This window comes from Watersipora subatra, chromosome 4 (assembly GCF_963576615.1).
Source record: "Watersipora subatra chromosome 4, tzWatSuba1.1, whole genome shotgun sequence".
NCBI lineage: Eukaryota > Metazoa > Bryozoa > Gymnolaemata > Cheilostomatida > Watersiporidae > Watersipora > Watersipora subatra.
The window spans coordinates 20,566,442-20,627,389 of NC_088711.1; the positions used below are offsets into that span (position 1 = coordinate 20,566,442).

At 35.3% G+C, this 60,948-nt stretch overlaps 3 protein-coding genes across 8 annotated transcripts in view; 2 read left to right on the plus strand and 1 right to left on the minus strand.

Annotated features, from left to right (window-relative positions):
- The window catches only part of LOC137393537 (probable methylcrotonoyl-CoA carboxylase beta chain, mitochondrial), a 15,607-nt gene extending 2,860 nt beyond the window's left edge, over nucleotides 1-12,747 (plus strand). Inside the window, exons 3-11 of the mRNA XM_068080129.1 lie at nucleotides 308-486; nucleotides 1,887-1,958; nucleotides 3,153-3,331; nucleotides 5,095-5,275; nucleotides 6,118-6,209; nucleotides 7,100-7,260; nucleotides 7,533-7,642; nucleotides 9,488-9,676; nucleotides 12,136-12,747. Coding sequence (XP_067936230.1) covers nucleotides 308-486; nucleotides 1,887-1,958; nucleotides 3,153-3,331; nucleotides 5,095-5,275; nucleotides 6,118-6,209; nucleotides 7,100-7,260; nucleotides 7,533-7,642; nucleotides 9,488-9,676; nucleotides 12,136-12,234 — 1,262 coding nt within the window. The 3' untranslated portion in view covers nucleotides 12,235-12,747. The remainder of the gene's footprint in view (nucleotides 1-307; nucleotides 487-1,886; nucleotides 1,959-3,152; nucleotides 3,332-5,094; nucleotides 5,276-6,117; nucleotides 6,210-7,099; nucleotides 7,261-7,532; nucleotides 7,643-9,487; nucleotides 9,677-12,135) is intronic.
- Nucleotides 12,748-14,715: 1,968 nt separating this feature from the next.
- LOC137395282 (uncharacterized) lies at nucleotides 14,716-44,946 on the plus strand. 6 transcript variants are annotated; one of them, XM_068082156.1, is made up of 14 exons: nucleotides 14,716-14,955; nucleotides 31,729-31,938; nucleotides 33,353-33,517; nucleotides 35,187-35,344; nucleotides 35,672-35,747; nucleotides 37,136-37,306; nucleotides 38,468-38,545; nucleotides 40,970-41,125; nucleotides 41,769-41,886; nucleotides 42,422-42,457; nucleotides 42,655-42,916; nucleotides 43,742-43,853; nucleotides 44,068-44,276; nucleotides 44,693-44,946. In XM_068082156.1, the coding sequence occupies exons 1-14, from the start codon at nucleotides 14,850-14,852 to the stop codon at nucleotides 44,882-44,884; spliced, it is 2,049 nt and encodes a 682-aa protein (XP_067938257.1). In that variant the 5' UTR covers nucleotides 14,716-14,849; the 3' UTR covers nucleotides 44,885-44,946. The 6 variants fall into 6 exon arrangements, with proteins under 6 accessions (XP_067938257.1, XP_067938258.1, XP_067938262.1 ...); XM_068082157.1 differs by having other exon boundaries at nucleotides 38,471-38,545; XM_068082161.1 differs by lacking the exon at nucleotides 44,068-44,276.
- Nucleotides 44,947-45,091: 145 nt separating this feature from the next.
- LOC137395284 (peptidyl-prolyl cis-trans isomerase FKBP4-like) lies at nucleotides 45,092-59,843 on the minus strand. Its single transcript, XM_068082162.1, has 10 exons — nucleotides 59,769-59,843; nucleotides 54,682-54,800; nucleotides 53,626-53,770; nucleotides 53,306-53,470; nucleotides 52,271-52,363; nucleotides 49,860-50,086; nucleotides 49,638-49,745; nucleotides 49,313-49,549; nucleotides 47,225-47,410; nucleotides 45,092-45,356 (listed from the first exon to the last, which is right to left on the minus strand). The coding sequence occupies exons 2-10, from the start codon at nucleotides 54,778-54,780 to the stop codon at nucleotides 45,315-45,317; spliced, it is 1,302 nt and encodes a 433-aa protein (XP_067938263.1). The 5' UTR covers nucleotides 54,781-54,800; nucleotides 59,769-59,843; the 3' UTR covers nucleotides 45,092-45,314.
- Nucleotides 59,844-60,948: the final 1,105 nt, after the last annotated feature.

Sequence of the window (60,948 nt, forward strand, 5' to 3'; positions counted from 1 at the left end):
ATGACACACTGATGCTGTCTTCCACTATCACAAGCACCACATAGCATATATTCATCTTCTGCACGGTGGATACTTGTTCACAGTTGTTTACATCCGTTTTGTTGTATGTTAAATATTATTTTGATATTTCTATGGGGTGTATTTGCAACCTTGAAACAGCGTAAGTCGAGATTGTTGTACCTTAGAACTACCTGTCATTTTTGAGGGGCCAGCATGCTAAACATGTTGATTATCTGGAACTTGATTGGAATCAATTACTTATTTGGCATTTGTTGAATGTGAGTTTTATGCCATGCGGATTTTGTAGGGTTTGGGCAAGTGCATGGCAAGGATGTCCTCGTCATAGCTAATGATGGATCATTCAAGGGTGGTACTGTTTTTCCTATTACACTCAAAAAACAGCTGAGAGCGCAGCAAATAGCACAGGAGTTGTCAATCCCTTGTGTGTATATCGTGGACTCTGGTGGTGCTTTCCTTCCTCTACAGGTCAGTAATTTAGTAGCACAATCCAGTTCATATGATGTTTGACAAGAGACTATACTTGTACCGTAATCAAATTGAATCTCCTTGTTTGTATATCATATTGGGAGTTGTCCTATATTGATGAGATAGATTTGAAACAGTAGACAATTTCAATAAAATCATGAGTTCTTAAGACTGTACCAGCCACGTAAATGTAGAGATAGGGATAAAACATTTTGGCATAAACTCACATATATATATGGTGGCATGTTGCTCAGCTATAGATTTCCAAAGCTACTAAAAGACTTCAATAATTGGTGGCAGGGAAAGCAATGATAGGAACTAGTATTAAGCCTGGCAGTGCCCAGGATTTCTTTCATTTGCAATCAAATAGGCAGCAAGGTGAGTGTCTAAGTGGCTGGTTCTCAGAAGCCTCATGGAGTTTTGAAATCAATTATTTTAGTGACCTAGCAAAAGGTGTGGAGCATGTGCGTGTCAGGTTTGGAGGAAATCGGACAAAAATGTGAATCTGAAAAAAGAATGTGAAACACACAATGACAAAGTGGGCTCTGTTAATATTAATAGAAGACAACCCTATACTATCTTTTTTTAATTTTTTTTAATATTTTAGCATTTTGATTGATTGTCTTCAACTTCATTTATTACTGTTATATAAGTAAACTAAAGTTTAGCTGCCAACATATAGTAAAGAGCTCTTGCATTTAAAGCCCGTGATTCAGTGAACATCTACTTGATGGAAGGCGTGTATAGTCTTGTCATAAATAGATTTTCTAGACTTTCAACTTGGTAATCTTCAAGTATAGAGTGCATTGAAGAGCTCTTTGGTATATATCCATTGTTATTTGTGTATCTCCTTGACTGTTATGCAGACAGCGATGATTTTTTTTTAAATTGGATGATCCATCAGAATATAAATCTAACAAACAATGTCCTGGAAAACTTTTATGTTTTTAGTAGCTTTTACTAATCGAAGGCAAAGTTTTTTTTTTATAATAAACACACTGCTATAGTAAAAGCTAATGTTAAAATAATTGGGGTGTTGTATACATAGGATAGTCTAACACACTGTAATTATCAGCTTCTTGCCGTTAGATTATCCCATTAATTCCAACTTGTGCGTTTTCACAAAAAGTTATAGTTTTACCTACACAATTGGTAGGAGTTAAGAATCGTATTCCTAGCTGAGTTTATCATTCATAACTTGGTTAGAAAGATTATTGGCAACCTAATGTCCAGGATTGTTCTCTATCGACATGGAACATATCAGAAAATGATGCTGTTTTCACATCTGAACGCATAGAATCTCATCAAAATAAACCATCGAGCATGCTGGTTTTCATGAGTAGTTTTGTTCCCTTTTTACCCTAAATCACTGTTTATATACCGTACATGTCATGTTACAGTCTGAAATCTTCATCAATGGTGGAATCACTTTTTACAATGAGGCTGTGATGTCTTCAATGGGAATTCCACAGGTTAGTGTTCCTTCTTAGTTTGAATGTTTCGGTTCATTGTGTTCTCCAGAGTTTACAGACAAAGACAGACATCATTAATGCCAGTCTAATGTCAGGCTGCAAGGTTGCTCTACTCTGGTAGCCATGAAGGAAACCGTCCACAAATACATGCTTTGTGTTGAGATAAATTTGGTAAAATATCTTGATTTGGAAATACGATTTGATCTTAAATTCATTTTTTGGCCAATGTAATCAAAACCAAAAAGCTAAATAAATACAGTAAAGTAATTACATGGGAATTCAATAATATTTAAAAAAGATATTACCATGATATAAGGATGGTTTAGATAAATGTATAGGACAGGCCAGATGTCTGGTGTGCTCGGTGATTTGTGTTTGTGGGTGTAGATATGAAGATAGTCTGTTGACGTACTTTAGACAACAGAGATTCTGAAATACCTAAAGTTCACCGAGCCCAAGGGTCTTAAATTTGTTGGTCATAATTCTCCTTATAAGGCATAATCAATCTTACACAAAAGTCTTTGGAACCTTTCTGTATTTCTATCTGATGAATATGTAAACCAGCAAGGTGCTGCGCATAACATGATGGATAACATGCTGCGTTGGTAAAACAATGATTTTATGCCAACTTTGTAGAGATTGATTAAGACATAAGCAGTGGGTCCACTCTTGGATATATCATAGTCAACATCATCAGAAAATGTAAATGTTTATCAAATTGAACACTGATTAGTTTTACTGAATAGCTTCCCACTATATTTGCATTGCTTATCAAAGTTCCATGTTTATTCCAAGTTTTCTGCGCAATGTTAAATGCGTCTTATTTGATCACCAGTGTCTCACTTGCTCATGGCCAGTAGGTTTATGAATACGATCAAAAGTTCATATTTAATAATCAAGATGTGTTCTTTCATCTTCAGTTGTCATGGCAGCCTGTAAACTGTCACATTGCTATGAAGTTTGTAGGTGGTTTCCTCAACAATATTTTTTAAACAGCCGTAGAATTTTAAATTTTTATAGCTGTTTAAAAAAAATTTTAGAATTTTAAATTTAGTTTTTAAATTCCAGCATCCGCATACTAGCAGCAGACATATAACTGACTATATGCTCATGTATCCTTCAGTTTGAGTCATCATTAGAATGCTTTAATATCTTGCTTACTGCATGTCAATAAAAAACAAATGTTTTTTCCAGATAGCTGTAGTGTGTGGAATGTGTACTGCGGGTGGTGCCTACATACCCACAATGGCAGATGAAGCTATTATGGTACATAAAACTGGGTCTATATTTCTGGCTGGTCCACCGTTGGTCAAGGCAGCTCTAGGAGAGATAATCTCTGCTGAGGAACTGGGAGGAGCAACTATGCATTCTACGTAAACGTTTTATGCCATGTGATAGTCTTCACTAGTTTTACATTATAGAACAGAAAAAATATATTAATACACTATATAACAGCAAAAATATTAATATATTATATAACTACAAAATATATTAATACACTATATAACAGCGAAAATATTAATATATTATATAGCTACAAAATACATTAATACATTATATAACAGCAAAAGTATATTAATGCATTATGTAACAGCAAAAAGATAATAATATTTTTGTTTGCTATTTTATAAATAATGCGGGTAATTATTGTAACATTTAAGAGCTCATGTACTCGAGCAGTGCCTGTATGGCCAAAACTGTTGGTCGGTTTTACCCGCTAGTCTTCCCCTTTGTTTGAAAATACAATTGTTAATTTCTTTGTATTTTAATATCATACACCATCTCACAAGTCATATTAACTGTTTCAGGAAAGCATTTAGCCAAAACTTTGTTATTAAACTAAGCAAACTTTTAGAGAAAGTAGAAAATTTATTTTGGAGCTTTTTATTTGAACTGGTAAGGGACTGAGTCACTTGCTTGCGTGAGTCGCTTGTCCGCATAGGTGAGCTTGTTTACTTCTCCTGTTAGTAAAGATTTTAGCTCTCACTGCTCAGCCACGAATATTTGTATTTTACTTTTTGTCAAATAAAACAATGTTTTCATCTGTCTAAAGCCACTCTAAGAGCGTTAGGAAAAATATCTCCTCACACGAAAATCAAACCCGGGGCGTCAATTTCATAGACACTTTCACTTCAGTTTTTTAGCACTTCTTGCATTAACTGTCTATCTTGATGTACCACATCGTATGTCTCGGCAAAGAATTTCTGTATGTATGGCCAAGAGTCGCGTTATGCGGCTTTAGCAGGCTTCGTACAAATCATTTCTGAGTAGTTAATAAATTACCCTTGAATATAGCGATACTGTAAAATGAAACTATTATCTGCATTTCTTAAGCCAACAAAAAGCATTTTAACAACTCATTATGAGCATAGGCTCACTTTGCAAAAACTTATTTTTTATCGCAATTTACTGTTAGCAATGACTTGTCGTGCTAGGCGCATTACAGATCCGAATTTTTACTAATTTTAGAGCTATGAACTTTGAGTGATTGTTAATGAAGAATAGTACTGAAAGTTATTATTCATATTTATCAGTAATAATAATAATAATAATGCCGTAAACTGTAATAATATTAATAAATCGTCCGACTCAGATCTGCTCAGTTTTTTTGAAATTGGCTGAAAAAGTGTTCATTCTCATTCTGCACCGCATTTGGGGTAATTTTTATAGCATCAGCCGATGTAACATTGTATGATGAATAATTTGAAGTCAAATTATTTTTATAGACCATATGATTCAAAAGTTGTGACAATTTATACGTGCCCCTGTCAAATGTTAGGGTTTTCCGAATACGCAACTACATCCCGATAAAGAAATTAATTTGGTAGCGAAAGAGTTAGTTATGCACTTACTGATTACTCATGACGATCTCTCACGGTGCACAAGACTGCCGAGTATGCTAGTAGAGGTAATCTGTACAAATTCATTTTAAATCTTGTGGTGTATTACTGTCTCGTTATAATTTTAGATTTTTTTGTTTCTGTTGGTGCTAGGAACAATAGAACTGTGAATATATTTTGCTGGTGTACACTTATTGGTACATACATTGTTAAGAATACACAATGTGTTAGCTTTTTACTGTGATTAGTTGGCGAGACCAACGGGTGGCATACAACAGCTGTACCCCTATTTACAGAGTAAGCGGGTGTGTTGATCACTTTGCGCGTGATGAAGAAGAGTCATACAGAATCTGCAGAGATGTGATTCTCTCTCTCAACTTGCCAGATGTTGTTTATCCTCAAACCTTTTGTCCGCCATTATATGATGCTGAGGATCTTCATGGTCTTGTGTCTGCATGCGACCCGAACGCTCATCAGGTTGGCTACTTGGTCTCTAAGGCTTTTTTATGTGACCAATAGTATTAATGATATTCATCATATTGTCATATCAATTAAGTTCTTCTCATTTATCTTCACTGTATGCCGATATGCAAGCAATAAATATAATATAAGATACTTTCTCGGAAAATTTTGTTATCTTTTAAATGCAGACGTCTAAAATGAGCTATTCCAATGATCGCTTGATGTATACATATATTGTATATACTAGCTGTGCTACCCGGCGTTGCCCGGGTATTAAAAATCAACTCATATACAATGAGAAGTAATGAGAGTGGCCTGTCACTTGCTATTAGCCTGGCACATTGACAACAGAAAATTTCTCTAAGCTAATAATATCTAGGGCTTCTAATAACGGTACGCTGTGACGCAAGTACCATGACTGCGTCATGGTATTTGCTCCCATATAGGACATGTATGGCGTAGCTAGTCTATCAATCTCTGTGGCCTAATCGGTACAACGTTGGACTGGTGAATAGGAGGGTCCGAGATCAATTCTTCTTCAGTATGAATTTTTTATTCCAAGTTTCTAATAATAGCTATAGCCGGAATGACTCACAGATTTTAAGAAATATATATATATATATTCCATGATGGCTTGTTTGTTTGGATATTCTTTCGAGCATTCATCGGCAAGAACTTTTTTTGTGCAATAAGCAAAAATAATAAAAAAATTGAGTTATTGACTTCCTACAAGCTCACATTTAGCAATGTGAGTCGCTTGTCATTCACACGTGTTTTAATGACATACATATGTACTTAGATATGATTTGCTGGTTTTAAGTAAATTTATCTTGTAATCTACACGAGTGTTGTTTTAGGTTATATCAAGAATTGTAGATGGAAGCGGGTTTCAGGAGTTTAAAGCCCTCTATGGAAAGGCATTAGTTACTGGCTTTGCTTCTATATCTGGGTGAGTGTATTCCTACATCACATCCTATTAATATTGTCTGCCCATAGGCCTGGCTACACACACTGACGCAATGCATCGCTGGGGCATTGTGCAGTTGTTTGCTGTGGTTGCACACATCAACATTACCAAGCGATGCATTCTGTTGGCAAATACATCGTTCATTGAGAATAGCCTTCAGTTGTGTAAAGCCCATGGACACCTAGCCTGATTTTCCAGTAAAATCATTTTTTCATTCAGTTTTCATTCAATGCATTGGGATACTTATTATATACTAGATGAATGCCCAGCGGTTTCCAGTTATTAAAAAGGTTTTTTGCGTAAAAAATTTGTTTTCATTTAACATACACGACATTTACCATTCTAACTTTTAAACTTCATATCATGAGAAAAATGTTTTGTACAGTTGAGATAAATTTAGAGGAAAATAAAATTTTGTAGACTTGCGGTTTGAATGACGCGAGTTCAATTCCAGTTTCACGCGGATTTTTAATTGCTAAATATTAGTTGCTATAACTGGACACAGGGATAACAGACCAACAAAAGACAAACAATGAGATATATATATATAGACTATGGATATTCAAAGATTGGTAATAGCATTAACATTTGTGCATCTATTTGTATTGCTATATTTTGCTCAAAAACAGCGATGCATGCCGATGATGAAAACAAACAAGCACAAAAATCCTCAGCGTTCATGGCATGTGTAGATTAAAATATAGAAAAAAAAAGAATTTAACATATTAAATATTAAATTTTAGCATATGAAATGATTATCTGAAATGTTTTATGAACAGTTTTAATTTGTAATAGCAACTGTCATATAGCTGTTACACAAAGAAATATCTTTCTCTACGTATAAGCTATTTAATTGTTGAATTACTGTCTAGGTATCCAGTAGGAATAGTGGCTAATGCTGCTGCCGAGTGGAATGCTGACGCTAGCACAAAAGCTTCACACTTTGTGCAACTTTGCACCCAGAGACGGCTGCCTTTGATATTCCTAGTCAACCAACATGAGCGGGACAGGCACCCCGATCCTCTAGTCAATGGTGGGTTATAAAAACTTTGACGAATTATTTGTCAAGCTGGAATAAGAGAAATATATTCAGACGATTCTGTTCTTAGCTTTGGTGGCCTGTAAATCAGAAATTCAGGCTAGATAATTTCCCCCCTTTAAGAGTTTCTTGACAGTTTCATATTTGTATCCAGCTTTTTGTGGCTGCAGCTAGTAGAATAGTATTTAATAACAAAGATGGTCGCTCTTGTATTTCACTGACTTGTTTATGTAAGTATGAGTAGTAGGTTCATGTTTGTCCTGCAGGTGAGGAGATGAAATGTCATGCAAGGTTTATGGCTTCCGTGGCCTGCTCTGATGTTCTTAAGGTCTCTATTGTGACAGGTGCCTTTCATGGACTGGACAGCTATGCCATGGTGGGTTTTATATTTATTACCATCTTACCATCAATTGGTGTTTACGGTGCTTTTAGATGCTCTATGAATAAGGGGGGTATTTAGGATCCACCTGGGAGGTCAGATTCCTTGGATAGTAGGCTGTGTGATTAGGGTACACATGGGAGGGCAGATATCCTATGGATAGGGGGTATGCAATTGGTGGTCAGATATCATTGTATTCAATTGTGAGGGTTGTCCCCACAATCATAAAAAGTTTTGGTAGTTTTTATATAAATTTATTTACACAAGAGTACGTTATAACCGAGCCAGACATGGTCTATATCGCGGCCGAGGGCCTGTCGGTGCATCATTGAAAGTCGTAACTGGAGATCTTCATAAATATTTCTGCTTGTTGGCTACAGTAACCAGATATTTGACATAACAATTGTGTGGGTGTGGGCTAATGATTTTTATGGGATATATTGATACCTCTTTAGGGTGCATATAGGGAATGCAAAAGCACTTCTAGGCAAATGTTTATAGGCTTAGAGAGCTGTATATTCTAACCAGATATCATACTAGGGAGGCCTCATGTATAAATATGAGACTTCCCTAGTATGAATCATCTATAACTAAGTCTATTTATATATGAGGCATCAATATTTGTATTGATGCCTCATATATAAATAGGAGGCATCTGTGTGTAGGTTTATGCAATAGTTGACTGTACATGTAATTCACATGGTTAGTAGTATCTCTCTGATTGTTACTTCAAGCAGCTCACCTCCTAAACCTCTGCTTTGTGTTTAGACTTTTGAACACTGCTTTAATAATTGTGTTCTAATTGCTGTTTTATTAAAGGATCTACATATATGTAAGAAAGTAAATCTTTTACTTGTCTACCAATTCACTGAATGGAGTTGTCTCATCTTATAAAGTATATATCTTATAAATCTGTCTTCAAGTTTAGGTCATGCATCGATGTACTAAACAATAGTTCATAAAGTTTGCATATCGTTGATTGATATAACGGTAGACTGGTCTGACCATATCAAACGATCAATGGTCTGACCATATACACTGTTTGTTAATTTTATCAATATATATATACGATTATACACTGTAGATAATCATTTGTGAATTGATGTTCGATGTTAAAATTAGCATTGTGTTTAGTCAGCAAAGTGCTCTAAGGCAGACACTTTCGGTTACGTGTTTGCTTCCTCCAATCACTGTTGGCCTAACTGTACCTTTAGTAGAAATATTTATTGCAATATTTATTAGCAATAAAAAAAATTTCCAAAATTAACTTGTTCTTCACTTCACTCATGGGAAACCTTAACTTATTTACTTGTCAACTCTATGATTATTCTATTAGTCCGGGAGAATACTTTGTAGCATCCTAGCTGATTCCCCTAGTAGTCCTTGTCAAGGTATGAACATTGAAGAAGTGAAATATTATCTATAATAGATGTCTATAATAGATGTTTATAATAGAATGTTCTATAATAGAATCTATAATAGATGTCTGTCTTACTTGCCACTCTATTTCATATTAAACTCATGCATAAATATTTTTGGTGAAAACAGACTATTTGACGGAGCCCTTAAAAAGGAATTACAATTATATGCATGGTGAAAATCAACAATTTTTTTCTACTTTTACCGGGCACTATATCTTCAATTCCAATCTAGTATGTGTTTAACAATTTGTACAGAGGTAAAATTTGTTGCAAGTATTGCTCTATAAATGCCACTCATTAAACATCTCTGGCATGAAATCATTGAGATTTGCTATCACAGGTCACACGGTTGTCATGTTACTGAAAGTTTGGGCTGTACCGTGTGATATGCCTGTTTAAAAGCGTCCATCTTGCTTTGCAGGGTAGTAAGGCTCTAGGCTCCAACTTGGTCTTCCATTGGCCAAGCGCGAGTTTCTCCATGCATTCTCCTGACCATCTTCAGTCTGTGTCTTCTATGACCGAAGAAGAAGTGGGAAAAAAGTCAAGTTCTCTCTATGCAGCAGCCAATGTATGGACAGATGGGATGATTCTACCTCAGCAGACACGGCAGGTACATGCTCATACTTGTCACATATACAGACACGGCAGGTACATGCTCATGCTTGTCACATATACAGACACGGCAGGTACATGCTCATGTTTGTCAAATATATAGGCACGGCAGGTACATGCTCATGTTTGTCAGATTTACAGACACGGCAGGTACATGCTCACGCTTGTCACATATACAGACACGGCAGGTACATGCTCATGTTTGTCAGATATACAGACATGGCCGGTATATGCTCATGCTTGTCACATATACAGACACGTCAGGTACATGGTCATGCTTGTCAAATATACAGACATGGCAGGTACATGCTCATGTTTGTCAGATATAATGCCTGTCAATTGAGATTTAAAAAGTAAATATTTAATCTGTAAATCATGATTTTAAATGAGAAAATTATAAACTTTCTATTTGATATTTAGGTGAAATGTTTTTTCAGTGTTGAAGAAAATCAAAATTTTCAAAGTTTTTCAAGTGTTTCAAGTTTTTCAAACTATTACACAAGTGAGTTAAAATGGCCTTCAATTTGCTCCAATTAGAAAGGAAATGGGCCTCAACAATGATTGGACTAATATTTATTAAAGATACTTCCATATAAAATTCAGTAATGTAGTAATCTGAAGTGTACATGAGTTTGGGACATTACAGCAAAGCCACCCTTGTTTGGTTGAATTAAATTTGATTGCTTGTTTCCGTATACTTCAGACATTATTCTTCCCTAGGACACTTATATTTCGCTAGCATTCAGTTTCGTGAGTAGCTCACTGAGTGAAATTTCGAAGCAACTTAATTTCGCAGCTCTGATGAGTGCGAAAATATAGTGATGTGAAAATAAGTGCAGTGGAACAAACATAATTAGATTCTTCAGGTTCAGTTCACCGATAAAAAAAAATTTCAATTTGCGACTAGTTTGTAATTGTGAACCGCAGGTAGAATGGTGTGGGCGAGATCGATAATGCAATTTGATCGCTTGCTGCCATTTGTTTCTTGGACTATCAACAGGCCGTTTTCGCTGGGGCAGCTGGCCGACTGAGCCGCCCCAACTTTTTGGGAATTTTTTACGGTAAGTACAGTCCAACTCGGATAACTCGCCCTCAGATAAAATGTAACATTTCATCTCAAACACAAGGTCAACGCAAACGGATTTGTTTGGTCAGTTCCAACGCAATGATAAATTCCTTCAGATAACTCGACCTCAACATCATTTATTCGAAAAGTTATTTGCCCAACGGCCATGGACGCGGTTTTTATCGCTGTAGAATATCACTTCATTCCAAGCCATAGAGACAAACATAAACTTCTAGTATTTCTTAGGCATCATTGTTATCATCATCAGAGGCAGAATATTTTTGTTAACGACTTTTATAAAGGTTTGCAGAAGATTAAGTTTTATCAAACACCCGCTTGGCCATGTCCCATCGAAAGCGTAAAAGCCTCCGAATGAACTTAAAATAAAATCCGCAAAATTGATCTTTGTTAAGACGCTCAAAAGAAAAAGATGTCTTTTTTCTGAGCGTTTTAATTGCGGTCATGTTTTGCCTATTGTAATTTAAAAACGTCTCGTCAGTCACATCACTTAAAACAAAACAAATCTCAAAAAATTACAAGTTATTGAAGAGGTGTCAGTGGTGAATCCAAACCTTTCCAGAGCCATGCTGCTTGTGTAGTACTGCGAGTGTCAGTGCATGTGTCTTATTTTCTTTCAACACACGGCGCTCACTGCATTAACTGATGTCCTCAGCAAACGATAAACGCTACTAATGCGTGTGCATTGACATCAAATTCCTATCATTATAAATCATTCTTAATGGGAAAATAATCATAATTAATTGCAAAATAATAACGTAATAAATTTTGACAGTCAAATTATTTTGTAGGTTTATATTTTAATGATGCTATAGTGGTCGTTAAAAACGTTAAAATAAATGTCGTTATAAAATGCTATTCTACAGTATCAATGAACAAAGCTATTTAGTTTCGCTTTTTCGCTCGTTTGTTATGATAGTTTAGTTTCGCACATGATACTTTCGCGAGAGGATGACACCGCGAAAACGCGAAAGTTAGATGCCGCGAATACATAAGTGTCCTAGGGTATGTAATGTGGCCTGTTGAATAAGCTACCCAGTGCAATCAACTTAATATAACACAACCTGCTGGAAATGCTACATACACAACTGAGTACGCTACATAGGACAACCCGCTGGAAATGCTATATAACACAATTGACTAAATATGGTACATAGCACAACTAATTAAATATACTATATAACACAACTTGGTGAAAACTACACATGTACCACATCCAGCAGAATATGGTATGTACATGTACAAATTTCTCTGAGATCACAATATGGCACAACTGAATATGCTATCATGCATACCACGTTGGGCACAGTGTATCTCACAGCCAACTAAACTTTATATATAGCACATAGTGATCAGGTTTACTGGATGTTCAGGTGCTGAGCAAAGTGCTCCAGCTGTTCAAGTACTCCAAGGAAATGAAGCTACTGGCTCACGAGTCAACAACTGCAAAACAGACCAACTTTAGAATGTAGATAGAATAACTTCACAGACTCAATCTGACCTTGACATTGTCGTAAATATTCAAAGTTTAGCCACCAAGTCTTAATCATCATGGTGCTTTTTACAAATGTAGTTATAATATAATTTATTTGTGTATTCTTGCCTTTATTTTAAACTCGCGCTACCTTTTTTATCTATGCTGTATATAAAATGGGCCAGACGTACTGTTGAAGCTATCCATTCCAGCTTTTCGTTACAGATTTTGCCTACATCATATTTTGTCATTAAGAATATAGTTTTACAACATTATTGGTTAATTCCTTTGCTCACATTTGTAATGTTTTTTGATACAATCTGCAATAAATAATCTGTATAAGGGGATAGCTGTTCATCCATCTTCAATAACAGTATTTCAATATAGTATTATTATTATTATATCACTGTTCAGCAGTGGGTTGACTTCTGTAAAGTTTAGTATTATTTATAAACCTGACTCGGTGAGTTTAGGATTAATATATTGTATAGATAATATATCAGATGATATACGTTTGTAGAAGTTAATTTATTTTCTAGCTGGTCAAACACACACACATGTGACATTGTTTATTAGAGAGACACCGGTGTGTCTTGTATTCCACATATTGCAGCTCACCTTGACATCAACCAACTTCTATAGATCCCTCTATAGATACCTTACATTGTAATCATTTGTTTAATAGAGCCTTGACTCAGTTCAATGAGAGTTAGTATTAAATCTCTTTGGTTCAGTAACAAACGTCCTTATAGACACTTGCTAAAGGTTTTACTATTGGCTGCTGATGCCCGTTAATCACAATCTACCAAATGAACAATATACATCGGCAGCAAATTTTCCAAGAGGTAACAACAATTTTAATGACTCCACAGTTGTTAGATACAGTCATTCTGTTTAGATTGATGCCAAAGCCAGTTTGCCTCATATAGTCCACCCTTTATGCAATGGTGTGTTAGTTATATAGCGAGCAATTTAAAAATTCAACTATTTTTATATCTTTAGAACAGTTAAAAATGAAGATTTTCCATATGCTGATTTCACAACATATAGTTAAGTTTGCTAAACGATCAATTTTAGCGAATATTAACCTTTGCTGACTTTTAAGCTATTATATACTATATATATTACTATATATTATATGTATTACATAAAATGATACTACTCGTGTTGATAACTAGCATCATGCGATAAGAACAAATGTCGTAACTGCATATCCCAGTTATTAGGTACAATAACACCTAATTCGTAATTGTATTAGTGACTAGCGTTATGTCCAACCATGCCCTGATTTCTTTCATTATCAGTTAGATAGTTGTAGTAACAACAGACCCTGAACCCCCCCCCCCCTGCACACAAACGGTCTTTTGACAAGCTGGTTCTCAAAAACCAGACAAAGTTTTGAAACCAAATATTTTAGTAAACTGGCGGAAGGCAGGAGCATTTGTGAGTGAAGTTTGGTTAAAATCGACCAAAAATTTGGAAACACATCGTTTATGCTGACTAACAGGCAGACAAACAGACAGACAAACACAGGGAAAACGTGGGATTTAATAATAAACATTGTAGTTAAAATTTCCTTTCCTGACTATTATCAGGCTATCTTAAACAAAGCTTCAAAATATACAACAAAAATGGAATAAAGTATTGCCTGAAACATTAAAATTTTCTTTTTTTGAGTAGATAGTAAGCTACACAATTATAGCGACAAAAAGTCGTATTTTTCATTGAGCTTGTCGCGCACAACTGGTTCATAAGTAAGTTTCTCCTGATTAAGGTAAAGCTGGCTGCCTCATTTACCATTTGCTGATGTAACACCTGTGAACAGCTCTCACGCACTGTCTTCCTGTAAATATTACACTTAGCTTTTAAATGTTTTTTTCAACATTAACCTGTTGCTATCATTATTTGTTTAGCTCTGTTCAGTTCCATTCCCATTATAATATTATAGCCGGTAATTATTGTACAAAATTTCCTTTTCTGCTGCTCGATATCAATCGGAGCGAAGAATCTGATGGCATTGTCATGAAGTATCTCGAGTGAGTCATCAGGAGGAAGTACATTATCTTTTTGATATGCTGCCAGCCAGATGTCTGATTATAATATGTTTGTAAGGAGCATAAGCCTAGAGACCTAGTATTGCACATAATAATTAACCCTTCGCACATGTCATTAAGTAGCCTGATTACTGGGAACTCCTCTCAGGGCCAGCTCAGTGCACTATCTACCTTCTAATCACATACCTTGCTGACTTTAGTAATGAAAAACATAGAGTAACCACTAATCAGCCAAAAACAAAGCGCTTTGTATCGCTGACCGCATCGCGTTTGCCCATTCTTTTGGTTTTATCTGATTGGTCGACTGCTTGTCTAATTACCTACTTCATAGTTTTGGCAGCGCCCGCTGCTGTCATCTTTTGTAAACAGTTTCAGTCAGATTCATTATTGGCGGACTGAGTGCAAAAGACATTTGAGTGGTTTTATTGCCTTTTTGGACATAACATGTTTCAGTAGTAGGTTTGAGTATCACATTGGCGTCAGGTGCCTAGCTTTAGTCGGGAACTAAGGAATGCGCTGATCTGCTGCACACGCTGATTCTAGCCATTACTGTGGCAACATGACTACTTCTATAAACTTTCTTGCTTGCTGCTTCTCGTACCTGCTTAGTTTTGTCGTCTCTCAATATGGCACTGAGTCTGTGGATGGAGCGCTCATTGAGAATCGTGAGTATACTGCTGTCTTACGACAATTGCATGTGGATATCTCACTAGAATCAAACATGTTGTGTGATGTATCTATTGGTTTGTCATTCCTTTTTTCATTTGATAACGCTAATCGCGGAAATCACTTCAAATCGGAATTCAAAGTAGCGGTATGCTCTCTTGTTTTACATTGATATTTACTCGCAAATGGTTTACGATTGTGCTTACGTCAGCAAAAACGTGATAAATTTTAGATGCAACAAGGAAGTCGTAGTAGTAGAAACAGTTTCTTTCTTTGTCTAGTTTACTACCTATATTTGCATTTTGAATCAGTCATTGAGCTTCGCTTTCTTTTTGCATATTATGTATAACATTTTATCGGCATTGATAACCATCAACAAACTAACGTTTTTCATTACACGCCAAAAGAACAAATGAAAATACAGAAATCAGGAATAATAAAGTGAGTTGAACAGACGTGTTTTGAAAGTTGGTAATCAAATAGTATTGCAGAGGAGTCAGGGAGAGTAATTGTGAACTAATTACCTGACGAGTTGGCCAGAAGTTGACAAGATTGAAATCTTGTCAACGATTTAAAATCCTCCTAAAACGATCTTTGTCAAAGATTTAAATCCAAATCTTTCCAAAACCTCCACTGTGTAAGACTTGTACTGGCTGCTTCGCTGTCATATCATTTATCCATGACAGGTGTTGCTACTATTCATGAAAATCATTAAATTTAATTTTGACACATAGCCTCAGGCTTTTACATGGTGTTTTATACGGGCAATCTTTAACCCTTTTATTATACTGCGGTTAATTCGTCAATTACTGGCTCTTCAGTACAATGAAAGATTTCCCACGAAAGATACAGTCTCAGTGTAACACTATACGTTCAATGGGAGAACAGTTAATATAATCAAGTTAAAACTATGTACTTCTATTCTTTGTTAACAACATCTTTGTTAACCAACGGTTAACAACTTTGTTAACTATTGTTAGTTTGGCATCCTAGTAGTATATAATATTTTTGAAGGCAGCTCTGTTGTAGTATCATTATTTGCCCTGTTATAGAATACAGATGTTATGTCAAGGCCGTCTTGTCATAGTCAGAGATTTTGTTCAACTATTGTTGAAGGGTGACTATGACAAGCATATTTGTCTGTCTTTAAAACTAAAAAGGGAAATAAGTGTTTGTGGTTTACTAAGATGAAACAGTTTCACAAACACATTCTCACTAAACTACATTATATTATTTATGTTTTTTTAGATTATGAGTTTTCATAATCTATATATTTAAATTGAAGTGCTTGTCGTATGTCCGGTTAATATTGATTGGTTAAAATACGCACACTTCAGTCCAGTGCACCATGAGAGATCATGATGTGTAATGATTATATATACAATTATTCTGAAGTTTTGGCACGGTGGTTGCATGGTTTAGTGGTAGTGCTCTTGACTTCACATCCATGCATCTCCGTGCATCCACATGTACAGGTTTGATTCCTGTGATGTGTAATCTTTTTTTCTTAATGCCCTTAGCTGGTTTTTGACAGACACGACTCTTATTATAGTAAAGATTAAAATATTAGCTCAAGTTACTAGCTTAAGTTACTAGCTTAAGTTACCCAAATTCATTGGGTAAAGAAACTTAGCCAATGAATACTTGAATTATGCTTTTGCCAGACACACGCATAAATAAACAAACACCTTCCTTTAAAAGTTAGAATGGTAAGTGTTGTATATGTTAACTGAAAATATATTTTCTATGCAAAAACTTTTACCTGTGCAATGCCAGACATTCATCTCATCATTTCATATGTTTTAATCCACTCTAAACCATTATGTATAAATATTAGATATTATCAGGTTGTTGTTTTATATTTATTCATTCTAATAAGAGAAAACCTGAGAGTTGATTAAATGAATTGATCGACTAGCCCACTTTAGCGATGCTGGTAGTGTGCCAGCGGCAATCTTTCATCTGTTATGAAAACATAAAAGAGTATATCTAATTTTTTTAATAAAAAACACTTGGCATTTATCACAGGTTCTTATTTAGCAATATCTGTTCTCATCGATATACATGTATCTCTATAATATCTCTTGAGCGGATCTCTCACACCATTCGAGAAGGACACGAGGAGTCCATTATTTATATATTGCAGAGATAGTCTGAGTATTTCTCAATAATTGCTTCAAGCTGATATGAAAGTTATTATTAATTACTGAACTGTGTTAATAAAAATAATGTGGAAACACTTTTGTTATAACATTTTATCAGTTAATGTAAGCGGTGGCTTTTTATGTCGGATGTACTTCATATGCCAAACAGAATTTTTTTTTCGAGTTGAGCTGAAAAAAAAACCAATATGGTAGCAACTCCATTAACCAGCTACATATAGTTGCTAGAGTTACTTGTGATATTAAGGGATTACCCAGGTGTTCAAGGAAGTCATCTGCCAAATTCTCCTGAAATTTCAACTCTTTCGGTGTACAAAAAAAATTTCAAGGTTAGCAAATTTCAGTGATCAACAAATTATATGAAAATTAACATATTTATTTGAATAATGTTTTAATTTTCATAAAGTTTGTTGATCACTGAAATTTATAACCTTTTAAAGTTTTTCATACCTAAAGGTTTGGAGTGGCAGAAAAATTGGGCAGACGACTCTCTTCAACACCTGGGTAACCCATCAATATCACTTGACTAACTTTACCAGCTAAAGTAGCTTGGGTACTAACTACTAACAATTTAGAATAGAGTTTGTGTAAGTTACCTAGTAGTTATTTTAGTTGAATAAAGAACAAGGCTACTACGTAACATCCACAATCTATTTTAAATTTGTAAATGCCAATTGTTGAGCAACTGTATGAGAAAAACCGCATGTCAAGTAAAGTGAATTCTGTGTAAAACTTTTTAATAAAGAATGCTACGAATAACTGTTTAAAGAGTTTTTTGTTTATTCTAAATATAGCTAAGATTTAAACAGGAGCTCAGTAACTATGATGAGAAAAGTTGAACATAAATTTAATTAAACCTACTATTTCAGGGTTGCTATAATGTAGCTACTCCAATTTCTGCCCTCAGTAGTAACAAGTACTAGTTATGCATTTAGATTGCTCTAACAATAAGGCTCTTTACTGACAGCATCTTTAGCTCTAGTGCTGTATGTGGGTTCGTACATGGCTCGTGTTGTTTAGTAATACTAAAGGCCTTGTCCTAACTTTACACTGTTCAATGCCTACATTCTACATACATGATCGACATTCTGTCTAGTGAATTGTCATTTGTAAGAATGCATTACTTGTATGTGATTGGATAATGTAGTTAGTGATGAGCCTGACATATGTGTTTTGAAAAGTTACCAAAAACTAAAAGCCAGCCAAAGTGATAAGTTTTTATGTCTGATATCTAAAATGTCATAAAAAATGATGTCGAGTGTGTGGCCTCATTGTTTAAAGGTTGATTTGCAACAAAATTCACATTACAGTTATTTGGTACCAAAAGATTCACCATTTCTTACTCTGCTGTGGTGCAAAATATGTGGAAATGTGGTTACATTTTAGGTTTTGAGCTCTTAAAAGCTCACAAACTAACAGTTCATCGCACCCCTCATGAAAACGCCGTAGATCGGAATACCTTTCCAAAACGGCTCAAATGGGATGTAGATGAACGAGGTGGCTTCTGTTTAGACTTTCATGCAACCTCATTCGTCGAAATATTTTCACAAATATACTTCATGCATTCAATAAAACCATGTCTATTGTCCCTACACGTCTATTTCATCATCATTTTATTGCTTTCCTGTTGAGCACCGTTATCTCAAAACCTACCATAAAGATTCAATTAATTTTTTAACCTTAGCTTGAACGATTGCATATCATCCTCTGATGAACATGACGAGCCTGTTGGTCACCTGTGCTAAACGAAAAATGCTGCAGAAATTATTCGCGCTGTATGGCAGAAAGTATGGGTCACATGATCCGATTATGACTAGACGATTAGACCAAACCAAAACAAAACTGTAAAGTAGCGAGCAACTATATTTGATACAGGCTTTTCTGTAAAACCCGCAGTGTTCGTCACAAACTAGTGCTACGAGACGTTTTATTTTGAGCCTTTTATTGGCCTTTCAATTCACGTGATAACATCACGTGTCAAAACAATAACCAAAATGTTTGAGAATGTCATCAAAATAATGAGATTCCACACTACGATGTTTTCCTGATGGCTGCAATGAACTGGCCGCTTTTGAGCTTTTAAGAGCTTGTAACCACATTTCCACATATTTTGCACCTACAACACAGCAGAGTAAGACATGGTGAATCTTTTGATACCAAATAACTGTAATGTGAATTTTGTTGCGAGTCAACCTTTAATATGTAAACAGAGCAGGTATATCCAAACCACATCATGCAAAGTAGCCGTTCTCAAATCTGTTGCATTCGTTAAAGCGATCATAATCATTTTAGAGAACATGCACTGTAGTTAGTTTAATTCACTTCACAGCTAACAAATCAATGATAACTCTTATATAAATTCTGTTCTTCTGCAAACTGACAGCAGGGCTGTCCTGCTGCTAGTCTCAAACTTTTGGGCGGTCCCTTTTGTTTTATGTCTATGTTTTTGTTATTTTCTGTGTTTCACCTATAATAAATTACACGCAATAAAACATCACGCGTGCACACACACATGTACATTACATGTAACCTACATAAACAAGTGTATTGTGTAGAACTATCTAAATACTAATACACTAAATTAATCAAATAAATAATCAGTAAAAAAATGTTTGTATTATTATTTTACTTTGGAGACACATGAGCAGAGGTGTTGGCTTGTCAATCATCGAGTTGAGAGGTAGAGTGATGATGGAATGGAAATCAACAGTTTAACTGGCTTTAATGTAGACTATATGAAGTTTGAATTGATTCAGCTTACATAGTTGATTATTTTTACATTTGTATATTTCATTTTTGAGTTTGACTAGCTTCTCCATATTTGCTTATAAAATAGGAGTGTTTTGAAAAACTTTTTATGTTTTATGTTAAAAATCTCCTTGGATATAGTGCAAAATAATTGCTCAAGTGTTACACTGTATGCTGGAAAATTAGTACATCGAGGTAGTTGGGGTAACTCTATAATATCTATAGCAAACATTTACAGCAGTAAACATAGGATTGCCAACACTCCCCAAAGTAGGGCACATCTCTCAGCTCTATGAACTCTCTCATCAGCAAGTATAGGAGGTAGAGTGTACAAAAAGAGGTCAATGTAAGGAGAGGAACCTTGAATCCTATGAGGGATAATCATGAAGCTTACCAAGCTGAACATAACACCTGTGTAATGCTAACATTTTATAGTTACTCATAGGAACTATAGCTAAGGTTCAAGCTCTGCACTCACTGTAAAGTTCACTGAATCCACTTTACACTTATAGCCTGGGTCAGTGCTTTCATTAAGGATGACCTTACACAACATTTTAGTAGATTTTATCAGAAATTATCGGTATTTTTTCTATCATTTATGATTTTTATGATGTTTGAAGTGATTTGACTGTCAGGATATTTCAAGATAAAAATCAGCAAATCAGGAAAATATGTACAAAACTATGTCACTAGTTGCTCTCATTGCTATAGTTCACCTTGGCCATTGCTTTCAAATTGCTGTGTTACCCGTCTCTATTATGTCAGTCCCTTTGCGAAACATTATTGAGAGACAGAAATCTTTACATTGTGTAAACCTATCAACATCTGCGCAGATTTGCTTTAAGATTGGCGTGTTGTCTACTGACCTATCAATGGAGGCTTAGAAATAAGCTTTCCAAAATTTTGACGGATGCACTCAAATAATATCATAGTTGCTGACTTTGACTGCATATGCATTTTAAGGTCTGAGAGGGAAAGAATTTTATCAGCTTTGTAATAAAATTTATTATTATTATTATTTTACTCTCCAAAATACATATTTAATTAATTTCAGTGGTTGTGTTCAGTCTTGACTGTAAATTACTCCCTTATCAATGCAAATGGTTAGAGAATGAGCAATAGCTTCTCCATGGAGCATCTCAAATTCTCCGAGAGTGTCTATGGTACTCTGTTCTTCTCTTCCTATCCGCTCTCAGCTCATCTGATATTAGCTGTCTAATGCACTATCTTGACATCAGACTGCTGGCTGCCAGATGCTGACTCAGCTTGTTGATTGTAAGATAACTGCTGCCAGTATGATAATAATAGTAGGATGGACCGTTTTTGGTAGGTGTGTATGCAATGCTTACTAAGGGGTCCTCTCTATAATTGAGTCGGGACCATGTCTGGATCATTTGAATTTAAAAAAAAAATTATATTACCTTTAATATCTTGCTTTTTTCACATTGGCAGCTGATGCAAGGTGGTTCCCATGAACTTATTAACAGAGGTTCTTATAAAGTTAATTTACAGCTTTCAAAATAATTTCCAACATATGACTTTAAGAGTTTTTCAAAACATCAAAGTACTAAAATCAAAACTGGCAAAAATTAACAATAAATCGTCAAAATAATGATGTATTCATAAATTGCGATAATTTAGTCCATATCTAGTTTAGATTAAAGTGCATTAAGTCGCCCCACTTATTTCTCTAGCTCCCTCTATCATCAAACCTAACCATTGCCGAGGCTATCCTTCTCTTTGAGTGTCTTCACTCCTGCCGAATGTGCCATATCTGGAACATATACTTTATAGAGTAACAATAAAGATCTCTTTTTTCGGATTATGAATAAAATAATTTAGTTTGTACATTTAATTTCGACTTTTACTATGGCTTTTACCATGGCTAAATATAAAGCTTTTGTTTTAAGGTATTTGTGATTACTTGAACTATTTATTGCTGATTGTTAGCTCCGCAACAAATTAAACAAAATACAATTTTAGTTTTTGAGCTTTTAAGAGCTTGTAATCACCTTTCCACATATTTGGCACCTACAACACAACAGTGTAAAACATGGTGAATCTTTTGATACCAAATAACTGTAATGTGAATTTTGTTGCAAGTCAACCTTTAAACAAAATACAATGCCAGAATAATTGATCAAATGGTTTTAACATACAAGGCAGATATTAGAGGAGATTAATTTTGGTATGTAAAGGTTGACTGCTTTATGCTGCACTATGAGAATATTAAAAATTGCAGCTCAATTTTTTTGAGTAAGCTGATAAAAAATATAACCATTTGTGTGACCACAGTGTTTAGTCTCGACAATTATCTACATCTAGTTCCCTGGCTGCACACTGCAGTCTAGTGTGCTGCAATAGATCCTCATTGATAATAGCTATATGGACTACTATTGAAGAAAAACAGGTGTCAATTGGTGTAGTTGTTAGAGTGTCGGCATATCATGCCAAAAATTGGATTATGAATTTTATATGACAAAATTGTTTTCCCATCTTCACACCATAGTTTTGGAGAAACAGACAGGGCTCTTATTAAACCCCAGACAAGTTCGAATCCCGTATGATACAATCTTTTTATCCAACCTCACACCGTAGTTTTAGACAGACAGGCAGGGCTCTTATTAAAGCAAAGACAAGTTCGAATCCCGTGTGATACAATCTTTTTCTCAACCTCACACCGTAGTTTTGGACAGACAGACAGACAGACAGAGCTCTTGTTATAGTATCAGATAAAAACCTAAAAGATCTTATTTTAACTATCTAAATACAAAATTATTCAGAACTTCAATACAGCAAAAACACAAGTTTAATTCTTATTTTTCTGACTAACAGGAGTGATTGTCTAATATATTAACTAATTATTCTGACGGCTATATGATTGTGGTAGAAGTCTCGCATGTTCAACACCACAAATTGGCCTGAAAGTTCCATAAATAAACCAAGTATACTATTGCACGCAATAGCTAGGCTTACAGCTGAATATCTATCTGTAAAAACATTCTTTCGTGAAACAATTTCTCTTCTTGGTTGAATGATGGGTGTAGATTGCGAATTTTAACACAGTTCAGATTACCAGCTGTATATTTGGTTAGTCATTTAGTAATTTACAGCAGTCTCGTATTTCCCAATGAATGATAGGGATGAAAGAGATACAAGAAATGGAGTGCTATGTAGGAAATCCGTAAGACTTTGATAAGGAAAGTGATAACGGGCCACTCCATTCGTAGTGTGGTTAGAGGAGTGATTGGGGTACGTGAGAGTCAAATCATGCACTTCTCAACATTATCGGAGCTTTTGCCTTAATTTGGGTATACGAGGGTACACAATAACCAAGTTGAGTATAGAGCTTCACGATTTTCAAACATCACCAGACGATACGAAATAGCAAGTTTGCAATATCTAATCGCTGTATACCAAGAATGGTCTATTTATAGACGAATCAAGATATATCATGGTGTTATTATGTAAAAAACTTGTAAATCGATTGAATGTACATGTATTGTAACACTATAAGCCCGTGTGTTTTAGTCCCAGTACCGCTCACTTTGAAAGTCGACAAGTGTGAGATAAATCAACATCATACAATTATATCATATTGTTTGTACGAATGGCAATATTCCTGGATTGAAAATAATTTTTATATGGTAGCGATTTTCAAATCGTCTACCTTCAAAATCACCACCTCACAATTAACTCGTCATATTGCGAAACTCTAGTTGAGTAGAGGCTGTTAACATAGATAGGCTTATGGGTAGCAGTGTATCAGTGAACCCATAGCTTAAGTTCTTGATAAATGTTTTTATTTTTTTGTTGCAATACCCAACCCGCACCTTACAACAAATGCATTTGGAGTATGCTGAAATGGTTTTTTGTGTCCATTTGTAGATAGTCAGTAGGGTAGCTACCATGTCACTCACATACAGCTGCGCGCAGTATATGGAGGACAACTCCAAGGTTATAGACACCTATTATAGGACTGAATAGTTGTTTGTCACCCAAGCCATTCCGCAGTAACTATAACTATGATAGATGATAGTTTGTCACTTATAACTCTTAGGTACATGTAGGTAATCCAACAGCACCCTTAGTTTACATTGATCATACAATAATATGCTTCCAACTCGAACCACTAAGATCCAAGTTTTGCAGAAAAGCGTATGCATGGTGGCGCAGCATTTAATACCATGGCCTGAGATCCTTATGAACATTCAGGATTGTAACATTTTTGAGCAATGATAATCAAACGCTTGCCTTGTTTTTAACCATAGGGGTTTTCAGTGAGTCATTTTCGGGGTTCGGTGGAGGACTCTTAAAGGCAACAGCAGAAGTGACACTGATTCACAAGGACATGTCATTATGAAAAGACATGCAATTTGTTGCAAGTTCATGCATTGTATTTGTTCTTTGAACATAGTGATGTTAATGCAGTACATATTGCACACCAGTAAAAGATATAGAGCTACCGTACTTACGTCTTGAATGTGAAAATAAATTTTCTTTATTTTATTTTCAATCAAAAAGAGTTTGATGAGAACGCATATGAAGCTGAAGGGGCTCAGTACATTGAATAAGGTTAAAAACTACTGCCTTAGGACCAGCAAGGCTAAAAAATATTTCATTTCATTGGATTCATTCACAGTTCATCAATAGAGTGATTGCCGTAATCGGTGATATGTTACTGAAGGCGTAGTAGCATATAGAAGACAACTCTAAGTTTATGGGTATACTGATTACCTCATTCAATGGTGTATACTTTTTTTATATTTGGTCATGGGTCTAAAGTTTAAACAGAGAGTCTGAAAGTGCCCTAAATTCACTCTCACACATGTGCAGACCTTCAAGGATATGGACTGCTCAGTCGTTGAGACAATAATTACACATTGTGTAAATCTTCTAAATGAATTGAAACTAACCAGCTGCTACTACTATAACTAAATTGACGCTTGACCCTAAACATCTTTAGCTACTATTCCTAGTAGCTGCCCAAACCTATGGATTGACCTCATGATTGAGTCAAGATACCAGTACCAGCAACAGAATTCAATTGCAAGAAATGTGCAATGCTAGTAACTATGGCTGTTATGTTTACGTGAAAGTTTTGTGCAAATATAGAGGAGTCATCAGATAAGTCTCTGATAACTTGTTGTATCTGTTAGTAAGGCCTGGTTATAAGTGCTTGAAGAACAAGCTAAATTTATCATCACATGTCATATAGATAAGCATGTTTAGACAAGAATGCTTTTACAGTCGAAATTGTTGGCTTGCCCTTAACTCTTACGTGAATTTCAACATTCAACACTTTTATTGTATATTAACCATTAATTTTATTTGTTGCAAGCGATTTCAAAAGTTTTTTCATATTTTATTAAAAATGAGAAAAATTTTCATCATGGCTGTTTTGAAATTTCCGGTAATATTCCATTACACTGCATACCGCCGACAACCAATGAAAAGCTATCAATAGATTATCATTTTGAACGAAGCCCAACATACGGGACACAGTACTACTGCAATTGTAAGAATGACGACGTAACAGATTTTATGTAGTGGTAGCTTTTTCATTATTGATTTATCAACACCAAATCTAGATTTTTCTCCCTTGACATGCTCTTAGTGCAATGGTGTAGCTTTTTATTGCTACTGGTGCCAATCTCATATATATAATTCAATATGAAAGCAATATGTTTTTTGTAATTTCAGTGCTTTTAAGAATGGGAGATTGTGCATGTGATGCTTTAATAATATTTCAGGGAGTTTGATAAAATTAAAAGTTAATTAGATTTAAGCTTTGTTGACTTTTGTAACATTGTAACAGGTCCACAATATTTGGTGTAGCGATAGACAGCAGCATATGCTAGAGTAGCATGCTTTAGCATTGTGTACACGAGAAGATGAGGTTCAACATCAAATTATCCAAAATATTATATAAGTACAGTCAATTTCTTCTGAAATCCCTTTGGATTCCGCTTCCTCGGACTTTCAGTTGTTCGAAAAACATCGAGGTCCCGACGATTGTCCAATGCGGCTATGTCTGCTTGACAAATGACAACTTTGACTGATAGGTTGCTCTCAGGACAGACGAGGTGAGTGACGCGTGGGCATGAGTTGTTACTCCTCCTTTAGGAGATTGTTTTAAGGATATTATAATACAGTGGAATCTCAGTTCTCGAACGCTTCAGTTTTCGACCAATTTGGTTTTCGACCAGAGATTTTGAGATTTGTTCGTTTCAGATCTCGAACATAAATTAGGCTCTCGACCAAACCGGAACATGCGCATTGGAATAGGAACAGCTCCGGAAACCGCATGAAAATCTTTGTAAACAAACGGAGAAGCAATTTACGCTTCATAAATTCTTTACAAAAAGAGAGAAACCATCTGGGATGACGTCTCCTCTCTCGAAGAGATTTTTTAGGGAAATAACTCATCCAGTTGAGTTACCCTAAATTGTTTTGGAGAAGGATTCTCCTTCAAAGATGTGAAGTAACCGCGCCATTGCTGTTAATACTTTCTTTTTCTTACGGATTTTGATGTAACTGATCTGTTGCATTTTTTTCTGTTTCATTATCAATTTCTGCAATTTTTAGTATTGTATCTTACCCTTTGATGTTTTAAGAGCAAAACATACAAAATGTTTACTTTTGTTTTCTTTTTCATCGTCATAAATGGAAAACCTTTTATTAAATTTAAACACGATCAATATCTACCCATCTTTATTTATAGTATGCAGTATACAGTAAAATGGTGTAAAATGTTGAAAAAATACTTTACCGAAGTTGTTGTCTCATCTTGGAATGGATTAAAATTTACATTAATTTATTCTAATGGGGAAAATTGTTTCGGATCTCGAACATCTCGGTTTTCGAACAACCTTCTGGAATGGATTATGTTCGAGAACACGGATTATGTTCGAGGTTCCGCTGTACATGCCGCTAGCCTTGCCTTTCCGCTGATTCCATTGATGCGGCTATTCCTTGCCCTTCGGTCGCCATACCAAGGAGAGTCATAAACACGTCGGCCGTCATTTTGATGGGAAAAGTTTAACGTGTAATACTTGACAAAGACATGACGCAGTCTTCTTCATGACAGATAGATGCCAAACAGCTTATGTAAGAAAGCTTTTGATTCACATGAATATAAGCAATCTCAAACACACCTGTCTCTACATGGCAAAGACATAGCGCTGCTATGAGATAACGTTTACGACCAGCATAAATATTTGTAGTCAGATGTTACATCTGTCTCTCGTAATATTTGACACTCTCGGTGCTCCTCTTATCGACCTTCACACTGACTTACTAATCATCTATGCGCGGCAGCGAAGGTCACTCTGACTGATGCCTTTTATGATGATATTGAATAATTACTTCAATAATGCATTCTCAGAGTAAAACACAAGCTAGCACTTGTTTTACTGTTGCGACAGATATATGATTGGGCATTGGAAAGCTTGGCAAATGGTTTTAATGAAGCTTCGAAGTTGGTTGCTAGCTATTCAGAGCTAAGGATAAGGAAATGACAATGTGTTGAATCAATGATGCCTTCTAAAGGACTTGTTACTGTGTTACTTATGCTGAGAATAGCATATGGCACTTATTTACAGCAAAAAGGTAACAGTCGACTTATTATATAAAATAATCATAATAATGTGATATAACTATAAAAGTATAGAAACTATTAGAAGCATAGTAAAACTACATTATTTATATATGTGCAACTTTTTAGTTGTTATAATTATAAATAATAATATTGTATATATTATATACAATATATTGTATTATATATAAATAATAAGTTGTTTATAATTATAAACAGAATGTTTTTCGTTACATGTCAAAAGGAAAAAAATGAAAAAATGGTATTCAGGAATTATTGCGTGAGTTGAACAAACGTGTTGTAAAAGTTGATAATCTAACAGTATTTACATGTATATAATTTATTTATTTTGTAGCTAAGTATTGTTTTGGGATATTTCATGTCTGTGAGAGTCATTTTGAAAAAATACATTCTGTGTGCGTTTTTGTTTATTATTTCAAAAGCAGACAATCTTGATTTTATGTTTTTAAGTATTTGCAACTGGAGCACTACTTAGTGAACAAATTGTTTGTTAATTACACAGTGGTCTTGTTTGCTCTAAAAATTCATGTGTAAACCTGTAGAAGCTGTAACGATACTCAGGTGATCTCCAAATACCTTTTACTGCTTGATTGAGTGAAGAAAACTTGGTTTTAGGAACTAAACACAGTGATTCTGTCTGTTTGTGTTTTCATGACTATCAAGGTCAATTGCGTTTCACTCTATGACCATCTTGTGACAGGCTGGAGGGTGCAGGTGCTTTTACACAGCCATTGTGAGCTCTTGAATGACTTCACTTCTCATTTCAGACTAGACAATACTTTCTTTTACGAATTCAAGACTTCGTACTATACTAAAAGTTTTAGATCGAAATGATTGAAATCCGAATGTTTTACAATAAATGGTTGGTTATAAACACATGCTTTGCTTATCATCCACTGTGATACAAGGGAATAAGGCTTATATACTGATTGCGGAGTTAGCTGGCTGTGTGAAATGATTGCAACTCTGATTCACTCCAGATACATGTCAAACTATTTAAGTTACTTTGTTATCTATCACTAAAAAGTTATGTTCACTTATAAAACACATACAGCTTTTCTCACGACTGTCTAGTAACTAATCACTACAACTGGCTTTTCAGAAACGATATTTTTGCTCACAACTAGAGGGTACATTTACATTATGTAGGTCAAGGTCGTATGTGTTTGGGCAATTTCTTGAATATCTCTGATGTCCGCTTTGCTTTCTACAAGCAAAGGCTGCCAGTGTTACATTGTTACATAAACAATAGCTCTGTGAACTTGGCTGGACATGTTTGAACTCAGCCGTAGGAGAGCCTCTACAACTGTGGACATGACTAGTTGCAGGGAGTGATTTAAGCTGGACGCCATGTTTGTCACCACCATTGACCTTTTCTGAGACTTAAACTTTAACCTGCTGTTAGTAGGTCTGGGGCTCTGAACCACTTGGCCAGGCCTAATATGGCATAGCAAAGAACTAACCGAGCAGAATAATTCAATATACTCTTAATTTATTATATCTTAATGTTATACTTGATTTTATTAAATCTTAATATTATACTTTGCATAATTTCTGTAATTATACTCTGTATAATATTCATCTATGCGAATATTATACAGATACAGAATATATTATAGATACAGCAGTTGTGTGTCGGTCTCTTTTTAACCAATCATTTGTGCACTGGTAGACCATGAGATGTGGTGGTAGAAATTGTATAGATAAAATATAGGCTACTGTTTAAACACAAATTTTAAATTGTCTTCAGCACGTATATACCACTATTAGTTAGGCAAGTATAATGTAACTTTCAGAAACATCATTTGATATCATCAATGTTGAAACCGGTTTAGTTTTCATATCCCAAGGTATGCCTACTGTTAAATCTGAGTAAATATTTGAATTGAAAGTCAAACATAATTAGTTATATTCATTGTTAGTTTATGTAGTAGCTTTTTCAAGGAGTGTATGAGTGGTCAACTCTTTTTTAAGGAGTGTATGAATGGTCAACTCGTTTCTAGGGGTATCCGAATAATTTTCAAATAGTTTTACTGTTATCTGAAAGAAATGTCGGAGGTCTTATCAGCACCTTTGTTTTCAATAAGTTGAATAAATTTAATTCTACTTCTAAAATATTGTCACCGATTTATTGCATCAACAGATATTCTCAGTGCACTCGTGTTACATTGGTAAAACAGGTTCAATATTTCCTCGATATAATATCTTCATTTTGCTCTGCTACGTTTACCTGCCATGCAAGTTGTATATTTGTAACCGTGGTAATCGTACACGGTGCCTTTTATATATTCGTATGCAAGTATTTAAGATAGCTTTATTTTGCTGTAGATATAAAATAGCTATCATCTATAAGGTTGCTTTGGTATTTATATAAATGTATAAGGTAGTCTAAAAATAATAAATGTTTGTAATAGTGACATTAGCGACTGTAGCGATAATAATACATGACTGCAACTTTATAATTGATCAGCATGTTGTTACATTTAAAATAAACAGCCCTTGAAAGCTTGAAATGTGAGAACGTGATGCGGTAGGCAGCTGCGTAAGCTTCTCTCTTCCTAAATCAATAGAATACTGAACATTTGATATTCTCCTTTGACTCATACAAACAACTTGTAAAGCAGCATCATGCTGTCACAATTGTAATCACTAAAAGTTGTTTTTTTGAGTAAAACCAAAAAATCCTTATAAGTTGGTTTATTCTTCAAAACTATCTGAAATGACTTTTTCTGCTTCTCAGCCATCATAAAATTTTGCTAAACTTTTAATAAAGCATTACAGGGTTTAAAATTAATTATCATTCAAACAGATTCAAGCTATCACTTTACGATAATGAACACTCAAAATCTGTTTCGGTGTGGCTGAAGTTACTACTCGGAATTGTGTGACCATAAAATGGAATTCCCAAAAATGAGTAGTCACCATGTGAAGAGTGTCTAAAGTGTAGATCACAGTATATGTATTGTATTATAACTGAACGGTGAAGTAAGACTATGAGTCAGTTATAGGAAAGGAAAAACAATATCATTGGTTAAAAATGAGGTGACCAGGTTTGAATCTAATAGTAACATTCAGCAGTCACCTTTGATCATCTGACCTATTACTGTATATTATTTGAACAGCGATTGTTCGTTCTTATTTAGACTATAACTATTACATGTATTTAACTGTTAAACTTTTAACAAAATATCATTTATTTAAAAACTGCAGTAAGCCTGAGATTTCTTTTGTTTTTAACCAAATAGCCCACTGGTGGCTGTTTAAAAGAATGGTTCTTAGTAATGACATAATTTTTAAAACCAAATATTTTTGGTGACCTTACGGAAGATGAGGCGCGTATGCGTGTGGAGTTTGAATGAAATTAGCCAAACAATGTGGAAACACAGCATTTACACGAACAAACAGACAGACACACAAACAGACAGACACACAAACAGACAGACAGACAGACACACAAACAGACAGACACACAAACAGACAGACACACAAACAGACAGACACACAAACAGACAGACACACAAACAGACAGACACACAAACAAACAGACACACAAACAGACAGACACACAAACAGACAGACACACAAACAGACAGACACACAAACAGACAGACACACAAACAGACAGACACACAAACAGACAGACACACAAACAGACAGACACACAAACAGACAGACACACAAACAGACAGACACACAAACAGACAGACACACAAGCAGACAGACACACAAACAGACAGACACACAAACAGACAGACACACAAACAGACAGACACACAAACAGACAGACACACAAACAGACAGACACACAATGACACGGACAAACAGACAGACACACAAACAGACAGACACACAAACAGACAGACACACAATAACAAAGTTGGATTTATTAACATAGATGTGTATTTAAAATTATTTTAGGATTGTTTTTGTGGTTCACGATTTCTGGCAGCAAAAGTCTCAGTATCCTGCTTGAGAAATTGTTGACTTGTAGCAATACCTCATCGCTTTGATCTTGAGTCTGCTTACTTGTCATCTTTTTATGAATGTGGGATGACTTGAGTAGACTAGTTGCTGATACTTTTATGATTCGCTAGTAACAGTATTTCACAAGACCTCATTGTTGTCATTGTATGAAAGGACTAGTATACTATTAATCATGCATGCAAATGTCAAGGAATTCCGAGTCGAGTACTTTATAAATTTAGATTGCAAATAGTACCACATTTCGCACTGTTTTATTTCAGGGTGTCTAGAATCTGGATACTGCTATGACATCTGGCAGTTCAGCACGCCAGTAACAAAGCAGCAGGCTCAGCAGAAGTGTATAGAGGAGAAACAGACGCTGGCCACCATTGGATCCAGGGATGACGAGATAGAGCTAGAGAGACTCCTAACAACTGATGCATGGATTGGTCTCAGCATGACCGCTAGGGACCAGTTTTATTGGCTCGGTGGTAGGTAGCAAGAGATCTTTGTGGTGAGGGTAAACAGGGTGCTTCAGGGCACAGACAGTAAATGTTTTAGCTTAGCGTAAGAGCGGGTTAATTTATCTGTCTCAGTGTGTGAGAGTGACAGTTGTATATCGTAAAAAGCGAAATTTTACTATAATAAAAGCTGTGTCTGTCCTCGCATTCATCTGTCAAAAGCTTACAGGTTAGAAAAATATATTGCTCTCAATAGGATTTGAACTCATGATCATCCGCTAGGTAGGACAATGCTTTACCACCTGCACCAATCGACTGCCTCAAATTGTTTTGGAATAGATTAGTTAATTATTCTTTGTGCTTTATTGGCATACTCGACTACCATGGTACTAGTAATAATAATGTATTTATATCTTAACTGAAACTATTTCATTTAAAATAATAATATTAAAATTCGGTCTATTCGTGGTCTACTTTCTGGGTATCAAAGATTATATATATTTGTATATACAGTCTTCGATACTCAAAAATATATATACTTGTATATATTTCAAAACTGCAAAACATATAGCCCATGAGATTTAATTTGTTATTATTTATTCTGCTAAAAATGAATAGACTGCTCCATAAAGGTTGTTGTTAAACCTTTTATTTGTGCTAGTACCCTGTGTCATGAGATATCATCAGGTGTAATACACAAAAAATAGGTAGCTGCACAACTATTCAGCAGCAGAAGGTGGTTGATTGGCTAAAGTTTTGAGGGTCTGCCTACGAAGCTGACTGTCATCAGTTCGAGTCCCGTTGAAAGCATTCTTTTTTTAAATGCTTACCCTGGCTTTGGGCAGACGAAGGGCAGGGCTCTCATTACAGTGAAGATTAACAGATATTTAAATAGGCTACAAGCAAAGTTTAATATAATGTTGAGAGTGTTAAGAATAATTTACTTTCAAATAATTATCACGATAAAATGCAATAATTGTTCCAATTTACTATTTTTATTTGATATTATGATAGAATGTTTTTTGATTAAGGAGTTTTGTTGCACAGCATGTGAAAATAATTTGATTTATAACTGATAGTTTGTAATAATTTAATAAATAAAGTATTTTAAAATTATTTTCATATCATTAGAAGATTTTCTTTTAAACTTGTTCAGTGTTTAAACTATACCGATGAGTGCAGTTATCACTTCAATATTTTGTTTCCAGTTTCACTTTTTGCTATTTTTAGCCATATTTCTGCACTAATTTAAAGAAACTATATAACATGCATGAGAGCTTATTTATAATTTTAACACAAGATAGTTTGTTACTTGATATAATATACATTCATAGGCTAGATGAGTCTTGCTCCTTGTCTTGATTTATAATATTATCTTCCAAACCTTCCAGTAGTGAAAGATATGAGTAAAACTATAGAACTAAATTGTTGCATTGTATTGTAGAGACCATGTGGTATGAAAACCCGATTCCAGGCGGTGATATTATTACAGCCGGCAACTTTGGTACGGGTTGTCTGTTGCTCAACAGAGATGAGCTACGCGATGGCTCCTGCAACTATGTTCTTCCATATATTTGTGAGTTTCATGATGAATCTACAGCAAATTTAGGTAAGAACACTCGCTGTGTGCTACAAGCTTTACCAAATATAAAATTTATTTCAGCGTTCAACCATCCCCGAGGTCAGCCTTTCATAGCCTTTCATAGTCATTTTTAAAAATGACTGTGAAAGGCTAAACAATTTTAAAGTTGAAATTAAAATAAAAATAGCAATTTTTTTAACGAAGACAGCTATTTTTGTGGATGGTTTAAACATAAATCTGCCACATGAGCTGTCTAAATTTCATTCCCTCAGCCTAGGTGAAAGTTGGGAAAGGGTCCTCAGCCGCAACAGACTTTGCACTTAATATGAAGCGCTTCCATCATTTCTAAAAGCTGGCCATCATTTGTATGACTGGGCTCTGGGAAAAGGTATAAACTCGGAAGAATAAACTGTGAAAACAGATAGTAGAAATCCTACTAATTCTAACTTTTATCCTCGTAACATAGTTGATATTCAAAGCTCTTTTAGGAGACTCTGAAGGTTGTTGAAGTTGTCTAATCATCATATATAGGTTTTAGTGTATTTGACTATCGTTTGTTGTAAATTTAACCCTTACTTGTTCCTGCAATGACTCATTGATCCTACATGCATTACTCTGCTCGGTGTCACTCACAGTGTGCACACTTGTAGCTGTTAGTCAAAAAGGTATATTCTATTCGAAACTCATTGCTGATGTTAGAAGCAGTGAGTGTTTGTTTAATTTATTTGTATTTGATGAAGATTGTATATATATATAGTTGTGTACATCTCATAAAACCTCTATTTGAACGCCGTGACACTGTATCAACCCTTCCTCTATAGTGGCATTTTATCAAAAGTGGCTTTCAAAAAGAAAGGTTCCACTGCATTTTTTGACTAACTCTTCAAAATTTTGGGAAAATAAATTTAATCCTTTTACAGGCGAAGCGAGCCTAGCTTTGCCTATATTTTGTGCTTTCTTTTGGGTAGAGCGACATTAATGCTGTTGTCCTCAGCGTTTTTGCTAAACCGTTTTTCATATGCGTCAAAGTTTCAGGCGGAGTTAAACAAAAAAATTGCTTGAAGAAAACAATCTTAGAGAGATATTGTTATTAATTATTTCGATGGTGGCACTTTTAAAGTTTTAAAAAAAAAACTGAAAAGCTTTGGAGTTAAAAAAATGACTTCTGCACACCATAACGATAGCTGGTATTATGTCATACGGTGTTCTTAAAGCGTATTCTCATTGTTCATCAAAATACTTTAAAGTCTTCAGGTCAGATTGTAAACCACCTTATGGACAAATCTAAAGATAATGGATCAGATTTAGACCTTAGTGACTTCGAATCAGATTGTAATTCTGATAATTGTGGTGATCGATCTTTTTAGGTACACCGTCACTAAAACCATGGCAACCACTACAGCAACAATGAGAAAAAGTTAATTGTTATTGATAAACATGACTGTATTATTATTGAAAATATTGTTATAATTATTATGACATTATTAGTCATTATTAGTAAGATTTTGTGGACACTTTTCTACTGAAAGCTTGCTATGATAGGTTTGTAAAGATAATAGAATGTCAAAGTGGTAGTATAATAGAAATACTGCTCAATTAAAGGTGATGTTCAAATAGAGGTTTTACAGTATATTAAAAGCGCTGTAACGTCTTGATTACTTGGTACTCTCTGTTGCAAGGGTTTTTGCTGTTTTAGGATGTGATGGCCCTGCCTCACAGTTAAATACTAGATGGGTGTGCATGAAGGGAGAGGAATTGTCTGGAGTGGAAGGCTTGAGGTGGGTGCAAGCAGCCCGAAATTGTATCAAATACAAGGGAAACTTACTGATACTCAGAGTAGGAGAGCTGGAAAAGGTCGGTATTTAGGCTAAAAGCCTAAAATTTGCTACAGAAAGTTTCTTTTCTTTGTGTTGTTTTAGTAGAGTTAACTAGTAAACGAAGTAGACTCACTTTTTGCCAGGTCATGGCTCTATGGGAGAATAGCTTCACTAGCAGTGTATAAGCTAATACTGAAGCTAAATTAGGCATTTGAAAATTTTAAACACTAACATTTTATTACTTTAAAAATTATTTTACATTTCAAATGAAATTGTTGTGAATTAAATAGACTGTGATTAGAGGGTATCTGGTTCTGTTTATAATTAGTCCCTATTTATTTTGACTTGAATATTTGTTAATCAGGTGCAGGAAATGTTAGTAGACAAAAGTGGCCACTACTGGACTGCCGGAACTCGTATTATCACTAAGTGGGATGAAGGTATGTATAATTGTTATGAAGGTAGAGTATGTGTAGCAATGATGAGGGAGAGTATGTACGGATATGATAAGAGTATGTATAAATTTTGTGAGGGTATCTATAGAAGTGTAAAAGGTAAATGTAGATATTAGGATTGTATGTTTAGATTTAATGCGGGCGTCCAGAGATATGATGAGGGTATGCATAGATTTAAACCATAACTGCCACAAACAGCTTTTATTGTTTTTCTATAGGTAAATCAGACACGCTGATTTCGATTTTGTACCCGAAATAAAAATTGGTCCACTAACTTTCAAAGCCATTTTTGTTTTTGAAGGCTTTTTACAACGATTTAATATCAGTGTCGCAAACGACACTACAAGCCCCGCCCATAAATATTAGCATTTCCGGAACAGAAATTGGGGATGTTTAGTCCAATCTAGAATTATAGAGATGGGTATCTTAAAACCCATTATTCTCTAAATTCAGCCTTCAAAATAATCTCAGCCTTTTTTGAAAGGCAGATAAGCTATTTAACATTGCTTGCAGCTTGTTACAGGGTGTTTAATAGGCTGAACATCCAGAAAAATAAGCTCAAAAAACGCGATTTTATAATTTACGATTGGGTCAATTGTAAGCTAAGTTACGCCACGAAATTGATGACATGCGCTAAATAGCCAACGCCTTCTAAATGACATCGTTTTTGAGACAAAATGCAAATTAATCTCAAAATTGTTTGCAATTTTTTTATTGAGGCAATAAATATGAAAAATAGTGTAGCCATGGTGATCAGCATAGTTTATTTGCTATTTGAAAAAACTTATACTTGGGATTGTGGCAGTTATGGTTTGATGGGGTATCTATACACGTTATGGAGACTTGTATGAATATGATGAGGTTATCTACGGATATCATAAGGGTATGTTTAGATTCGATGAAAGTGTGTATATGCATAATATGTATGATGTATAATATATCATACACATAATATATATATGACATAAGGTTTCCATAGATGTGATGGGGTTTGGGATGAGAGTTTGTATAGATATGGTAAGGATATCTATAGATATCATGAGGATATTTATAGATATCATGAGGATATTTATAGATATCATGAGGATATTTATAGATATCATGAGGATATTTATAGATAGCATGAGGATATTTATAGATATCATGAGGATATCTATAGATATCATGAGGATATTTATAGATTTGATAAAGGCTCATATAGATGTTATAATCATGAAAAGATTTATAGACTTAGTACGCAAGTATGTCTGCTGAAAACAACAATATTAGGAAAACAATTAGTAAATGTTATGTCTAAATTTTTAAAAACAAACAAACATGTTTAGTTACTAGTAATAGTAACTCCTATAGTTTGGAACTTATCTTTGCTACAGGTAATATTATGGTTAATCCATACAGCCTGATTTGGGCAGAAGAGATTAGCGCAAATCCTAATGTGGAAGAAGCCTTGATAAAGGACGTGTGTGCGTATCTGTCAGAGGAGCAGAAGGGTCTCATTCATAAGCTATGTGAAGATACTCTGAGCCTGGCCGTCTGCTCACGGCGTAAGCTTCTTCAAAATGTCAAAAGTTTACAATTTATCTACTGCTGGGCAGTTCAGCATGTTAATATGGTTGGCCAACATGTGAAGTGCTCAAGTTGGTATAGTGTATCACTTAAAATGTGATTTATTGTATACATATTTTATTACAAATAATGAAAAGTAACATTAAAATAATAAATAAAAATAATAATTCGTCATATATCATGTTTTCTAGCTCACTGCACTGACATCGTCTCTACTAGCGATATCTATAAAAATGCATTATTTAACCCTAACATAGCGTAGTCCTTTAAAGTACCAGCCCCATGCTCATGAAAATCATACAAAAGGTTTTGTGAGGTAAAAACTGCAGTAGCTTCTTGTTTCTTGCTTGATTTACTCATTGATTGATTGGTGATTTATTGATTGATGAATCATGTATTGATGACTCCTATCATTGGATTGACGACTCGAGAAATTTAAACAAAGAGCTCCTCTTCATTGGCTGACTATTAACCTCCTGATGGACTTTGAAGTCACTCTCAACATATCACTACACTAGCTGAATGCATGGCAGTGCACGGGTAATAAAATACTCTCCTAGTGAATTTGAGTAACTTAAGCTGGTAACTTAAGCTAGTCTAAGTCTTTACTATAATAAGACCCGTGTTTGAGGCCAGTTTAATAACCATTGCGTTACACGTAACGATCTCGGAAGGAACCACTAATACTTTCCCAAGTGCTTCAAGCATGCGTATTTTTTAATTGATGTAATGAGTATGACCAGCATTATTCCATTGTATAGAAATGTAGCTGCTTGGCTGAGTGGATAGAATGTCTGCCCGCAAACCCGGAAGTTCTGAGTTCAAAAATGTTTGGAGGTGGATTTTTGCACCTAAGACTTTATCACTAAAACTGGAAACACGAAACACTAGACACAGAATGCGAAACAACGAAAAAACAAATAAATGTCATAAACTGAGATTTATATAAATGGATGTAAAATGTATATAAGAGATATGAGTAGTCACTTTGGCCATTCTATAAACAAAACTTTATCATCTATTTGTAAACTCTTCGCTAACTTAGTTTACACTGATGAATGTTTGGGATGTTTTTAAATTCTATAGATACCATGTTGCTTACATTATCAGTGCCACATCAGGTCATCTTTTTGTTTTAGCAGTTGATGAGAGATTTATAACAACAACTGAAGTTACAAATATCGGCTCTCGCGGTACGCTCGGAGACCAAAACGAAGGTAATGCTGCTGTCTTATACCAATACAGCACCTTTTATGTTTGAAAAATGATATCTAGGTATATATATATATATATATATATATATATATATTTGTGTGTGCGTATATATAATCCTATATACATAAATCTCAAAGTTTGTGTGTGTGCGTGCGAGCGCGCGTGTGTGTGTACTTCGGTTTATCTAGCTATAGCTATTAAAATATTGGTAAGAAGATTCCATATCGCAGAAGATTTGATCTCGAAACCTCCCATTCACCAGGCAAATATCTTACTAATTGAGCTACACAAGATTGATGGGTTCACTGGATGATATATGTCGCTATTTATGTGAAAATACGCTACCGCTCTCCGTTACGGCTCAACGTAATTTTCTGCTCGGGGCTCACGGCTTTTATTAGCGATCTTTACATAATGTACAATGTGCTAATGGCAAGTGGCAAGCAACTACATTATTTACCTCTCACTGTTTATAGGCTGATTGTAATACCCGTGCACCGCCGGGCATTCCACTAGTGTGTATATACATGTATATATGCTAAAGTGTGTATATATATACACATATATATGTATAATTATGTGAGTGGGTGTGTATATATGTCTGAGTGTGTGCGTGTGGTATGGTTTTCTAAAAAGAGGAAAACATTTAATTGAAGCAATATGGCGAGCATTAGTGATGTCTATGTAAATTATTAGTACCTCGAACAATTATATTCTAGAAGCTATTCTCCATCCACAAAATTATCTATTATACAACTAGAGTACATGCTTAGTTTATAAATCTCAAAGATTGTTATCATCATCACCCGGTGTCTGTCCCGCAATAGCGATTAAAACCTAGGAATGAAAAATCCACTTTGTAGTGGTTTAGAACTCTTGAAAATAACATTGCAACTGCAAGCTTGTCAACAAATGCATCTAACCACAAGACTAAATCGTTCTCTTCATTTCCATCGCTGTTACCATATACTATGTATCCTTTTCATGATTGCACAAGCTAAATGTGCTCTTTTTATTATTAATTAATATTGCCTTTCGCATTTATTATTTTTTTGAAGTTGTTTAAAAGCTAATATTTTGCTACCATTACCCATTTTTTTTAATTTGTAATTTTCAAATGTTCAGTTTCAATTTCAAATGCGCTGTTACACTCCTATTTCTGATTTTTGCTGTGGTTTGATCGCTAAATCTGTAAAGGCTAAATGCTTTTCTTGTGGACAATTGTATTATCGCGAGTAGGAGTTGCTTTTACAATCTCTTTTCATGCGGTCAAACTAAATACCATACAGAGACAGTCCGGTATCTCATTTTAGCATTTGTACCAGTATCGAGAGGTACCACTATAATCGTATTCAAAGTTTTGATGGATAGCTCCTACTGTTTTGCACAGTAACCTTTTTTATACACACACTTCTCTGCATGAATTGTTATTATTAATTCAACATATGCAGGATTTTTATTTTGTTTTCTCAGTTCGTATTAGTTGTACAATTGCGGAATCATTTTTATATTGTAATCGTAGCAAAGTAAACTTAATTCATCCATTGCTTGCTAATTGTTTCAAATTTACATCTAAACACTTTTACAGTTGTTATATTTTTTAAAATTTATTTGATCTGCACAAAAACTTTTTCTCATGATATGAAGTTTGAAAGTTGTTTGACAAAGTTTAAAAACCTTTACAATTGTTTTATTTTTTCTGTAGTTGCTAAATAAAAATAATTTTTTGTGCAAAGACTATTTATTAGCTGAGAAACACCAGGCATTCACCTAGTAATATTACAAAGCTAATATATACCAAATGATTATAAACTTTTTGTCAAAGCTTTGAAGACAGCAAAGAACATTAAAACAGATCAGCTATAAAATTAATTATTTAGATATTTATTATATCTTAGTTTGCATAAAAGACCAGCTATCACCCCTTGACATCTTTTCCTGTGTCTTACCAGTGTAGATGACAAATTGTAAAATACACATTGACTAATTACAACAACGCATCTGGCTTTACAGCAATAGCCTTTTGGCAGCGATTTTTAAAATCAAATGATTATTCATTTCATAACCATCACAAAAAACAGTAGTTGAATCCACATGATCAATATTTTGTTGAGCAATCAACTTTTGATCTAGTCGAAAAAGACATTGAAGTTTGTTACAGTATAGAATAGCTCAGACAGAAATAAAACAGAAATAAAATGTTTGCAAAGGCTCAGTTCAACCAAACGGGCCAAGGACCTAAAAAGTTCATATTAACAAAATTCTAGTTGCTAGCGCATGGCTTTACAGGCTCCTCACGTTTGCTGTATGGATAATTTGCAATACTCACTCTGTTTACTTGTAGCCTATTTTCCAATGAACAATGCTTGCTCTGTTCACTTGTAGCCTGCTGTCTTATGAGCACCACTTGCTCTGTTCACTTGTAGCCTATAATCTTATAAGCACAACTAATGGCAACACGTTGCTACACTCAACTACTACTGCTAGTAGTCCAGTCTATATGGTGAAGGTCGCTAATTACACTGGAAGTGAATCAGTTGAGTCAAATATCTCAGATGTCTCTGGAACTATAGAATATTCAGGTATACTTCTATGATCTGGCTGATTTGAGCGATTGACATGTTAGATACTGCATTGGCTTGTCATGCTCTTTTAGTGCTGTCACTAGCAACAGCTTGCTCTTTAGTTCACCACTACTAGGACTATTGTGAAAGTTTCTGATGGTATGCAAGCTATACATAAAAAAAATATTTAAACATTTATCCACTTTCAACATCATGCCCTTTTATTGGCTGAATCTATTTCTGATTTCTGAGCATCATTGTCTGATTGTATCTAAAATATATTATCATTTTTAAATCTTGTCTTAAAATGCTTTTAAATTTACCAAACTATTTAGTTATTACATATAAATGCATAAATTATAGCATCTAAGTTACCTATGAAAAACCTTTGGCTCAATTGTTTTTACAATACTACAGGCTTGCTGATAATAGACATCTAGGAAATAGTTGTCTTTCCGGTGTGAGACAACTCCTGCTCATACTTTCGATTTCCCAAGCTCTAAGATACATGTATAAACTAAGACACAAAACTTATATATTAGTCACTTTTCCACCTTATGTATTGGCTAGATATTGTCTAGTCCAGTATTTTTATTCATCAAAGCAAGAAATTTTGTAGTTGCTTCTCACTGCCATAGTTTGTCCATGATTCTACTTTTAGAAGGCCAGGATATGGTGGTGAGCAAGAGAAGATATAAAACTGTACTGATATTTGCCTACATAATGGCTGCATTGCTGTTCATCGCTATAGCTCTTTTTATAGCTTTGTTCATCTGGAGGTAGGTCTAATTTTAAAGCCATATCGAAAAAAATAGTTTTTTATATTTTTATGTATTGGTATATTAAACAAGCAATAATATTATTGCTTTTTAATATTGTTTCCTTCAGTTTAAATTGTGCTTTTCAAACAGCACTAACTATTAGATCTGTACTTAATGTTGTGTTAAATTAATAATGCTATCGTTTTTCAATATTATTTCATTCAATTTAAGTTAAGCTCTTTTCAGTAGCATTAACTATTAGAGTTGTAATGTTTACTTACCATCAAATAGGATAATTTTTAGAGAAGTGATTATACATGAAATGAATGAGTTTGCACCACAGGTCAGTATCAGATGTGAAGAGTGTATTCAAGGTTCAGTCTTTTTTTACACAAATATCTAGTGCTTCTTATTCATGTAGTGCAATTTTTGCTTCTTTAGCTGTGAGTAAAAGATCATTCCTTCACACATGACACTCTTATACATTTTGGTTTGCTTACCCTAGTTAAAGATGCACATGATTATGGTATCCATTTGTTTTGATTAATTAAAGCTCTGGTGGATGGTCGGAAATGCTATATCAATATGGGTAGAGTATATTGCTTTCAGTGAATGCAAAGACTAAGGCACCTACTAATGCATCCACCTACTAGTTTCTATGCTTACTTACTGGACATCTGCCAATTGTAATATTAGCTGCCAAAATGCTACAATTTAGATAATTAAAGTATTGTTTTATTTCGTCTGTAGAATTGAAATTAGTTGTTGACTTTGTACAATTTTTAGGAGGCAACGTAAAAGAAAAACCGAAATGTATGACTTAACATACAATCGAAAGACATCATACAAGACCTTGGGTGATGGCACCTTAGGAAGGCAGCGTAGTACTGATCCAATTGAAGAATGGGATAAGGTTTTGATTGAGAATGGCGATAGTCAAATGGTTGAAAAATTGTCAAACGATGATATGGATATTGTACACAGCCATGTAGAAGAGCCTTTGACAATTCCAAGAGAACCAGAGTTTGTCACTCTGCAACGAGGAAAAGTGAGCAATCGTTGCAATTTTTTTACCAGTCTTCTCTTTTTCTTCTCCAAACATTTATTGGTAAATTTAGAGTATTTGTAATGCAAGTCTATGTGCACTCAATGGTTTCAGCAGGCTTGTATGCTGATATAAAGGTAATAACAATAATAACATCATCCTGTGTGAAACATGCTGACTCAATTGAGAATATTGGTCAATAAGCTCTGCTCTGCTAGCTCAGAGTGTTTTTCATATGGTATGAAGAGGAATAGGGCTTTCTGGCACAGATGTCCCGATGCAACTGTTTGGTGTGATGATTTATGGCGCAGGTTGTAAGTTCAAATTTATCCATCTTTCGTTGTGACTTATGGCTAAATAAATTTTAAGTAAATGTGGAAAAGAACAATTTGTATGTAGCGGCATTTACATACGACGCTTACGTATTTGACAGTTGTAGTTCACGAGACCCTTCAACCAAATTTTGGCGGTGCGAACATTAACATACACTTTTTATGTATTTAGAAAAAAGTATGTGTGATGTTTCATGGAAAATTAGTTTCTTTTATTTCCTTGTTATTATCTTCATTATGTTATTTATTTACTGTATGTAAGCATAAACAATTGGTTTGGTGTAAAAATAGCAGTAATAAAAAGGCTGGTGCCAAAAAGTCTGAGCCAAGTGCTGCCCCAGAAAGTCCTCGACCGGTATGAAGGTAGCCCATAAGTACAAAGCATTAATTAATGGATACAGAAGTTATCATCACATACTGCTTTGTAGCTAAAAGTTAAAGATTTTTTTGACAGACTAAAAGATGAGGTTCATGCAAGGGCATTTATGTGTTTTAGTCGGTAGAATCGCATAGCAGTCTGGCAAACAGCGATGTCGCCACTTTCACAATCGACAGAGCAAGCAGCAGATCTTCAATTCTCAAACCTCCACCAGTTCCTCCAAAAATCCGTACGATTATAGCCTAAGATCTACAATTCTTTTACTCTCAGCAATTCATGTTTACATAGCTTGTTTTTGTTTGTCATGTTACTTTATATAATTTCGCTAAGTAATATTTTCTTAGCAAACATGATCTTTTGTGACTAATTGTTTGGAGATTGTCCAGTTGAAAAATGTTATTTTGCTTGCCACCCCTGCACTGCTTTACTGCTAAATGTTACAGCATGCAACACCGCAGGACGTGGCATGGGTCTCCCCCCTCCTCCGCCAGACCTTGTGCCTGACATAACTCAATCGCCACATCAATATTCCCCACCAGCGCATAACCACGATGATTTAGCTGATATCGAGCCTCCATTGCTACCCAAACCCGCTAAACGACCACCCCGCAAACAAAAAAAGAAACTTCCTGATGTGCCCATATACAGCCAGGTAATGTATCACTGTTTTTAATACATTATTTTCAGGATAAAAGTGTGGACACCATTCATAATGTATCTATTAACACTCATGAGAGTTTGCAGATGTTTGCGATTGTCGTAAATTTGCAATAATTAGGATGCAACATGTTTGCTATCAATTCATTCATATAATTTGTATACCGAGTTTCATGCACATCAACAGTTTCATACATTGAAAATTGTAAAAATAATTCTCAAACCTATTAGTCAATATTGCAATAAAACTAATGCTATAATTTTTTTTAGAAAATGATAGTTAAATTGTCATTAAATCATGAGCAGATGATTTTTTAATATATGCAAACATCCCATGTAGCCTACGCTCCAATTATTTAGCAATCCAAATGAAATTGTATTGGCATTAAAAATCAAGCTTTTTAATTTTAGCTGGAGAAATTTCGGAAGTTGCCTCCTCCACCAACATCACCAAAGCCAGATATCCCAATTCATACACAAGGTCTTCTTCACACATTGCCACCCCCACCACCTCCTCTCAACATAGATACGACGGCACCAACAGACAGCTTTTCAGATAGCGGAGTAGACATGGGCGTGAACAGTCCCCATTACAGTTTTTAAAATTGTGACCACAGGCATAATATAAACACATGAACACCATTAGCATCATTCCATCTTCATGAGGAACATTAATTAAGGTTTCATACAAATATGCAAGCCATGATCAATAGTAACCTAGCTCTTATTAATAAACAGCTTTACTGCCTCCAATAGCGTAATGGTACACACACAATTTAGTAACCATGCCAGCTGACAACACACTGTAGATGAGTCATTTATATTATATATTTATGCTTTTTTATTGGTAATGTAGAGTAAGCAATTGCTTGTCTATTCGGAATGCCAATTAACATTGTAATATGAACAAATATATTGACAACAACAAAATTAATGCATTGCACAATCTCAATGCAAACATTGTTCATGTTCACTGGGGTGTCAACTGCAATTGATGGGAGGGATCTGATTGATGCATTGAAATGCCATCAGGTCACACCTCTGTGCCGGGATGAGCATTCGCAGAGCTTGAACCCTGTCAAAAAGAGAATGGTGTAATTGTGAAACATTAAAAAAAGAAAATGATCCTAAACATTTGTAGTACTTCACACGAGATAATTATCCCAACAAAGATCGGTTTTGAAGACTGTGGACTCGAAGCAGTTTTACCTCAGCTAAAGGTATAAAACAAACCAATTACCTCCATGAAGGTGAATTATTAAAAACTTAAGCATCAAACTGCTTTCTATAACTCATTGCCTTTTAACTGTAGGGATCCGTCATTATTTAACACTACTTTTTAACTGGAATGGCTTCACTGCCGCCATGAGTTGTCTAAATGAAGCTAACACTGGGTTTCAACACTGGGAACATATGATTCTAATCATGTGAAACCAGGTTCACATACATGTTCCATTCTTCAGTTTTTCTACAGCATTGCTTGACAAGCAACATAGATGTAAGTAGTGCGCCCATGCTAACACGGGCTTTTCATGAACTGAGTTCAATGAAGAAACAAGAAATGCTTGCAACCAAAAAGTGAAGAGGATTTTGTGACTTATGCAAGTCATACATGTATAGTAGAAGATTGAAGGCTAGTCTTGCTAGACTTTTGTGCAAACATCTAGTGACTTTTGAATGCTTTACCAATACAATATCCACACGAATTGCCAATGTCATCATAACTTTGCACTTCAGTTCCCTTTCTTCAAACCATTTCCAAAAAGCAATGCAGTAAAATATCAGTAAAACTAATAAGATTTTTTTATGATAATTTGTGACGCGTTCCAACCAAATCAACCATAAAAAGGCAAACAGGTATTTTGAGTTATCGTTCATCAGAGGCAGAATGTTTTCCTAATTAAATTGTATAACTTCTTTTTAGATCAAAAATTGACGTAGCTACAAGCAAATGGTACCAAAACACATAGCTTAGCTCAGATCTATGAAATATGCATTTAATGTTGGTGCTGTTGATCGCAAAATCTTTTCTTTGTATACACAAGAAACTCCTCAGCAACGGTTACTGATAATTGTCCCCATCAACAATAAGTTGATGGGGACACAGATAAGTTGTGGATGTGTCCCCATCAACAATAAGTTGATGGGGACACATCCTCTTCGGCGTTCATTCGTTGTGAATGAACGTCGAAGATGTGCGCTCCCCATCAACTTATTGTAGAATTAACGCAAAAATGGTCTATAAAAACCAGTGTGTCTGATCGTAAAAAAGAGAACAGTTGTCTGTGCAAACTAATAATGCTGCAGTTATGGTACAGCCCACAAATTAAAAATGTTAAGTCAAGTTTTTCCTTTTTGTAGGGCCAAAGGGGTGAGTTTAGAAAGATCTTAGAATGGATTAGGCAATTATCATGCATTCTACTGTTCCTATAACATAAAATCTCTATAACGTAAACATTACTGGAATGGATTATTTACATTGTAGGAGCGCATACTGTACTTCTATGTACGAGTATTCAAGTTTTGAGGTCAAACTTACTACTGTTGTTAGTAATAAAAAACTTGAGTCTTCCTGAACACAAACAGAAGCCTAATTCTTATTCCCTTTCTTTTTAATTTCATCTCGCAAACTAACAAATCTTACAAGCCAGTTAAAACCTCTATGGCTGCCACCTTGATTTTACATGTTTTCTATAGCAAAACGTCAAACGATAAAAAAACAGCAATTCTCGAAAAGCTGATTATAAACTAATTACAGATGTAAAAAGGGAACATTCTATTGGTCAAGAGTAGTAAAATCTCTTGAAATCAATGAAGAAAAAATATTTCCGCAGGCCTGTCTTCAAGATGTAGCATATCAGTTTTAACACCGCAGCGTTATGGTTGATTTGGTTAGGACCACATCGCATTCATCTAATGCTGGCTCTAGGCTATTGTACTTACCTCACCAGACGAGGACATTTTAGAGAACATGTTGGCGTAGAGTTTTTTCTCCTTCTCTTTCTCTTGTTTGAGCTTACGTTCGCAGATTGTCAACTGATTTTTGGCTGTTTTATTGTTCGCATCCAACACTAAGACTTTCTGAAAATCAATTTTAGCTTCCTTCCAGTCCTTAGTGCCCATGTAAGCCTATGAGAAAGATAAACGATTGACTCATGCACCAATCACTCGCTGACTGAGCGCTGTCGACATAGAGCAACTTGTAACGGGTTGTGTGGTAAGTACTATCAAATGACAAGCTAGCAGACTATAATTTTAATTACATCAACTGTAACACCTTCTCTCATTATTTAATTGCTTCCATGTGATGTATATGAACATCACAGGTTTATAAGCCAATACTTGACACTTTTAGTCCCATGCGGCTTAGGCAGTTGCCAACACCGTGCTGATAACCTTTTTACAAAGCAGTGCATTTTTCTGTTTGTCTAAAAGCTTAAGTACCAAGACAAATCAGTTATTGGTTACATAATTGCTGTTCAGATACGGATGGAGATCTCTTCTTTCCAATGGGTTTCATTTTGGTAAACCATATTTGCTGTCAAGACATTGGCAATATTTGTACCCAATTTAAAAATAGAATGAGAAACAACATGATTAGGTGTAAACCTCCCATACCTCAAGGATTTGGGATGAATTTCTTAGAATACTTCAGCAAAAAGAAACATAAAATTTAATGCTAAACTCAGAATGAAACCAACAATTTTAATCAATCTTAGAGCTGAGTATAGTAGTTTTGTGAGCCAACAAAAATTAAATCTCTCACGAAAAACTAACTGATGCAACCAAAATCAAGTTACTTATTCTGATCTATTATTAATTATCAACCAACATAGATTCAACTGTCAAATTGGTATGATATGCTGAAAATCTTTATCACTTACAACGCCGAGTATAGAGAGCAACATACAGCACAAGAGGGTGCGAAAAGTTGGTATACAAATTGAATAACTGCGCAACTGTATTCACATATTTAAAAAAGCACAAAGTTCTTTTTATAATACTTACAAAATAGTCAAATTAAATTTTACTGTGGAGCCTGCCACAAAATATTAATAATTTGAAAAGATTTTCTGAGCCAAAGGGTGGTCTAAATCTTTGATTGTTTTTACAATTATCAATCTCAGCATGAAATGTTCAAAAGCCTATTTGAGAGACGAGTGTTGAAACTCATGTAGCGCAGAGTACGCAACTGGCCAAGCAAATGATGAACTTTTTTTTTAACCATGAATGTTAATTTTAGTTTCTGCATGTACTATAATTATGGTTTGTTTATTTTCACCTGTTCTTGAATAAATATATATTTGTAGCATTTGATAGATTATTGTTATTATAAAACTTAAAGATTTGCAGACTTATAGCATATTATTTGATAGCATGATTGCGGCAATCTGAACTTGGCTTACAATAGATCGACGCTTGTAACTCCTGTTCTATCGCTCATAAAAATCCATTTTTGGCAGGCAAACTGTAGCAAACATATCAATGTGATTTTATGCAATATAATTATAAAATGAAAATATGCCTTCAAATTTAAAATGAAATAAAAACCTTAAAGCTCCAACAGATTGCAACGCAGACTATAAGATTATCGTAAGTTAAGGCACGCAATAGATATCACTTGGCAGAGACATGTATCAGCTTCCTCGGACATATTATTTAAAGTTCGACAAGTTGGAGGTAAACTAGCAAACTTCTAGCATACAAAAGGTTTAATGTCGCACCGCAGGAAGGAGATTACAAAATGTAGGCGACATTTGATTCGCCTGTGAAAGGGTAAAATTTATCTTCTCAACATTCTGATAGGGTGGATGAAAAATACAACGCCACCCTCTATTTGAACGTCTCCACTCTATGGGAAGCACCACTCTGAAGGAAGGATTAAAAAACAGAGCGCCATGGCATTCAAAAAAAGGTTTTACGGTAACAAGTATCACAGGACTTTTCTGCCTCATAAAATGATAGGACGACTACCATTGCAAGCATACTGAAGTCTATTTAAAACACAGAGCGGTTTGAAGTGCACCTCACCTGACCTCGCCTGAACAAGGCTTTTTCACTCTTACGATCAAAGCGTAAGGCATCTTCACATTGTTTCTTAGCCTCCGACCAGTTCTCTTCCTTTATGTAACAGAGAGCCAAGTTGAGGTGCGCAGCCAGTCGGAGGGAAACCCGTTGAGTTTTTTGTTCATCATCGAAGTCTGTTTCATCTTCCAGCCATTTTACAACCAAGTTATATTTCTTTATTGCTTTAAAATATTGGCTTTCCTAAAGAAAAACGTAAATCTGCTATTAAGGTCAAAGACAAGGTGGAGCAAAAGCAATCCAAACAATTTATTTTTTATTAAATACACACCTTGAAGAATGCAGTGCCTTTAGATTTAGCCAACTCTGATTGTGAGAGTTTTTCTGGAGGGTCCATCTCCCAGCTCTCCTTGGCTTTCTCAAGGTCAATCAGCGTCATCTGCGCATGGATATTAGACCAGCTTAAACAAAACTCCACTGAATGGTGATTACTCCAACAGAAGCAACAGCAGACAAGTAGGACAAAAGAATGTTGTTAATCATAGTACATTACCTCATATGTCACTGTTGAGTCTGCAGGAATGTTGAACTCTGCACAACCCTCCGCACCAAATGCGTATTCGGGTGAAAGAGTGAGGGTAGACGTTTCACCCTTTTTAAATTTTCTGATGGCAATATCGAGGCCCTCAGGCAAGTTTTGTTCACTTGCATCACCAACACGAAACTCCATGTCTTTCCTCTCATCGAATACCTTATCAATATAGGTTCCCTTCACAGAGACTGTAAGAGATAGAGTGACTTTAAGTGTATGAATATACCAACCACTGAGTGAGTAGTCTACAGTTGTTACACATAACGATATTATAAGAGCAAGATTTAAACTTAGCCAAAACTATTATTAGATGCACCTTTAGGATCCAAACAAAACTTCGTAAATTAAAGGAACTACCCTAGGACACTTATGTATTCGCGGCATCTAACTTTCGCGTTTTCGCGGCAACAGCCTTTTGTGAAAATTTCATGAGCGAAACTAAACTATCACAACGAACGAGCGAAAACGCGAAAATAAATGGCTTTCTTCATTGATATTCACAATAAAATCGTCATATTAGAAATGCAGGCAATTTTCGTATGTGATTGGCTCATTGGGCAAGTTTTGCTAAACTCATTATAGCTAATACACCGACTGAGCGCCTTGGCAAAGCAAATTAAGATAATAAGTTTTTTTGAAAAAGCCTAGACAAATGAAGAAGATGATGATATTAGCTTTGCCATTGAATTTGTAACTGATGAGGATGACAGTCTGGTAGGGAAAGTCATAAAATTGAATAATAATTATTGCGGTGATGAATTTTATTACCAACCAAAAGCAATAACAACCCGGGGCCATGGCCACCGCGTGCTATAAATACTTGAATTCTAATATTGGTACAACATCAGTCACTGCGGCAGTGACCTTGACGTCATTGATAGTCCAGGAGACTAACTGCAGCAAGCGATCAAATTGCATTATTGATCTCGCCTACACATTTCTACTTGCGGTTCACAAATACAATCTACCGTACTTTTCGGACGATTAGCCGCTACTTTTTCTAATGATTTGAGCTATGCGGCTTATAGGTAGGCCTACAAGGGTGTGGCTAATCACTGTGGCTTATTCTGTGGTTTTTTCTTTCACCGCTAGGGCGCACTAACGGGAATCTCCAATTAGTGCACTTCTAGCTGTGAAAGAAAATACGAAACAATGCCTCACGGTACTGTCCCGTTAGGAACTAAGTTAAAAAGCGTCGGATAATACGAAACTGGGCCGTTCTGCACTGTTCCGTTTTAAATGGCTTAGTTGTTGCCACGTTAAAAAGCAGTCCTTAGTTCTGCGGCCTATAGTAAGGTGCAGCTTATGTATTGTTTTATTATCGTTTTTGGAAAATAAAGCACATGCAGCTTATATAGAGGTGCGGTTCCAAACAGTACGGTAGTCCCAAATTGAAAAATATTTTGTACCAGTGAACTGGACCTGAGGAATCTAATGTTTGTTCCACTGCATTTATTTTCACATCACTATATTTTCGCACTCATCAGAGCTGCGAAATTAAGTTCCAGCGAAATTTTACTCTGTATGCTACTCACGAAACTAAATACTAGCGAAATATAAGTGTCCTAGGGTATATCAATTGATTAGAGACGATAACGGATGCTGCTCTTGGCCTACAAGGGGTAGAGCAGCAATCCATAAAAATAGACTTTGATTTCTTGAAGCCTCAAAGCATGCCACGTCTTTTAAAAAAAAGAAAAAAAGATAAACACTGCCATTTTTAGAGGTGTAAACAATGGTAAGTTCCTAAAAATAAATAGTAGTGTCGACCTTATTATGACAATCAAGCAAAATTTAAAACTCAAATGATTGTGTCATCGAATAGCATCCATAATATCAAATCCATAGTCAATATTCCTACCATGAGAATGCAGTTTAGCACTAACAATTCAACATCGACTAGAGATGTTTCCATAGTCATAATAAAAACTTGCAATTAAAATAGAGCAAAAAGTTGTGTTGTTAACCATCTTCCCGCCGCAGCCTATCACATGTAAGTTAACGGCTGTAATGTATGACATTACAACCTCAACCAAATTAATAGCCCTTTACTATCTAGCTACTTTTTTCAGTGTGTTAAGATCGACTATCACATTTGTTATATTGCTTGTAATTTACTTTCAATGATACTTTTACTACCGATTGTTTTACTCCTCGTGGCGTAAGAGTAGCTTTTATCGAGTGATTTGACAAACTAACACAATTTAAGCTTAAATTGTGAGTGTCTGCTTATACATATGCTTGATGTTGATAAAAAGGCTAAAATAAATGCTCTACAGTGACGCCCAGACATAACAAAAAAGTGATCGTTGCACGAAAAAGCAATGCTAACCAAGTCGAAACCCCAGATAAGTAATACAAACGACGAATACCTTTCACCAAAGAGCCTTCATTTGCTGTCATGTAGCCGGAACCTGCGACTTTAGTGCTCCTGGTTACTCCACCGTCACCAGTCAAGTCCTCTCCTACAAGCGTTGTAATACATTTCCATGCAAGCAAAGTGCACGTACCAATATATATATATATGTTAGATTTGCAGAAAAGCTATGATTCAGTTAAAGAAAAACAAATGGCAAATACAGAGAAGCATCCGTGATGTCCCGAGTTATGACAGTTACGTAGGAAGCGACAAGTTATTTACAGATACCATACAAAACCTAATCCAACGAAAGGAGCTTTCTTCCTTCATTAGCTAACTATTCTAAAGGCAAGTAAAACTAATTGACACAAAAGTGATTCAAACCTGGGCCTCTAGATTAGACTACAACCAGAATTGAAACTTGTGACATCGATACAGATTGTCTTTTAAGTTTAGTTGTTCGTGTTGATGGTGACAAAAGTTTAGGCATGTTAAAAGGCAATACAAATCTGTCTCCAGCTGGTTGGAGCAGTTCTACCAATGGCTACTACTAATACGCAAACGGCACATCAGACCAAGATGAATTCTTGTTTCACAAAAGTGATAGTAAATATGCCAAAGTGTACAAAACCACCAGGCCATTTCCATGTCACTTACATGACTAGCTTTAAATTTAGAATTGGCTACTGAGATGTGGCATTTGTCTAAGCTGTGGTTCAGTCCAGACCTAGCAGATGCACCATAAAGTTCCACATAACAACAGAATATATTAAAACACAGCTTATAAAATTCTGCTGAATGAGTAAAGACATGATCAAATGCTTTTCACCTGTTATAACAGTGATATACTGCAGGTGGTCTTTCATTAACAATTGTAGAATATAGAATCCTAAGAGCTACTAAGTGGTTGCAACATGTTTCATTTGTTACACACAAACTTCTTTGAGTACTAAATGACCTCAGACTATTGGTGAAAGGACTTCTGACAAGAAGAATACAAATCTGCAGAGACTACCAGTTACTTATTTGGTAAGTATAAGAGTCCTACCCTTCCAGTCGAACAGCTCAACTTCAAAGATAAGGGTGGCACCTCCAGGTATCTTGGCACCAGAGCCAGTATCGCCGTATGCATAGTCTGAGCGACAAATAAGTCGACAAAGCTCTCCTCGCTTCATAGACGCCACTCCTTGATCCCAGGCTTTTATCACTTGACCTAAGAGCGGAGGCGAAATAGAAGCCCTTGTTTCACCAAGTAAACAGATTAGTCATCCAAGAGAATCGTAAAACGATTAAGCAAATTATTAGACATTAAACAAAAAGCAAACGCATACCAAAAAAAATTGACAAGAGAAAACAACTGCTACTAACCTTGTCCAAGTTTAAACTTAAACTTGTCATCACGGTCCCGACTGCTGTCAAACTTTGTTCCATCAGCCAGGGTACCGGTGTAGTGAACAACAACCTCATCTCCTGTTCCAGGACTGTCAACTCCAGTTCCTTCCCTTAGTATCACCTAACAAGACAAGTTGGAAGGCTCCATTAGGAACTTATTACCTGATGATGATAAAAACATTTAAAACTAAAGACAGCATTTCCATTTACAAACTCGCCCGGTAAGTACTACTTTTGAAAAGTTATTTTAAAACTTTCAATCTCAAGCTAACCCGAAGTGCATATGCATATCAAGTTCAAATCCTGTGCAGTGAAACCTTTTTTCCCCAACATACGCTCGTGACTTCGGACACACGCATGGACATGGTTTTTATTACAGTAAAGATTTACTTAAACCTCATCAGACACACATCCAATAGATGCTATAACTACCTCTTTCTAGAATACCGTACTTTTCGGACTATTAACCGCCACTTTTTTTTGATGTTTTGAGCCATGCGGCTTATATAAGCGTGCGGCTATTCTGCGTTTTTTTACCGCAAGGGCGCGTTAACCGGAATCTCCGGTTAGTGCGCCTCTAGCGGTGAAAAAACACACGAAACAATGCCTGACGGTACTGTTCCGTTAGGCACTGGGTTAAAAAGCACCAGTTAACACGAAACAGTGCCTAACGGCATTGTTCTGTTCGAACTAGCAAAATTGCTGCCGTGTTAAAAATCATTGTCCTGAGTTCTGCGGCCTATACAAAGGTGCGGCCTATGTAATGTTTTATTATCATTGTTTGAAAATAGAGCAGATGCAACCTATATAAGGGTGCGGGTGATAGTCCGAAAAATATGGTACATATAACATGCAATTTTGCAGTACTTTATAAAGTTGTACACTAGTGCTATCTTTAATAGCCCACAATGTGTAAATAAGCAGCAATATACAGTAAAGCATCACTCGGTTGTATGATATTACGGCTATACGCAGCAGTCAAATGGCTCAGGTAATGCTAATTTAAAGACGTTTACAACTCGTGCAACCAACCTTTTTAACACCTCCATCTTGATCAGTAGATATATCCACACAGCCTTCCATCAGCTCGTCAGGGACGACATTTGAAGGTACTTCTTTACCATCTGCCATTTTGTTTGTCGAATTGTCACCTAGAAAAAACAATAGTATTAATAACAATGCTATTGCAACAATGCTAGTCTAGAATCAATGGAATGCGGAATTCCAAGCTAGAGAAATGAGCTGAGGTGATGAACTGAACGAACTGGTGTAAATACTGAGCTTGAATACCACCAGAAAACGACATTAAAGACATTGTCTAACTTACCCTGCCAGTATTATTAACCAGTGACTGAGCCATCTTTTCTATATACAACTTGTTCTTAACAACAATACAAATGTCGCTAGTCAGACATGTGACTTGTCACATTGAGGCATTTGGATGCATGTCTGTTTATGTCTGTGCATTGTCACATTTATTATGGGCATTACAAACCCATATCTGTTTACCCCAAAGTTTTTGTTAAAACTTTTGAGCAAAACACATGCTAGCGGTTTTGAAATGACACTAAATATTTATGCTGATTATAATTCAAAATAAATGTGGAAATATACGGATACCAACACCACTTGAACTAAATTTACTCTGAGCAACCATTTGCACATTTTTTACAAAAGAGAGACTGCTCGATGGGGTCTCATCAACTAGAATGTTGCTTTGCTGAATACTAAACCCTTTATAAACACCACACTGTATAAAACTTCAACACATGCGTGATGTACTTATTTAAATACCCAAATGAGACCATTGCAGCTCTGCCACTGCAATAGTCAAACAGTATCTCTGATAATGATGATAAACATACATCAAACCTAAATAAAAAAAATTTACAACTGAAAAAAACTTTAATAATACTATTATAAAATACAGCTAGTACTCCAAAGCTATAATGACAATTATCTCCCCACTTAACAAATGCTATAAATGTATGCGTATTAATAGCTTGGTGGGACGTATACTACTAACACTTATGGCTATGCACTAATGAAGGAGTCGGAATAGAATAACATTCTGATTGGTCAGAATTAAAATGCTTAAAGATGTAGTTGCGTCAAAAATGAAATTAGAACCCATAAAAGGCTAAAACATCAGCTACAATTTGATGCCATTTTTGTCTTTGTAGACCAACCCTGTCCAGAGATATATGCGTTTGAATGAGGCCCTCTTTTAAAAAGCTCACGTTCCAGCGGGTGCCAATTTCGTGAGGTAACTAGCTTGTTTTCTGAAACGAAACCACGAGCGATAAATATGAGGTCGCTTCGTTAGCCAATCACGATCGCGAAATTTTTATATAGACCGTAATAAATGTTATCACTCGTGAAACGCGTTGTCTGTGATCTCGAAGATTCTCATCGCTAGAGAATTCATGCTCATCGTTACTGATTCAACGCGTTTCAACAATTACTAAGTTATACATAGTTTTAAAATGGCTTCAAGTTCGAGCGACCGCTACTCAGAGTTATCTGAGCAACGTTTAGTAAAAGATTAGAGTAGACAGCCTATGGCCAAGGCTGACAGGCGTCAGCAGTGTTTTGCTGCAGAAGAAGACAGAATGGAGGTATATTAACTTAGAGTCTTCTATACTTTAGTAAATGTAATATTTTTTATAGTCATAAATACATATACTAATTAATAAAATGATAATTCTTTGCTATCTCCAATCATCGTTTCATAGCTTATCTGCCGTTTTACCTAGCTATAATATTTTTTTCGAATTTTCTTTGGTAAATTAGAGTCATGATTACAAATTATTTTCACACGTAGAAAGTGGGTAAAATCGATTGATCATTGCAAATCTTTAATTTCCAGAACCAAAGCTTCGAATCGTTGGCTTGGCGTACTTGTGCCTTTATTAAATGTTTATTCGTTTTTAAAATTACACTCGCAATCTATTTAACTCCCAATTTGGAAGCTGTCAATAGATACGCTTTAGAATGACATATCTATGAATGACATATTTATTGCATCTACTTTGTTTACATTTACTTGTTTTACTGATTACAGAATGTTTATGTCGTCCCACCAGCCGAAGAAGCTTTGTCAGTGTGGAAACTGCTATAAAGGAGAAAGCAAGACTTGAATGCGTGCTGGATGATGTTTTGTTTGAGTTTGTTGCAGTAGATGAATTTGTCTTATTGTATCAGCTAATACTATGTGAGTGGCCACGACTTGATGAATATTTTTAATAAAAGCTTTATGCCGAGATGAAAATATTTTTGCTTGTAAAAATTATATAATAAAATAATATTGTTGAAGATAATGCAAAACATGATTTGCAGAATATTGTAGTGAATCGGATATGGTATATGGGTGTCCGCAGAACTGGAGAATGTGAGTTCAAATCCAGTTTGCAGCAGACTTCTCATCCTTAAAACTCTATCCCTGTCTATATTCTTTTCAAAGAGGTGGCTTGCTAGTAGTAAGAAACTAGTACGTAGGCAATAGGTAATAGGCGACATAATGTGGGCGGGGCTTATGGGAGGCTGTATATCATTTATATGGGTAGCTGCAGAACTGTGCTGATACAAAGACCGCGTTCTACATAAAGTGACTAGACAGAATTACCGTAGACCGGTAGAACTGGTAGTCGGTACCCAAATGTTTACACAACATTTGGAGAAAGTGAGTAGAACAAACTTTCAATTTTCGTTATTTGAGGCCTTTTAAACATTCATAATAATGCATCTGTAGCAGGATTTAAAATTTTATTCTAGCCATCACGAGCAAATACAAAATAAGATATATGCCAATAGAGCCGCGTAAGACTAGACTTTTATCGCAAATAGCCGATGTGAATACGAGAGATAGAGAGAGGTTGCCAAACGCGTGACATCATTTTTGGCGAGGCTGGGCACGTTTTTGTGGCCTGAGCGTTTTTACGGTGATCAGATTTTTTCGGTTTTAATCTTCAAATATCTTGGCAATGCGATCGCGTAACACAACAAACAACATATCAACTGATAGAGAAAAAAAATGCTTTCTTTTAAGATCAACTTAAATTTTGACGCAACTACATCTTTAATGTGAACAAAGTTCTAGTTAGTCTAATATTATTTGTTTCCATTTTGACAATAAAAAATGCTTAAAATACGACTGAAACTGTGATAAAAAGTCCGTTTTTAGTTCACATCGCCTTAGTTTTAGTTGTATTACAAGGACTGTAAGTTTAGCTGTTAGATGTGCTTACAATGTCATAGACTCTAGTAATATGCTTAAAATCCAAAAAATCAAAATAAAAAAGAAAAGAATGGAAGCTAGATCAAGATCTGAAATTTGGCAATAATGGCTAAATAAACAGTGGTCAAAAAGGCTTTCCCTTCTACTAGTTATGTCAAAAAAGTGGAACAGAAAAAATACCAGCTTGGTTTTGTCTGGAGATGCTACCAGTATTTTCACTCAGCACTGCCTAGAGTAAATAGAATATAACTTTAAGTAGTTTCTCACTCCATTTGTTCCTGAAACCTAAAGATTCGATGATTACCGGTGCTCCTATTCGACACGGCTTGAGACCCTTGGCTGTTTTGCCATAGTGCTTTTAAGATCTCAAAATTTTGTGAACATTTTATTTTACCTTTGTAGCAGCCATATTTTGGGTGTAGGTTGTATTGAGTGTGGTTGGAAAAATTGATTTGTTTGCCCAAAGACATGTTGCACAGACTACGAGAGCATATTAGTTGCTTGTGTCATGATAGGTAAAAACAAACTGATATTTTTCTTGATTTCGTTAAAATTTTGCCAGCTGCATGCTATGCGTCACAAACATCAGCATTCCCATATCGTAAAACATCTACAGTCATACTTCTACATACGAGTGCTCCGACATGCAAAAACTCGAGATACGAGCTGACTTTAGCAACTTTCTTCTTTGAGATACGAGTAATCTTTGAGATACGAGCGTAAGAGCTGGCTCTCGATGGCCACTATATGGCCAAGTATATGAGAAGCCGCTTCAGAGAACAGCATCGCTCTGTTCTTCTCCTCGAATCAGTTTAAAATGTTTTTTAAAAGGTTGGCTAAAAGTTATGGCGATCGCGAAGCAAAAGCGCATAACTGAAAACAGATACTAAAAACATGACGACAAAATCACAGTAGGCTTAGTAAAAGATTAAGACTTAGTTTCAAGTGTGTCTTTAGTAAGCTGAATTCATTAATTTCAAAGTTTATATTACGTAGGTTCACAAAAGTTTAGGGTACCGGACGCATTGCTCTCAAGTCTCTCAGACCGTCGTTATTCACAAAGTCTGTTTAGAGGTTACAACTTCCATTCAGTAGTACATAGTGATGCTATATTTTATTGCAGATCATAACAACTAAATGGGTATTTGTTATTTTGTTAGGATAGGTACCAAATTATAACGATTAAAAACACATTTTCCACTGTAATATCCTCTTTATATGGTTTTTTTCATAATATGTTAATGGTTTAATATGTACCTACTTATTTTATATAGGAAATAATGCCTTGAGATGCGAACAAATTGATGATAAGAGTTCAGTCCTAGATTACATTAAGCTCGTAAGTCGAGGTATGATTGTATTCGAGCATCATGGTGCTGTATTTTTCAACCCTTCCTCTAGAGTGGTGTTTTATTAGAGGTGACATTGAATTAGAGGGTGTGGCGCTGTATTTTTCCACTAGCACGTCAGAATGTTGAGAAGATATATTAAACCCTTCTATGGGCAAAGCTATATTAATCTCACTCATATTTTGCAATCTACTTCAGCCCGAGCGACATTAATGCGGTCAACCTCAGCCTTTTTGCTAAATAATTTTTCATATACATCATCAAAGTATCAGAATGAGTTAAACAAGGAACTGCTTTGAGTAAAACATTAGCCAGATACAGTTATGAATATTTCCATAGTGTTGATCAATTTTAAATTTAAAAAAAAAACTGTAGAGCTTTCGAGTTAGAAAATGGACTCTTGATAGGCAATTAACAGTGGTTGCTACTACTTAATACAAATTGCTGAAGAATATTCTCCTTGTTCATCAAAACGTTGTAGTCATGAGGTCAGATAGTAAACCACATCATGAATAAATCTGAAGATAACGAACCAGATTTAGACGTTAGTGACTTCAAATCAGAGTGTAGTTCTGATGATTGTGGCGATGGGTCTTATCAGGTACACCACCACTAAAACCATGGCAACCACTGCAGCAACACAAAGGAATAAATTGCTATTGATGGAACCGAGTCATTAGTAATACCATTTTGGGGATGCTTTTTACTGATCACTTATTATGAGCTCGTATAGATAAAACGTTACTAATGTCTAAGCGGCGGTCTAACAAAGATGGCGTTATATTAAAGGGTGGCGCTGTATCTTTCAACCCTTCTCCTATAGTGACGTTCTATTAGAAGTGGCGCTTAAATGAAGATGGAGTCCAAATGGAGGTTTTACAGTAATTTTGAATTCTAATGCAAAAAATTGTATGCCACTATCAGACTGACTTTGTTGTGAAATCTCATAACAGCCAAACAATTTTTCTATACTTTGATAATATCTTAAATGTATGCCACCCGCAGTCACCGGCAATTCAAGACATGATGGAAGAAATCTACAACTATGATAATGTTTTTATATTCATGTGTCAATGCATTCCCACTTTTATACACATAGCAGCAGGTATAGCACGACTCTGCTGAGTTTTCTCTAAAATGGCTTGGTCATTGCACAACTACCACATTTCTATGTATACATGTTATCTGAACTTCTCTATATAGATGGCTTGAGAGCAGCTTTCGTGAATCATTATAATTTGGATGCAACCAGATGAAGTCACTTGAACTCTAACTCATACAAAACGACCAATTGAGCTAAGATTTGAAATGTTGGATTTGGTGCATAACACTGCTAATGTAAAACTTGATACCCCATCAGTTATCAGTTCTTCACTTGCTTGTGTATCTACCTTGATTTATTTGCATAGCTCATTTTTCACAACAAGGTCCTGACAAGCGATATCAAGATCTGCAACAGAGCCTGTGTTTAGAAATTGGCTTCCCTTTCACGTTTGGTCTTGTAGATATACTTGCTATGCTTTTCACAAGCAAAATAGTTGTTTTCATCGCATTCAAATTTATATTATAGCTCCACTACAGACATTTTTAATGTTACTAGCAATGATTGAAATGGCTCACAGGTTGACTTGCAACAAAATTCACATTACAGTTATTTGGTTTTAAAAGATTCACCATGTCTTACTCTGCTGTGTTGTAGGCGCAAAATATTGG

Coding starts and splice junctions, on each gene's coding strand:
- LOC137395284 (XM_068082162.1), bottom strand. CDS start 54,780: ATGGCAGATGGTAAAGAAGTACCTTCAAATGTCGTCCCTGACGAGCTG. Junction 53,771..54,681: donor AAGATGGAGGTGTTAAAAAG/GTTGGTTGCACG, acceptor TTGTCTTGTTAG/GTGATACTAAGGGAAGGAAC. Junction 49,550..49,637: donor AAGGCACTGCATTCTTCAAG/GTGTGTATTTAA, acceptor GTTTTTCTTTAG/GAAAGCCAATATTTTAAAGC.
- LOC137395282 (XM_068082156.1), top strand. CDS start 14,850: ATGACTACTTCTATAAACTTTCTTGCTTGCTGCTTCTCGTACCTGCTT. Junction 35,345..35,671: donor GAGTAGGAGAGCTGGAAAAG/GTCGGTATTTAG, acceptor TTTGTTAATCAG/GTGCAGGAAATGTTAGTAGA. Junction 43,854..44,067: donor ACCAGTTCCTCCAAAAATCC/GTACGATTATAG, acceptor TAAATGTTACAG/CATGCAACACCGCAGGACGT.